This window comes from Fistularia commersonii, chromosome 29 (genome assembly GCF_037954325.1).
Source record: "Fistularia commersonii isolate RoL2024-O1a breed Wild chromosome 29, RoL_Fcom_v1.0, whole genome shotgun sequence".
NCBI classification, from domain to species: Eukaryota; Metazoa; Chordata; class Actinopteri; order Syngnathiformes; family Fistulariidae; genus Fistularia; species Fistularia commersonii.
The window spans coordinates 12,649,418-12,721,506 of record NC_141312.1 but is presented as its reverse complement, the minus strand read 5'-3'; the positions used below and the strand labels follow the sequence as shown (position 1 = coordinate 12,721,506).

Genomic DNA, 72,089 nt, shown 5'->3' with positions numbered 1-72,089 from the left:
TGCTTCATACATATATTTACATGAAGGGAATTGTTGTTTTGTGCTTTCTTCATTATATTTGTTTGGACATGTAACACTTTTATTGAACATTGATATTTGTTGTTAATGCATATGTTAATGATCACGTATGCATGTAGACCTTAGTGGCACAGTGTCGTTCTCTATCAAATAGGGAAAAAAATTCACAGGTGAAGATAGAAATTTTACATTATCCTTTGTTCTACTTCTGTTTACTCAGGCATAGTTCCATGCAATTTTTGGACACTATTGATACAAACTCTTCTTCTCTTCTTCTCTCAGCTTTTCCCTTCAGGGGTCGCCACAGCGAATCAACTTTCTCCATCTAACCCTATTCTCCGTATCCTTCTCTCTCACACCAACTACCTTCATATCCTCTCTCTCTACGTCCATAAATCTTCTCTTTGGTCTTACTTGAGACCTCTTGCCTGGCAGCTCCAATTCCAGCATCTGTCTACCAATATATTCACTATCCCTCCTCTGTCCATGACCGAACCATCTCAGTCTGGCTTCTCTGACCTTCTCTCCAAAACATCCAACATGTGCTGTTCCTCTGATAGACTCATTCCTGATCCTCTCCATCCTGGTCACTCCCAAAGAAAACATCAACATCTTCATCTCTGCAACACTACTGATACAAACAAACCAACAAATAACAAAAATGATGCCCAAAAAACAATGGAAGATAGGGAGTTGTGATAAGAATGTAAAGCTTAAACCACACATACCAGCTTTATATTTTGTTCATTTGTATGGGTATAAATAACAAGTTTATCAAATAAGAATGTGGAATATTGAAAGATATATAATCTGTTAAAGCCTCAAGATTGAAGATTTGTTATACAGGTCTGGAAAAAAAATAAAGACCACTGCAGATTTTTCAGAAATTGGCATCTCTTCCCATATATATGACCATCATTCATCATCATTCATCAATGTCTATTGAATTCCAACACAAGCACACCTGTCTCTACCTAGTTAGGTACTGATGAGGTGATCACATGAACAGTTTTGTCTGAGGAGTTTCCAATTTCCAAGACAGTGATTCACAAGAACCGGGTCAAGCAGCAGTCATTGGGAACAACACAGTTACTATCTAGCAGAGGCCAAACTGACTAGCCAAGATGACCACCACCTTATTAGAAAGTCATCCAGGAACTTCGGCCAGGATGGCATCAAGTGACCTACAAGATAATGGCAAAGGTTATTCAAAACAGGTTCCCAGACACAGGGCTTTTGTCACATAAAATTAAAAAAAGGCCTTTTGTCATTGAAGCAAAGAAGTGCCAGACTGAAGTTTACGAGAGATTGGACTGTAGAAGACCGGAGTATAGTCGTCTTCTCTGGGGATGTGTCTGAAAGATTGGAGTCAGGCAGCTTGAGAAACCCCACAACTCTGTGGTTGGATATGGAGGAGTCTGTTTCTAGATTTTCTTTAACAAGCTTGGAATTTCTTTGAATTCTTAAAACTCTGTAAGCTGCCTGCAATAACCCCATTACAGTTATGACAATAAAAGCATTGGAGAAACCACGAGAAGGCTGGAAGGCAGATTGCATACAACTTCTTGTATGCAACTTCTTCCTTAAACTGGAAACCGTGACTGTTTTGGCAAATCTGACTAGCCAAAGGCATTTCTAATCTGTGGGATTTATTTAATGGACTTACATTAATGACTTATTTTTCCAATTATCAGAAAAAAATGCAATCTTCAAAAGCATGAATTGTATTTTTGTCCCCCATTATTTGCTGATAAGGGATTATATATCAGGAGGGATATTGCATTGCTCTAACCAGAGTTATTCATTCAGAGAGAATCTGCTTCTCTGCTCATGGAGGGATGGGTCAAGAGGCATGTTCTCTCAAGGATCATATTATCAGTGCCACCCATTACTTGATCAAAGTTGGGAAAATATAACTTAATTTTTGGGATTAAGGATAAACAGTGTCAGGAGTCTTTGTAATACAATAAAAGCTATACACCTCAAAGTCCTGCACATACCTGTAGCTCATATCTCCATCACAATGGTAGAAATGTAGCATAATTTCTCACCTGCCTATATAAATGCATAACAGAAACAGCACCACTAACCTTTTGTTGATGGTCTTGTGGGAAAATACAGAGATTGTGGCACACAATAGGGCAGAGGACAAATAGAATTCCAGGCTCAGATCTAGAAAATGAAAGAGTGCACATGTTTCTTGAGATACAAAGTAGCCTTGCCAGTGATAAGTTCAAGAATGAGTCTATAAATGTCTGACATTGTATGCAAGGAAGTGCATACTTTTGAATCAAACTGAATCCAAAACTACATATATCATTATATCATTGAATATATCATTGTCGTAACTAATATGTATGCCACATGGTGAAGACTGTGTATTTCACAGAATATGGCAGTCTTGACAACAAACAGCCGCAGTAAGTGGCAAGCAGAGTATCTACCACCATAGCCCACAGGAGAGCTGCCTCCTTCGCCAAGGACCATGACCATCTCTAACATACTCTGTTCACACTTCTACCCTCTGTCCGGGGGTATAGGAGTGTTAAGTATAGGATGATGTGACTATGAACTCAATTTCACCAAGTGCCTTCAAACTTCTGAAAAGCTCTTAAGAGTCAGTAACCATGTGCCCTCAGGCCAATTCTGCAGTCCTTCCCTTTACATCTCGCACAGCCAGTTCTGCACTAATCTGTTCATTTCAGCCCTTTTCATGTCACTCATGTCACTTAACTGTCTATTTATATTGTCCGCATTAAACCTACACCTACACTTTGTGAGTGTACACTCAAAGCTGCACTCAATTTTAACTTGCACAAAACCTTTTATATTTTCTAATACTGTTTAAATTTCTGTGTATGTTTACAGCTCCCTGGACTGTTTGCAAGATAAGATAAGACAAGATAAGGTAAGATAAGATAAGATAAGATAAGATAAGATAAGATAAGATAAGATAAGATAAGATAAGATAAGATATGATGTCAAAGAAAAAAAAAAGAAAGAAATATTAATATAAATATGAATAGAAACCGAAAGACAGAGGACAGAAAATAGCACGGCAAAAAATAAACCTTAAAAAAAATTCCAAGAATAAATAGACAGTGGATAAATAGACGGGAGAAAACAACAGCAACAACATCAGGGATGACAATGGTCAACATCAAGGAACAGTGAGGGTGAAAAATACAGAACTAGAACTAAATAACATTATAAATAGGGAGACAAAAAAATAGCAATGAATAAAATAAATAAACTAAAATAGGCAGGATGGCTAGGACAAACAAGGAAAAGAGAGACAGCAGATTTAGGACATGACTTGAATTGGTGAGGTAGTGAGGTAGTGAATGGGCTAGGGTGGTGAGATTGTGGAATTTTTGAATCAGCACAGGTGCACTCAGGCTGGTCAGAGTTGTGTGCTGTTCAGACTGCTGTTGTTCGGTCTGAGGGCCGTGGGCACAAAGAGCATCTGAAGCACAATAACCAGTACTATAGTAAACTTTATTATTTTTATTCATCAGACATACCAGAATGCCATACCATTTGGACTAGGGAAAATGTTTTCAGGCTGTAAATATGATAATAAACACTGAATTTTTAATCTTTTTCATATTCTATAGAATTGGATATTCGTAAAATTATTACTAGAGGAGTCATGTGAAATGTAATAACTATAGTGTTGGTATGTTCTTTAATTTGTCCTTTTGTTGTTTTTGATGGGTAGTTGTGTGTTCCTCCGAAAGCGAAAAGCTGTAAAAAGTAATGAGCAAATATTTTTGGATACACTATTGAATAATTGCCTCCCCAACCTGTAATTGGCTAAAAACATGCAGTTTTGTTTGAAACCTCTGTTTCAGAACAGTTGACACCTATTGTGGCCAGCCTACAAGAACTAACTGATATCTTTTCCCAAAGACATTAGAATTAGGGGAAAAAATACAATCCTATCTTTAAATTACATGCGGTATGTCAGTCAATATGAAAGGAAAACATCAGCAGACTTGTGGCTCAGGATATTCAGCTTCAGCATTATTACATATTTCTGTGGAATAAAATTAATTCTTATAAAATACTTTATGGCCGATCAGTGATAGGGGCACTTATGCTGGCTGCTTCGTAAACCACAATTGGGTGTATGTTTATGACCAGTGGCATACATGAGGTTCTTGACTGGTGAGGCAGTGACTCCAAAGGATTCAGATTTACAATCGTAACGACTCAAAAGCTTCCCATATTACCTATTCGGCAGCATGCATATTGACTTCTGATAATGTTTCATATCACATCAGCAGCCCTCCCTCTCTTTCACAAACGGTAACACACACAAACACACACACACACACACACACACACACACACACACACACACACACACACACACACACACACACACACACCAAGACATACAAAGAAAAATATTCGGCCCAGAAAGAATGTTTTTTTTAAGGAGCAAGGACAGAACAAATTTGCTACGCACACTGCATTAGTTATAAACAAGTCATTGTAGTTTGACCCTCAATTGATATTCATATTTATTTTAGTTTTTTTTTTTTTTTTTTTGACATTATAACTGTTTGGCTACTGTGACAAAGGAATTTGTCTTAAGGGTTAGGGTTAGGGATAAAGTTCATCTTAGCTCATCTTTAAAAAAACTTTTTTAATGTTTTTAATACTTTAAATTTGCTCTTCCCAAAATTGCCTCCCCTAACTGTGCGCCACTGCTTCTGACCTCTGCTATTGTTTAATTCTTTTGACATAGGTTGGGGGAACAAAGCACTGACATGATGGGAACAAACTATGATTACACAATGACACAAGACTATACTATTTTACTTACAGTTACAGTTAAAAGTGTAACTTTTACAGTGTACAGTTAAAAGATACTGTGGCCTTTAGAACCCCCTTTAAATAAAAAAAAAAAAAAAATCCTTTATGTTTTGCAAATAAGCAACTAATGGATCATACAAACAAACTTGTATTGTAGCTGTGGGTTTTGGCTTTTTAAAAATAAAAAGTAAAGGCAAGTCTGTGATATTGTTCAATACCAAATAAAGTTTTTGTTCGAGGTTTAGAAAGATCAATAGAAAGTCAGCAATTTGCTTTTTTGTGTTCTTTCTCTGAAATTTAGATGTAGCACGCTCTCACTTAGACAACTTGATGGATGGACTATCTGCGTCACATATTCTGTTATTAGTAGAAGCAGAAAATAAAAAATAAATCAATGGTACTGATAAACATAGCTACCCTGACACCCCATTTTGGGAAGTGGTCATTTAAAGTAATTATTCATTAAAAGAGGACTGAAAATCTGGTCTTGGAGTCAATTACAACATTGTTTAGCCATTTATTTTGTTCAAGAACAGATATATGACTAATGAACAAAGTGGATTCCAGTAGGCCATAATATGCTTTGCTCACAGTCGTGCTTTCACTCTTTTCCTGTAGTATCGTCCTCACTCCTGCACAGTTGTGCACACAAATGCAAGTGCATATGCTCATGTCAAGCAGTTCAAAGCTACAAGAATCGAATCCATAAAGCGGGCATAGCCAATGCAGCAGAAAACCTCAAGTAATTAAACGCAAGAGAGCTAATCGGGTATTTTTTTGACTCTGGAAGTGAATTCAGAGAACGTTGTAAGTCGAACTGCACAACCTCCTTCTACAAATGTATCAAAATGCTGAAAGGGCCCAACTGATCTGCATTATTCTTATTAAAAAGCCAGTCATCAATATGGGGTTTTAATTAACCCTGTTTTGACATGACTGTGTCTGCATGCCGACAAATCTTCCTGGGGTCAAAACCACCCAAAAATGTTTGCGGTATTAGAGAACATTTCAAGTTAAACTGTCGATTTCATATTGTCATCCATATTAAATCCCTTGGGAAAGATTCCTTGAGGGGGAAGTAGTTTGTCTCTTCAACTCTGTTGGGGGAAAGTGATTAGAACTCTGTGATTTGTATAGGCACTATCATATTCCCCTTGAAAGAGGTCATACTGCATGCAGGGATGCCATAGGCTTCTTGCTATATGATACGGCACTTAAAATTTAAATTTGCTTTTTGTCGGGTCTAATCGCCCGACACTTCTTTTCTCAGGAGAGGGGAAACGGATACAGAACAGGTTTCTTGCTCGCGAGGAGAGCAAATGATGTCACTCTGAGTAACAATCCGTTATACTCTGGCTGTGACTCACTGCACCCTCTCTTTTTATTATCCTTTGGGTGATTCTTGGCTTACATATAATGCAGCCTCAGGGTGGCACAGGCCCTAAGCCCCCCTGAACCAGCTTCGGAAGGGGGGAGGGGGGCAGTGTCCTGAGTTGGTCCCAAGCCCGGATAAATACAGAGCGTTGCGTCAGGAAGGGCATCCGGCGTAAAACTTTTGCCACAACCATATATGCGAATCAAATATAACAACCAGATCACACCGGATTGGTTGAGGCCCGGGTTAACAACAGTCCCAATTGGTACCAATGACCTACAGGGTACCAATGACAACTGGGCTGCTGTACGCCTCATTTTTAAGAATAATGGGGACGTGCAGCATGGTGACAATTATAGATGGATAAAGTTAATGAGCCATACAATGAAATTATGGGAAAGATTTCTTGAAAATAGACTGAGAGGAGAAGTCAACATTTGTGAACAGATGCAGTATTTGCTTTGAGAATGCTAAGAGAGAAGCACAGAGAAGAACAGAGTGAGCTGCATTGTGTTTTTGTAGACCTAGAAAAAGCATATGGCAGAGTCCCAAGAGAGGAGCTCTGGTTTTGTATGAGGAAATGTGGAGTGGCAGAGAAGTATGTTAGACTGGTGCAGGACATGTATGCTAGCTGTGAGAGAGTGGTATAGTGTGTTGTGGGGGTAACAGAGAAGTTCTAGGTGGAGGCTGGACTCCATCAGGGATCAGCTCTGAGCCCCTTCTTGTTTTGTTTGCAGTGGTGATGGACAGCCTGACAGATGAGGTTAGACAGGAACTCTATGGACCATGATGTTTGCAGATGACATTGTGATCTGCAGTAAGAGCAGGGAACAGGCTGAGGAAAATCTAGGGAGGTGGAGGCATGCTCTGGAAAGGAGATCCATGATGGTTTGTCACAGCAAGACATGAAAGAATACATGTGTGTGAATAAGAGGAACCCGGGTGGAACGGGCTACAGGGAGTGGAGATCAAGAATTTGGTGGATTTCAGCTACTTGGGGTCAACAGTCCAGAGCAACAGAGAGCGTGGAAAAGAGGTGAAGAGACAGGTTCAAGCAGGATGGAATGGGTGGAAAAAAGGGTCAGGGGTACTATGCGATGGAGGACTATTAGCCAAAGTGAAAGGAAAGGTGTCCAAGACAGTGGTGAGACCAGTGATGATGTATGGCTTAGAAACAGTTACAATTATGAAAAGACAGGAGGCAGAGCTAGAAGTCGCAGAGATGAAGATGCAAAGGTGCTCTTTTGGAGTTATGAGGATGGATAGGATCAGGAATGAGCCTATCAGACAAACTACACATGTTAGATGTCTTAGAGAGAAGGTCAGAGAAGGCAGACTGAGATTGTTCAGTCATTTACAGAGGAGGGATAGTGAATATGTTGGTAGATGGATGCTGGAATTGGAGATGCCAGCCGTGAGGTCTTTAGGAAGACCAAAGAAAATATTTATGGACGTAGTGAGAAAGGATATGATGGTAGTTGGTGTGAGAGAGGTGGATACAGATGATAGGAGAACGTTGATTTGCTGTGGTGACCCCTGAAGGCAAAAGCCGAAAGGAGAAGAAGATGATTTTACATATCACACAAAACACTTGTTCTTGCATGCATGACGTTTTTAGCAAAAAAAAAAAAAAAGGCTCTTCCTTAGATGTTTATCTTTATTTGTTATTGTGACGCAATTTTTTGTGCCTCTTGTTGGATATACACTCACCGGCCACTTTATTACACCTGTCCAACTGCTCGTTAACATTTAATTTCTAATCAGCCAATCACATGGCGGCAACTCAGTGCATTTAGGCATGTAGACATGGTCAAGACAATCTCCTGCAGTTCACACCGAGCACCAGTATGGGGAAAAAAGGTGATTTGAGTGACTTTGAACGTGGCACGGTTGTTGGTGCCAGAAGGGCTGGTCTGAGTATTTCAGAAACTGCTGATCTACTGGGATTTTCACGCACAATCATCTCTAGGGTTTACAGAGAATGGTCTGAAAAAGAAAAAATATCCAGTGAGCGGCAGTTCTGTGGGCGGAAATGCCTTGTTGATGCCAGAGGTCAGAGGTGAATGGCCAGACTGGTTCAAGCTGATAGAAAGGCAACAGTGACTCAAATAACCACCCGTTACAACCAAGGTAGGCAGAAGAGCATCTCTGAACGCACAGTACGTCGAACTTTGAGACAGGTGGGCTACAGCAGCAGAAGACCACGCCAGGTGCCACTCCTTTCAGCTAAGAACAGGAAACTGAGGCTACAATTTGCACAAGCTCATCGAAATTGGACAATAGAAGATTGGAAAAATGTTGCCTGGTCCGATGACTCTCGATTTCTGCTGCGACATTCGGATGGTGGGGTCAGAATTTGGCGTCAACAACATGAAAGCATGGATCCATCCTGCCTTGTATCAAAGGTTCAGGCTGGTGGTGGTGGTGTAATGGTGTGGGGAATATTTTCTTGGCAATCTTGGGCCCCTTGGTACCAATTGAGCATCGTTGCAATGCCACAGCCTACGTGAATATTGTTGCTGACCATGTCCATCCCTTTATGACCACAATGTACCCAACTTCTGATGGCTACTTTCAGCAGGATAATGCGCCATGTCATAAAGCTGGAATCATCTCAGACTGGTTTCTTGAACATGACAATGAGTTCACTGTACTCAAATGGCCTCCACAGTCACCAGATCTCAATCCAATAGAGCATCTTTGGGATGTGGTGGAACGGGAGATTTGCATCATGGATGTGCAGCCGACAAATCTGCGCCAACTGTGTGATGCAATCATGTCAATATGGACCAAACTCTCTGAGGAATGCTTCCAGCACCTTGTTGAATCTATGCCACGAAGAATTGAGGCAGTTCTGAAGGCAAAAGGGGATCCAACCCGTTACTAGCATGGTGTACCTAATAAAGTGGCCTGTGAGTGTATGATGTCCTTTTAACATTAACATTAAAACATTCGCCTCTCCTCTTTTCAAGAACTGACCCGAACTGACCACTGATACTTTTTTACATATGCACAGATATTTATATATGGAGACTGAAAAAACCTTTGTGATTGAAGGGCATCAGCATACAAAAAACATGTACATGCGGCAGGCCTGGCCAACCTGTGGGTCCCAAGCTGCATGCTGCTCTTAAGTTCATGTTGAATTTTGTGTTTGTCTGTTTTTTACTTGTGCTTTCACGTGCAGCTCCAGCGTTCTCCATGCATAGCAAAAAAAACACACAAACACAAAAATCAACATGAACGTAACAGTCGCATGCGGCTTGGGAGCCACAGGTTGGCCAGGCCTGATATAGGGGATCAGACCAACAGAGCAAACTAATATAGATTGAAGAAAATATGTTGTGGACTGACACAGATGGACAGATGGACAGATCTGCTGACATATCTTTAAACTAGATTTAAGTCCTCATTCAATCTTTGTGGGTATAACATGTGAGGCAGCATTCTGAATGAGCTGGAGAATGTTAAATGACTTGTTTGGACAGCCAGAGAAGAGAGCTACAACAATCCATTCTGGATGAGACAAAAGCAAGAATTAGTTTGACAGAAAACACCAAATTTTTAGAATATTATGTAAATAAAAGAAGGCAGTTCATGCATTTTTATATAGCAGCTGCAATGACAAATCCTGGACAACGAATATGGAACCTGTGTGAAGGAGTCTGAATTTCTGTCTGAGGTTTAGACATTCGGGCATAATATACAGTAGTTGGGATCTCCTTGTGCCTGTATACCAAGCTTGGGTACAGGATCAGTCTCCTCAAGAGGAATTGGACTCTTTTCCACTCTGAGTGTTGCTCCCAGTGAGATGTGCTGAGCAGGTGTAGGAATGCTTGTTGCTCCCCAGCCTGGCACATGTACACTAAGGTTTAATCAAGTAATCAACTGGCTGATGGGTCAGCCTCCCTCTGCCTTCTGGCTTGGGCATAGGTTCTGACTGGTGTTTGCGCCTTACAGCAAACAGGGGGGATACTAGAGAGTGCTCCTTCCAAAGACTTCTTCATTAATATAATCAAAATTGGCTTTTAGATTGTAGTTCTGCAGCACACCTGTCTGACTATATGGGTTTGTCTTTGAACCATCCATCAGGTTTAGACCAAGATGGTCTGATCTTTACTGGTACTGGTACTGGAGGTAACAAAGAAGTGAAACCAGGAACTAAGTTCCTTTGTATCAGATGAGGTGGAATTAGGAGGGACAGAGCTGGTCAAATGCCAGAGAGAACAAACTGGAAGTGGAAGGGTTGCAAATGCTACCGCAATGAGCAGGAGCACAGGTTTTAGCTATAGTGTGAGAGAGATCGGTCCTAAGCCATACTGATATATGATCAGAGAATACACTTTCTCAAAATTCTAGACTGACAACAGCCAAGACACATGTGTGCAAATGCTCATGTGGGGGCCACTCAGATTGAACTAGATTAAACAAATCAGATCTACTACGCACATTTACACATTTAAGCATGTTCAAACATTCAATGATGGATCCCTTTAAAAAATATTTTTTCTGTGATGCTGAACCCCACCTGTTTAATTCTTCACTGCTTATATTCCTCATAAGGTCTCTGATAGTAAAAGCTGGTGATGAATCTACATTTTGCTGTAACCTTCTTTGTGCTGAGTGCTGGCCACTTGCTTTTACCCTCACCACTCTTATGTGAATCTTCTGAATGTGTGCGGGGGGGCATAAAGCATTCATCGACAGTTCCAGCATCCAATTTTAAGGGGAGGCTTGGGAGTCAAGTCCACAGCTAAGGGCTCATAATTGGCATCCTTCTTGTCTTATTAAGGGGAAATGCACTGAAATGGATAATCTAAGCCCCAGTAATCATGATTACGTAATCATGTGCAAATAGAACCCTGTCACATTTTGATTCTTATTTATTATTTTTCCTTTCTAAACTTTGCTTGTTTATTTTATATACTCACATCCAAACTCAATTTGTGTGAACATAATGTTCTGAAAGAAAGCAGATCAACACTGATAAATATTTAGAGCTTGCACCAATATTTTGAGTAAAAATGAAATATTGACAAATTAGTTTATGAATGATTTGACTGGATTCATAATCTAACAAAATGCAACATGAAACAATAGAATAAAGTCAGAATTGTGTCAATTTATTGTCAGAAGAACAGCAAAATTCAGCGTCTTCTTTTGGCTTTTCCTTCAGGGGGCGCCACAGTAAATCAACCATCTCCATCTCACCATATTCTCTGTATCCCCCTTTACCTTCATATTCTCTGTCACTACGTCCAAAAATCTTCTCTTTGGTCTTCCTCGAGTCCTCCTGCCTGGCAGCTCCAATTCCAGTATCTGTCTACCAATATATTCACTATCCCTCCTCTGTACATGACAGAACCATCTCAGTCTGGCTTCTCTGACCTCTCTGAAACATCTAAAATGTGTTGTTCATCTGATAGACTCATTCCTGATCCTATCCATCCTGGTCACTCACAGAGAGAACCATAGCAGCTTCATCTCGGCAACCTCCAGCTCTGCCTCCTGTCCGTTCATTATTGTAACTGTTTCTAGGCCATACACCAGCAACGGTCTCACCACTGTCTTTTTCTTTCATTCTGGCTGATAGTCTTCTATTGCATAGTGCCTCTGACTTTTCTCCACCAATTCCAACCTGCTTGAACGTGTCTCTTCCCCTCTTTTCCACACTCTCTGTTGCTCTACACACACACACACACATATATATATATATATATATATATATATGTGTGTGCAGTCAGTAGAGGCAGGGAAGGGTGGACCTCATCTGTCATCACGGAATGAAAAAAATGCAAAATGAAAAAAAAAAATTAAATGGTTATATTTATTTAGTGATTTGTACTTTAAAGTTATTTTCTCATGTAGCTTCACCATTTTTAGTTTTTTTTTTTCAAAATCGCTAAAAAAATTTCACATTTATTATTCAAATATGAAGAAGAGATGTGCGGTGACGCAGCAACCAGCTGAGCCCACTATGGATTGCACAATGATTTTGCTCGCTGTGCTGCCATGCTATGCACTGAGATCGTATTGCTGTCTCTGTGGATGTCACTTTTAAAAAAAAACACTTGTAATATATGAACTAAATTTCCATGGTTTAGCAAATGTTTTTCGTCAACAACTGTAACGTGAATCTCGTAATCATAAAACGACTGCGGAGAGACATTAAGTGAGGCATGCAGTGACGGTGCCTCATGGTAGGGAGCACTGCTGATCCCAGGGATCCTTCTTACTACTCGGCTACAGAATAATAGAATTAGCAATAGCAGGCTACAGTAAACAGTTAGCAAGTCAAGTGCAGCCATCCAGCTATTTCTTTGCCGATCTCATAGGGCTGTATAGCTCACAAACGGTAATGGATGAATGTAAATCTCCTGGGCAGCTTCTCAACTTTTTGGCCCAGAAGGATCTCATTCAAACTGTTCCTAAGGTGACAAAGTTGCTCCGGCCGGTGGTCACTGTTTGGGCAACGACAGCATCGGTGGAGCGGTCATTCTCGGTACCGAAAAGACTCAAAACATACAGTCGGAACAGGACCGATCAAGGACGACTGTCTTCACTGGCAGAGATTTCCAGTGAGACGGAGAGACTTTTAAAACTGAAGAAAGAAATGGAAGACTTCTACAAGCAAGTTATCGATGCTTCCGAAGGAGCGGCGCATGGACTTCATTTATAAGTAAAGGTAAGAGAAAATACAGCTTTTTTTTACATGTGCTTTTCTATATGCAACAGTTTGTATATGTAAAGAATGCTGATTCTTCTTCTTCTTCTTTCGGCTTTTCCCTTCAGGCGTCGCCACAGCAAAACAGCTTTCACCATCTAACCCTATACCCTGTATCCTCCTCTCTCACACCAACTACCTTCATATCCTCTCTCACTACCTCCATAAATCTTCTCTTTGGTCTTCCTCAAGACCTCTTGCCTGTCAGCTCTAATTTCAGCATCCGTCTACCAATATATTCTTTATCCCTCCTGTGTACATGACCGAACCATTTCAGTCTGGCTTCTCTGACCTTCTCTCCAAAACATGTAACATGTGGTGTTCCTCTGATAGACTTATTCCTGATCCGTCCTGGTCACCCCAAAAGAGAACCTTAACATATTCATCTCTGCAACATCTCGTTCTGCCTCCTGTCTTTTCATCATTGTAACAGTTTCTAGGCCATACAGCATCCCTGGTCTCACCACCGTCTTGTACACCTTTCCTTTTATTCTGGCCGATCGTCTTCTATCACATAGTACCCCTGACACTTTTCTCCACCCATTCCAACCTGCTTGGATCCGTCTCTTCCCCTCTTTTCCACATACTCCGTTGCTCTGGACTGTTGACCCCCAAGTAGCTGAAATCCTACCAACTTCTTGATCTCCACTCCCTGTAGCCTCACTGTTCCACCCGAGTTCCTCTCATTCACACACATATACTGCTACCTCTTTGCTACCTCTATCTTTACCTTACGTTGTATCTCCCTGTACTCCTGTCTGTTCTCTTCAGTCCTCTCAGTATCCCTCTTCTTCTTTGCCAACCGCTTTCTCTGTATATACTCCTGCATTCCTCATTCCACCACCAAGTCTCCTTATCCACTCTCCTTCCAGATGACACATAAAGTACTCTTCTACCTGTCTTCATGATAACACTAGCTGTTGTTGTCCAATCATCTGGAAGCTCACCCTGACCACCCAGATCCTTTCTCATCTCCTCCCCGAAAACCATGCAACACTCCTCCCTTTTCAGCTCCCACCACTTTGACCTCTGCTCTGCCTTTGTCCTCTTCATCTTCCTTGTCACAAGAGTCATCCTACATACCACCATCCTATGCTGTCTGGCTACACTCTCACCTGCAACTACTTTGCAGTCACTGATCTCTTTCAGGTTACCTTGTCTATACAAGATGTAGTCTACCTGGGTGCTCCTACCTCCGCTTTTATAAGTTACCCCGTGCTCCTGTTTTTTTCTGGAAAAAGGTATTCAATACAGCCATTTCCATCCTTTTTACAAAATCTACAACCATCAGTCCCTCTGCATTATTATCCTGTATACCAAATCTGCCCATCACTTCTTCATCCCCTCTATTACTTGCACTTATATGTCCATTGAAGTCTTTACCAATTACCGCTCTCTCATTTCATGGAATATCCTGCATCACTTCATCTAATTCATTCCAGAACTTCTCCATCTCTTCAAAATCACATCCCACCTGCGGGGCATAGCCACTAACAACATTGAGCATCACACCTTCAATTTCAAGTTTTAGACTCATAACTCTATCTGACATTCTTTTCACCTCTACGACATTCCTAACAAACTCCTCCTTCAAGATAACTCCTGCTCCATTTCTCTCCTTGTCAGTAAATAATAGTACAACTTAAAGCATGCTCCTAAGCTTCTAGCCTGACTACTTTCCCACCTGGTCTCCTGGACACACAGTATATCCACCTTCCTTCTCTGCATCATGTCAACCAACTCTACCATTTCCTGTCCAAGTCCCGATATTCAAAGTCCCTACTCTCAGTCTCAGACTCTTGCCTTTCCTCCTCTCTCTCTGCCTCCAAACATGCACCCCTCTTCTTCTTGTTCTTGTTCTTAAACCCACGGTAGCCCAATTTCCACTAGTACCCTGTAGGTCATCAGTACCAATGGCGGTTCAGTTAACCCGGTCCACGACCGATCCAGTATGATATGGTTATGGTTGACTCATGTTTGGTTTTGGCAAAAGTTTTACGCCGGATGCCCTTCCTGACGCAACCCTCTGGATTTATCTGGGCTTGGGACCGGCACAGGGAGAACCTGCTCCATGCCCCCCAAAGGCAGGCTTGGGGAGACACGGGCCAGAGCAGCCCTGAGGCTGCATTATGTAAAGAATGCTGATATGATATTTTAAACAAAACACGTCAACTGCTGCCAATAAAATGGTGAATAAGCTACTCTGTAGGGTTCATATGTTTGTAAATCTGACTGTGATGACATCAGTGCCCCATCACCCATGAGCCTCAGCGCACGTCACTGATATATATATATGTATATATACATATATATATAACTTAACTTAACTTATATATAACTTATATGTGTGTGTATATATATATATATATATATATAATTGTTAGACACATGAGGCAGAAACCAGTGTGTCACATGTGATTTATTCCTGGAATACACAAGTCAATACATTTTAGTCAGAGTGGCAAGTGACTGCTGGCAGCCAGACGCCAACAACCACTGTTTGTGAGCGAGGCTTGAGCAGTCAACCACCTGCTGTTGTGTCACTACTGCCACCCCTGGTCAAAGTAAGTATTACAATGGTGTCAATTCAAACATTTGCAGCATAATGTGTGCGAGTGCCATCTGAAATCAAAACAACAACAATATAACAAAAAAAAAAATGTCAGGGCGTGTCTCCATATCCGACAATTCCAATCATCAAAATAGTCCTGGGTGCCACACCCTTCCCTGCTTAATAAAAAAAATGTTGAAGCATTTTTTTTACATTCTTGCTTTTCAAAACAGTGTTACTTGAGCCTATACTATGGCTATATTACAATTCTGGCACTACTTTAAAGAATAATTTGTAATTACCTTATTAGACAATTTCACATATTATTCCAAGTAATACCAAAGTCCCTGTATGAATAACCATATTTCTTCTCAAGATTAATAAACAGGTTCACTTGAAGTGAATGCTACTCCACATAAACATAAACACATAAACGGCCAACTTATCACTTTGTTACCAAATTGCCACGCTGTTTAACTTAACACTGCAAATATGTGCAATATACCAAACTCAGCCCCTATAAGTTCAGTTGCACTTCTGTGTGTTCTGAATCATTACCATTTCCTTATTACAGTCTGATAGTGTCTGTATCACTAGATCAGTCTTCAATAAGCTGCTTGCAGGGTGTTGAATGTCCATGGTCTCCAGAGCCTCTGTGGGCATGTGGGTGATACACTAAACTCAATGCAGTCTATACCCATTGGTCTGGTGGTCGGCTGTCCGAGCTGGTCATAACAGAGGATCCTGGGCCACCGCCGCTCCCTCTGTGGGTAGCTGTGGGATGACGATGTCCCTGGCTCGACACCACTGTCGCTGTCTTTCTGCCAGGGTCGTTCCTCGTCTGAAGGATGACCACTGGGTAGCTCCTCATCCGAAGGATGGTCGTTGGGCTGTTCCTCGCCTTAGAGTGGCCCCAGCTGCTGCTCTGCCTCGGGGATGTGTACTTGAGCGCTACTGTCCTCACAAATCTGCAGGCGAGGAGATCTCCAGACAAGAACACCTTCTTTATCACTGTCTGAGTCTATGTTCTCTTGAATAGTCTTCTGTTGTCTTTTTGTTCTGGCTTGTGTCTTTTTGTTCTGCATGTTTTGCTGTTTGTTTTCCTGTTTTTCTACAGGAACGCTGTCACATTGAAGCAGCAAATTTCTGTGCACCGTGCAACTTTTACCCCCTTTCTCTGGCCTAATTTCATAAACAGGCATGTCAGGGATTTTCTGGGCAACGATCACATACGCAGTATCTTCCCAATACGAGCGGAGCTTACCGGGCCCCCCTCCCTCCTCAAAGTTGCGAAGGAGAACTCTGTTGCCTGGGTATAGCTGAACGCCATGTGTCTTTCGATCATTATAATGTTTACCCCCAGAAGCTTCTTTCTGAGCAGATTTTGAAGCTATCTGATAGGCCTCGCTCTTTTGTGACTGCCACTTTTTTGCACATATTCCTCATAGCTGACTTGTTGTTCTTGGAGGGACAGGTTGAACAGTATGTCTACTGGGGGTCTAGGAGTGCGACCGAATAGCAGGTAGTAAGGTGAGAATCTAGTGGCTTCGCTCTTAGTGCAATTATAGGCGTGCACTACTTTTTACAGTGATTCTTTCCAGTCTGCTTTTTCACTGTCTGTGAGGGTCCTCAACATGGAGAGCAGGGTCCTATTGAAATGCTCCACCTGCCCGTTCCCCTGTGGATGGTAAGGCGTCATGTGGGAGCCACGAAGACCACTGACTTTCTGGAGCTGGGCAAACAGTTGATTTTCAAATTCTTGGCCCATGTCGTGATGGATTCTCACTGGAAAACCATACTTCAGTGCAAAGTGGTTGAAAATCTTGTCAACAACTGTTTTAGCTGACTTGTTCTTTGTTGCATATGCTTCTGCAAAGCACGTGAAATGATCCATTACCACCAGAATGTATTTATACCCATGCTTGCATGTCTCGAAATGCAAAACGTCAATCGACGCAAGTTCAAAGGGGTAGGTTGTTGTTATAGTCGTAAGTGGAGCTCTATTTGTTTTATTGGGGCGTTTTCTTTTTAAGCATTCACAAGCATGCATCACAAAATGCTCCACATCTTTTTGCATTCTTGGCCAATAAAACCTGTCTCTAATCAGTCCCAAAGTTCTCTCTGCCCCTAGTGTCCCATCTCTTTGTGCAGTTCTTTGAAGACTGTGTCATAGTGTTCCATCGGGAGGGGGAGCTGGTCCCTACCATTAACTCTTCTGTAGAGGGCACCATCCTCATTGACATATAATTTGTTCCACTGTCTCAGAAGAATTTTTCACATCTGGTGACTCCCTCTTAAAAGCTTGGCCCATGGGCAGGTACTCACTGATTTTATAGTGCAAGACAGGCCCAATGACTGAGTCCTTTTCTTGGCTGGCTCTGATTTCTACTGTTGAGAGAGTTTTATCAGGTGGCGGCACTGTATCTTGGACAAGGCTGATGGTGTTTTCACTGATTATGTAATTCTCTGGACTTGTGCTCGTTCTCTGGAAACAAACACTGTCAGCAGCCGCTTTACTGACATCTTGTTTTACTTCAGCGGTGCACTGTGTCATGTACTGATTCATTTTAAGAGGCAACCTGGACAGACTGTCTACATCTGCATTACTCTTGCCTGGTCTGTACCTGATGGTGAAGTTGAAGTTGGCTAATTCCCCTACCCAGCGGTGCCCAATTGCTTTTAGTTTTGCTGTGGTGAGAATATATGTTAAGGGGTTATTGTCCATCTAAACAACAAAATAAGGGGCATAAAACAGGTAGTCATGAAAGCGCTCACATATCGCCCATTTTAAAGCTAAAAATTCTAGCTTCCCATAATGCATGTGTTCTTCTCTGGGGGTGTAAGTGTGCGTGAACCAACCCTCAGTTTGTATGCTTGGTGCTGTGACAGTACTGCGCCTAAGCCCTCTTGAGAGGTGTCACAGTGAAGCATAAACAACTGTGTAAAATCTGGATACCCTAAGATGGGTGGTTCTGTCAGGCAGTCTGTGAGCCTGTTCAAAATCTCTTGGTGAATTGCAGTCCAGGATATGGGAGTGCTTTGTGGTGGTCGTCCTTTGGACTAGCCGTTTTACTTTTTGTCTTGGACACAGACACAGGTGGTAGCAGCTGGTGTGTTGGCAGGAGCTGGTAAAGGGGCTTGGCGATCTTGGAAAAGTCTGGGCTATATGACCGGTAGTATGACAGGAAACCCAGAAGTCTGCTCAGCTCACCCACAGTGATTTGAGGCTTGTCTTGAAGTGCCTGGACAGGGGCTAGTTCAGCTGGATCCATTGTGTACCCCTGCTCTGACACCATTTGTCCCAGGAACTGGACCTGCTTCTTGAAAACATCACATTTGTGAGGTGTGAGTTTCACACCATGCGTTTGGTACCTCTGCAGCACATCACGGATATGTTGGAGGTGAGTTTCAAATGATGGAGAGTGGACTAAGTTGTCATCTAAATAGGGCTGGCACGTGACATCACGCAGTCCCTTTAAACAGTCCTCCTAATCTGCTGAAATTATGCTGGAGCTGAACTGAGGCCAAATGGTATGCGGTTCCACTGGTACAGGCCCCGGGGAGTAATAAAAGCAGTCAATGGGCGACTCTCTGGGTCCAAAAAGCCCTGGTGATAGGCTTTGCCTTGATCAAGCACTGAAAACCAGGAGCTGCCATGCAGAGAGTCCAGCATGTCCTGAATTCGTGGGATGGGGTGTCTATCAGGCATTGACTTCCTGTTAAGTTCTCTGACTCACCTGACTTTTTCCTGACACGGACGATTGGAGATGAGTTGGTTGATCTTGACTCTGAAATCCATCCTCTGTTCAACAGATCTTGGAGATCGTCTTTGACCTCTTGGTGCAGGGGTTTTGGGACTGAAATATATGTCTTTTTCACAGGGGTAATGTCATGTAGTGTGATGTGCATGCTTTAAGAGGGGATACGCCCAACATCTCTGTGATCATATGCAAATGCATGAGACTCCACTCGTAGCAGCTGCTTCACCGCTTTCTGCTGGTCAGGACTGAGATGGTCAAGTTTAACAGGGGGATCCCACAGACCTGGTTTAGTGTGGGATTGCACGTTACTGATGACCTCATTTACCTTGACCTGGATACCACAGTCATTTTCAAGTCTCTTAAATGTATTTTCAGAACTTTGGGCTGCAACTGGATACAGTGCTTTTACTTCTTCTAAGTAACCTGGGGTAGTGTGTGAAGGCAAGGTAAGGTCTTGCTTGTTTGTATTCAGAATAGAGATAAGAATAAACACTGGCCTACCCCGTGTGAGAGTGACTAGTCCTTCTTGTATGACCAGGCCCTCAGGTGGTCGTACTAGTTCATCTGGGATTAACGGTAAACCCCGGCCAGTTTACTGCGCTCCACATGTGCACGGAGATAAATGGTGCTTATTTGAGTTCCTTACAGGTGAATGTCCTTCTTCCCTGTGCAAACTGTCCCAACAGTCAGGTCGTCTCTGTGAGTCTGTAATATCTTGACCATAGATTTAGCTGTTTTGACTGACCCTGATAATGTTTGACTGATTTTCTGTACCTGACTCGATCCGGTTGCTTAGGCTAGTGAAAAAAAGCTTTTCTTTCTGCCCTGCTTCTCCAATCTGGCCCAAGATTCTAAATTCTTTCTTTAGGGTAACTTCAGGCACTCTTTAGATAGCAAAGGGTATTGTCTCTCTATCACTGGTTACTGCTATACTGCTCAGCTTTGTATTTAACGCTCCTATCTTCTCCTCCAGGAGACAACATTCCACTGCCTGTGCTTGCTGAAGTCATTCATATTCCTGCTTGAGTAGTTCTATTGCAGTCTTACCTGACTCAGGATCATGCATTTCTTGTGTTTCAAGGAACTTTGCAAATGACTGGGGCTCTTTAATAAACTGTTGGAGCACTTGGGAATCTTCACCATCTTCAATTTCACGAATTGTGACTTCCAAGATCCTCATCAGGGCATGGCGGGTCTGCACATTGAATCCTTCACCTGCCGGTACACTGTATCTAAGATGATGGCACATTTTGATAAGCTCTGGCTTGTCCAAGGTCCACAGAATTGTAACGATGTCATCTAGCACCTGCTCCATATTGACTCTTGATACGTCTCGGTTCGACTCTCAGGTAAGTTGTCTCAAGATGTTTTAATTTTAGCCTCCTGGCTGGCTTGCCAAGATTATGTTACACACAGGAGGCAGAAACTAGTGTGTCACATGTGATTTATTCCTGGAATGCACAAGTCAATACGTTTTAGTCAGAGTGGCGAGTGACTGCTGGCAGCAAGACGCCAACAACCACTGTTTGTGCACGAGACTTGAGCAGTCAACCACCCGCTGTTGTGTCACTACTGCCACCCCTGGTCAAAGTAAGATTTACAACAGCGTCAATTCAAACATTTGCAGCAAAATGTGGGCGAGTGCCATCTGAAATCAAAACAACAACAATATAACAAAAAAAAACAAAAAACAGTAAGTCGGGGGGTGTCTCCATATCCAACACTACCAATCCAATCATCAAAATAGTCCTGGGTGTCGCATTATATATACAGTGCTGGGAGGTTCATTTTTTTATAGTATAAATCACTGAATGAATAGAACCATTCAATTTATTTTTTCTTTTTGCATTCTTTTCTTTCTGTGATGACACGTGAGGCCTGGCCTCCCCTGCCTCTACTGACTGCACGTCACTGATATATATATATATCTTCTCCTTTTCTCCTTTCCGCTTTTCCCTTCAGGGGTTGCCACAGCAAATCAACCTCCTCAAATTCAGCCATAGACATACAACAAATGAAAGGGTCCGGATCACTGTTGAAGTGTCAGGATGTTGACATTTAGGAAATTCTGAAGATGTCCGACTTGGGGAATCAAACTGCACAATCAGTGTTACCTGTTATCAGGAAGTTCTGAGTCGCTGGAACCTAGATATGATTGCCTATATTAAAATAAATGTCAATAACTATTTCACATTGGTGTGCAGCTTTGACATTAAATAGTGACAAACTTCTTGGATAGTTCATATATCTGGCAGCACCAGAGGTCACATTAAAAGTAAGACATTTTTTTTTGGAGGGCGTGAGGATGCTGGCGCATTTGGCTGCCGTGTTTGGCTGCCGCTTCCCACTCTCCAACCAACCAACTAAACCAAAGACAAATCGCTCTATAGTTACAGCTACTGTTTCGGTCTCTCCACCAATCTACCTGGATCTCACAACCACGACATCTCCCCGGGACTGAATGTGGGCTGCTGCTGGACTTATCACCTGTTGGACCCTGGACTGGGCTGACTAGCCAGCTAGCCAGCGACCAGAGTGGGCTGGCTGGCTAACTAGCCTCTCGAAACGCCGGATTCCTACTGCGACCTGAGCAGGCTGGCTAGCCTTTCGAAACTCTGGATCCTGACGGCGCCTAGTAAGACGGCAATTCCATCGGCCGAAATCTGCTTGCTCCTCCTGCTCCACCATCTCTCCCTCCACCAGAAATCATCTTCGACATCCAGCTCCAGCACTTGCCTCTTCACAGCCCCGGGTATGACACTCAGCTATACACCGAAGCAACTCCTCCAGCTTGTCCCTAAACTACTTCCCCCCGTGACACTCCCCGCCACACTCCGTAATCATGGACTTCTTCGTCGACCCCGTTACATTCACCGTGGCTCACGTCGAAACTTTTCATACTACATTACAACAAAATTCAATTCCAACGCTATGGACACGGCACAGCTCACAAACCGGACCCCGTGCTTCTTCCCTGCATCATCACAACAAACCGCGTCATCAGAACACTTCCTGCGTGAACTATTTCAACCTCCGTCAAATTCCAACTTCCGCCCCATCCACTTCACAACAAAAGTCAATAAGAATCGCCCTTTTCAGTACAAGATCCCTCAACAATAAAAGCCTCATATTAAATGATTTCATCTCAGATAAACAACTTGACCTTCTGTGCCTAAATGAAACATGGCAAAACCCTAGGATTATTTCCATCTCAACCAAACCACCCCCACTGGATATTCTTACCTGGACAAACCGCGCACTGAGGCATTGCTACAATTTTCCACCAGGATTTCCAACCTTGCACACTCTCCATCCCTTCTGCCCCTTCTTTTGAACACCTGGCCTTTAAACTAACCGGACCCAAACCACTCATCACAGCAATCATATACCGCCCCCCCCAAACTCAACCCATCTTTTCTATCAGATCTCTCAGAATTCATCACCTCGCTATTTTCAATTTCAACCACCGTTATACTTCTTGGCAACTTCAACCTCCATATTGACTCCCCGGACTGTAAAAATGCATCTGACCTCTTGGACCTACTCAACTGCACAAACTTCAATCAACACATCAACTTTCCTACCTATAACCACGGACACATCCTTGACCTGGTCTGCTCCACCGGCTTACACATTCACATCTCCAGTTTTGATCTTTCTATATCCGATCACCTGGCTATCACATTTGACATCAACATCCCCACCCCGCAACCCAAGCTCAGCTGCAAAATCACCTTTCGCAACCTAAAATCTGTCTGCCCAGTAAAACTCTCCACCTGCATAGCCAACACTATCCCTTATCTCACCCCTCCAGTAAATCCAACCGCTATGGACCTGGTCAACATTTACAACAACACCCTTTCTACCTCCCTCAATGCACTGGCTTCTCTGAAATCCAAAACAGTCAAATTCACTCACTCTGCCCCCTGGTTCACCCCGGAACTCCACAAGCTAAAAAACAACTTAGAAAACTCGAACAACTCCATAAGAAAACCGGCCTCACTGTTCATGCCCAAGCCTATAAGGACCACATGCAACATTACAAGACAGCACTCAACAAAGCCCGTTTCCGTCACTAATCTGGCATCATTCACTCAGGATCCTCCAACCCACGCTCCCTGTTCTCCACCATAAATAAATTACTCAAACCACACAACAACATCCCATCCACTTTCACCCGGGAAAAATGCGACCTCCTCATGTCATTTTTCACCTCGAAGATCGACACCATCCATAATCAACTTGCATCCTCCTCTGCCACCACCCCAGTCCCAGAGCCCCCACTTACCTCCCCCTCTATCCACCGACTCACACACTTCTCTCCAATAACTACAGCAGATCTCACCAAAATACTCACCACCATGAAGCCATCCACCTCCCCCCTGGATCCCATGCCTTCTAATCTTGTCATAGCCTGCCTCACCCCCCTTGCCCCACCCATCACCGATGCCATTAACTCCTCTCTCACCTCTGGTACAGTCCCCACACCACTTAAGCTTGCTGCCATCACCTCTCTCCTTAAAAAACCTGGCCTCGACCCTGATGACCCCAACAACTTCCGACCCATCTCCAACCTCCCATTCCTCTCAAAAGCACTGGAAAGAGCTGTCATAGTACAATTAAATCAACACCTCTTCACACATGACCTGTATGAAACTTTTCAATCTGGCTTCAGAACCCATCACAGCACCAAAACAGCCCTCCTCAAAGTAACAAATGACCTCCTCCTCTCCTCTGAATCCCTCACCATCCTCGTCCTCCTCGACCTCAGCGCTGCCTTCGATACAGTCAACCATTCAATCCTCCCCAACCGTCTGAAATCAATAGGCATCACCAACACCACCCTCTCCTGGTTCAACTCATATCTCTCATACCTCTCCATCAACATTAACATCCATACATCTTCCACCAACCCCATCCGACACGGAGTTCCACAAGGTTCAGTTCTTGGCCCCATACTTTTCATCCTCGACATACTCCCACTTCGACACATCATCCGCCGTTATGTACTCCATTCCACTGCTACGCCAACGATACTCAGCATTACATAAACACCAAAACAATCACTCCAGAAATCCTTTCCACCCTCACCGACTGCATCACTGACATAAAATCCTGGATGAGCCACAATTTCCTCAAACTCAAGAGCAATAAAACAGAAAGTATCATATTCGCCCCAAAATCCATGCTCAATTCTTGTCACAACTTTACACTCTCCATTGATGGTCACTCTGTCATCCTCTCCCCCCGGTGCAAAACCTCGGAATGTACATGGACCCTGCACTCTCTTTCAGGCCAAACATAAACCACATCACCAAAACATCTTTTTTCCACCTTCAAAACATAGCACGCCTCCGACCCACTCTTCCACCCTCTGCTGCTGAAACACTAATCCATGCATTCATCACCTCCAGACTCGACTACTGCAATAGTATCTTATATGGCCTCCCCTCTAATGCCCTTCAAAAACTGCAATATGTCCAAAACTCTGCTGCCCGATTATTTACCCGCTCCCCTTCCAGAGAACACATCACCCCCATCCTCCGTCAATTTCACTGGCTGCCCATCAAACAACGCATTCACTTCAAGATTCTCCTCACCACCTACAAAGCCCTCAACAACCTCGCCCCCCAATATCTCACCGATCTCCAACATCGCCACTCTCCAGCTCGTTGTCTTCGCTCCTCAGATACAAACCTCCTCACTCCAATCTTCAAGTCCACGTACCGCACCCTGGGGGACAGAGCCTTTGCCATCGCAGCCCCCACCCTCTGGAACTCCCTCCCCCCAGCCATCCGAGAGTCCAATTCACTGTCATCCTTTAAACAAAACCTCAAGACCCACCTCTTCCGAACGATTTACAACACCTACAGCCTTTCCCAATAATTGTGTGTATGTCCTGTGTCTTCTGTCTTTCGCTTGTAAAGCGTCTTTGAGTACCATGAAAAGCACTATACAAATCCTATGTATTATTATTATAATTATTATTATCATTATTAAAATAAATGAAATTCTAATATGAAATAATAGAAGGTCAATTGCATGAGTGTGTATTAGATTTGTAACCAAATTATTTTTTTTATAACTCTCTATTATTTGATATTTAAATCTAGAAAGGATGTTGTATGTGTATAAGGTCAGAGAGCTTTTTTATTTTCCAGATAAAATTTTGCGTATTATGTCAAAGAAGAAATGTAGTGGCTAAGAACCATAGAAAGCACCATAATACATTAAGTACTGATTAGAGGAATCCACGGTTGTTGAGGTTAGCTGTTCTTACTCCAGCACCTGTCCCTTCTCATACGCCAGATCCAACAGCTGCCTTTCTCTGCCCTCAGCTTCCCTCTGGTCCACCTCAAGAGGCACATGGCTGATAGCCCTGCAAAGCCTTACAATCCAACCTCAAGAGGGTAGCTGGTGGCCTTCTAGCCAGCTTCCCAATCCTCAGCAGCCAGCTTGGTGTATTTGGCCGTCTTGTGCTCAAAGGCAGCCTCAATCCTACCCTCATGTGGAATTGTGAGTTTTAAGAGGTAGGCTGGCTTTGCATTGGTGGACCTAACAACAATGTCAGGGGCAAAGAGATGTGGTCTTTAAATAAATTTGGGTCAATAAGTACTGGAGATTTTTGTTGGGCAGAAGCCTTTCATTTCCATATTTCAACCGTATACACATGCCTGAAATGCGAGATGAATGAGGAACACTCGTACCCAGCTTGACCTTCTCTGCCAGTGTAATTATGAGGCATATTATTTTTAAATCCCACAGCGAAGGCTGTTGGGATAATTGACTGTGGTCTGTCATTCTTTGGACCACTATGTTTCTTTTTAGGAGTTCTGGTGCCTGGGATCTGGTTGAGGAGAAAACAAAGAAGGGGTACAATTACTCTATCTCCGTATACAGCATAAAGCTCCTTTAAAGGTGAATAAAAAACAATCAAATATAGATATATCATAAATATACTCAAAATACTATAAAAAAGTCAAAATACTCCACCTTTTTTGGTGACATAAGGTATGAATTTGTGGTGCTGAATCTTATCCCAGTGACTTCACAGTATATCTACACAGTAGATATACAGATGCAATTTATAGTTAAGTAAACCCTCGCTTTATGCGGATCACCTTTTGAAGCTTTACTGTTTCGCAGATCTTTTTTAGTGCAGTTTTTTTTGAATGGTTAATTTTTACAGTACAGGGTGTTGTGTTCTGCAGTGCAGCCTCAGGGCGGCACTGGCCCGTGTCTCTCCAAGCCTGCCTTGGGGGGGCACGGAGCAATGTCTCCCTGAGCCGGTCCCAAGCCCGGATAAATGCAGAGGGTTACGTCAGGAAGGGCATCCGGTGTAAAACTTTTGCAAAAACCAAACATGCGAGTCAACCAAAACTATGCCATACCGGATTGGTCGCGGACCGGGTTAAAAACGACCGCCATTGGTACTGATGACCTACAGGGTACTAATGGAAATTGGGCTACTGTGGGTCGAAGAACAAGAACAAGAAAAAGAGGAGGAGTGTGTGTTCAGAAGCAGAGAGAGAGGAGGAAAGGAAAGAGCCTCGGACTGAGAGTAGGGACTCTGAATATCGGGACTTTGAACAGGAAAAGGTAGACAGTTGGTCGACATGATGCAGAGAAGGAAGGTGGATATACTCTGTGTCCAGGAGACCAGGTGGAAAGGTAGTAAGGCTAGAAGCTTAGGAGCAGGCTTTAAGTTGCACTATTATGGTACTGACAAGAAGAGAAATGGAGTAGGAGTTATCTTGAAGGAGGAGTTTGTTAGGAACGTCCTAGAGGTGAAAAGAATGTCAGATAGAGTTATGAGTCTGAAACTTGAAATTGAAGGTGTGATGCTCAATGTTGTTAGTGGCTATGCCCCGCAGATGGGATGGGATTTTGAAGAGAAGGAGAGGTTCTGGAATTAGTTAGATGAAGTGATGCAGAATATTCCCAGAAATGAGAGAGTGGTAATTGGTGCAGACTTCAATGGACATGCTGGTGAAGGCAATAGAGGGGATGAAGAAGTGATGGGCAGATTTGGTATACAGGATAATAATGCAGAGGGACAGATGGTGGTAGATTTTGTAAAAAGGATGGAAATGGCTGTATTGAATACCTTTTTCCAGAAAAAAACAGGAGCACGGGGTAACTTATAAAAGCGGAGGTAGGAGCACCCAGGTAGACTACATCTTATATAGACAAGGTAACCTGAAAGAGATCAGTGACTGCAAAGTAGTTGCAGGTGAGAGCGTAGCCAGACAGCATAGGATGGTGGTATGTAGGATGACTCTTGTGACAAGGAAGATGAAGAGGACAAAGGCAGAGCAGAGGACAAAGTGGTGGGAGCTGAAAAGGGAGGAGTGTTGCATGGTTTTCGGGGAGGAGATGAGAAAGGATCTGGGTGGTCAGGGTGAGCTTCCAGATGATTGGACAACAACAGCTAGTGTTATCATGAAGACAGGTAGAAGAGTACTTTATGTGTCATCTGGAAGGAGAGTGGATAAGGAGACTTGGTGGTGGAATGAGGAATGCAGGAGTATATACAGAGAAAGCGGTTGGCAAAGAAGAAGAGGGATACTGAGAGGACTGAAGAGAACAGACAGGAGTACAGGGAGATACAACGTAAGGTAAAGATAGAGGTAGCAAAAGGCAAAACAAAGGGCGTACGATGACTTGTATGCTTGGTTGGATAGTAAGGAAGGTGAGAATGATCTATACAGGTTGGCAAAACAGAGAGATAAAGATGGAAAGGATGTACAACAGGTCCGGGTGATTAAGGATAGAGGGACATGTATTGACAGATGCTAGAAGAGTGATGGGAAGATGGAAAGAGTACTTTAAAGAGCTGATGAATGTGGAAAATGAAAGAGAGGCAAGGGTAGAAGAAGTGACTATTGTAGACCACAAAGTAGTACAAATTTGTAAAACTGAAGTGAGGAAAGCATTGAAGAGGATGAAGAGTGGAAAAGCAGTTGGTCCTGATGATATACCTGTGGAGGTGTGGAAGTGTCTAGGAGAGGCAGCAGTAGATTTCCTGACTAGATTATTCAACAGGATTTTAGAGAGTGAGAAGATGCCTGAAGAATGGAGACAAAGTGTGATGGTACCTATTTTTAAGAATAAAGGGGATGTGCAGAATTGTGGCAACTATAGAGGGATAAAGTTGATGAGCCATACAATGAAGTTATGGGAAAGAGTAGTGGAAACTAGACTGTGAGCAGAAGTCAGCATTTGTGAACAGCCGTATGGTTTCATGCCTAGGAAGAGTACTACAGATGCATTATTTGCGTCGATAATGCTATAGAAAAATACAGAGAAGGCCAGAGGGAGCTGCATTGCGTTTTCGTAGACCTAGAAAAAGCATATGACAGGGTGCCAAGAGAGGAGCTCTGGTATTGTATGAGGAAGTCTGGAGTGGTAGAGAAGTATGTCAGACTGGTGCAGCACATGTACGCTAGCTGTGAGACACTGGTACAGTGTGCTGTCTGGGTAACAGAGAAGGTCAAGGTGGAGGTGGGACTCCATCAGGGATCAACTCTGAGCCCCTTCTTGTTCGCAATGGTGATGGATAGGCTGACAGATGAGGTTAGACAGGAATCCCCATGTGATCTGTAGTGAGGGCAGACAACAGGTAGAGGAAAATCTAGAGAGGTGGAGGTATGCTCTGGAAAGGAGAGGACTGAAAGTTAGTCGCAGCAAAAAAGAATACATGTGTGTGAATGAGGGGAACTCAGGTGGAACGGTGAGGCTACAGGGAGTGTAGATCAAGAAGCTGGAGGATTTCAGGTACTTAGAGTCAACAGTCCAGAGCAATAGAGAGTGTGGAAGAGAGGTGAAGAGACGGGTCCAAGCAGATTAGAATGGGTGGAGAAAAGTGTCAGGGGTACTATGTGATAGAAGACTTTCAGCCAGAATAAAAGGAAAGGTGTCCAAGACAGTGGTGAGACCAGCGATGATGTATAGACTAGAAACTGTAACAATGACCAAAAGACAGCAGGCAGAACTAGAGGTTGCAGAGGTGAGGATGTTGAGGTTCTCTTTGGGAGTGACCAGGATGGATAGGATCAGGAATGAGTCTATCAGAGGAACAGCGCATGTTAGATGCTTTGGAGAGAAGGTCAAAGAAGCCAGACTGAGACGGTTCGGTCATGTACAGACGGATGCTAGAATTGGAGCTGCCAGGCAAGAGGTCTCGAGGAAGACCAAAGATAAGATTTATGGACGTAGTGAGAGAGGATATGAAGGTAGTTGGTGTGAGAGAGGAGGATACAGAGAATAGGGTTAGATGGAGAAAGTTGACTCGCTGTGGCGGCCCCTGAAGGGAAAAGCCGAAAGAAGCAGAAGAAGAAGAAGGGTGTTGTGTTCTGCACCCCAATTGCTAAAGGACCATAGTCAAGTGGTAACAATCTCTGTGCCTTGTCTCTGTACAGCTTGCCAAATTTATGTTTGCAAATTTTCTCCATGACAAAACATGTTTAAGAAATGTTCTGCACCAGCAAAGGCTGCGTACCTGAGGACACACCCAAAAGGACGAGGAAGATGTTAACTATCGCAGAAAAAGTTAAACTTCTGGACATGCTGAATGAAGGTGAAAGCTATGCTGCTGTAGGGCGCCATTATGGTATAAATTAATATTCGGTTCGTTACATAAAGGAGGGTGACCACATTTATTTGGGATTTTGTTTGTTATTATTTGGTGATTTATTTCAATTCTAGTATTTTTTTTCCGTAAAAGTGGGGGGCGGGGCTTTTTATTTTTTCTAGTTGCACTTGGAGCGGCAAAGGGGCGGACGCTTCCGCTGTCTCCACAGATGTTATCTGGGAGAGGAAACTAGCCGCATGCTTCCTTATGTCTGCTCTTTCACCTGCTTAAAACAGGTTGGTAAATCACCTATTAAGAACTCATTTTATTTTTATTTAGTCAAGCATTATTTCAGTGAATTTTGTGTGTGTATGTGATGCTGTTTTCATTTGTTTAGAATTACGAAAAGCAACTTATGAAAGAGTTTTACCGAGTGGCCGCCGTTTTGCGCACTGAAAGTCACACAGTAGAGACAGGTGTTGGGTGTCCTTTGAGAATGACTGAGCACAAACGGTGGTTTTTGATAGCCAGAATTTAATTACACCCATGGTGAAGTGAGCACTTTGTATTTTTTGCTGTTTTATTTTGTGAATCCTGTTTAGTTCTGAACTCTGTTGTCTTAAAAGAAAATGTTTGGAAGTTAGCACAAGCACATTCAATGCTGCATATTTCAGTAGCCATGTACATTTTACAGCAACTTTACTTTGTATTATTTTGGCACATGCACAGAGAAAGATGCACATTTCTTGTGAAGTTTACATATTTTTGAAATGTTCTGAGCCAGTAGTAGACTGTGATATAAAACAATGTGACTTTATGCTTAGGGACTGTTAATGTAAATACATAGTAATAGAGATGTGTTCATCTCAGAAGCAGAGTGATGAAGAATATGGTGTAATGTGATAGTGTGGAAACAGTGAAAATGGTCACAAGGACTCTTTGAAACTGAACGAAAGAACTGTTTAATATGAGTTTAAACAAACTGAAGCTGGGAATACAGATGTGTCTGTGAATCTGTGTTGTTAAATAAATAGAGATGTTATTTGGGAGAGAAAACTAGCTGCGTGCTTCTTTACATCTGCTCTTTCACCTGCTTTAAACAGGTAACATTTTTGTTACTGTGGTCATCACCCTTGAGACCCGTGAAATAAGGATGGAGCCCGCTGTAGCGTTGTGGATTAATGACTGCAAGAAAAAGGAACATTATGCTGGATACCAACGTTAGCCACGCAGAGCTAAAAATCTTTATGAAACCTTTGCTGACAGCGATGACATTCATGACAGTGAAGAGGAGGAGGATCTCAGGCCATTGACGAGTGCTGTTCACTCAGTATCACTCCCTTTTACAGCCAGCAAGGGGTTTGAGAAATGTCAGAAATGCTTTTGACTTAAAAACGTTTCTCTGTATGGAGAAGCCACCCCTTTTTTACTGTATAGTAGTTCGAAAAACTATCCTAGTTATTTGAAAGAAAACATTTATATTTTTATTTTTTTTAAAAATGCTTGGGCCTTAGAACAGGTTTTGATCTTTGGTTTCATTCTATAGTACAGTATTGTATTCTATAATAATTGCAAAAAATAAAGCTGACTACTTCGCGGATTTCACCTACTGCGGGTCATTTTTAGAACGTAACCCTCGCTATAAACGAGGGTTTACTGTATAACCACAACTTGATGCAGGATTGTAATTTCTAACTAGCCTTTTTCATGAATACACGGCCTTAACCTTTGTGTTGTATTAGCACCAAAATTTTAAACGGTTGGCATATTTAAGGGCAGAAGAACCCACTTTTAAGTTTTTTGAACCTGACATTTGAAGACTATTCCGAACGTTAACCCACCAATAGAAAGTAATTTCTTATTTGTGTATATTTCCATCAAAGCTGTATACTGTAGCCTTTTAGTCAGAGAAAACACCTAGTTAACGGTAAAACATCCGCTTAATCAGCAATAGCTGTGGTTGGCTACAGCCATGCCACACAAGTCTGCAATACAACTAACTGTTCCGTTCTTTTCCAGGTAAACAAAAAAAAAAAAAAAAAAAGAAAAAAAAAGCAGAATTCCTTGCACCCCAAACCACACACACAAAATTCTTAGCAAACCCAAAATTACACAGAAAACGAGCATCAACATAAACCAACATTCGTGACTCGCTACAATACCAAGAGGGGGCACTGGTCGATTTAAGTTCAGTTTTAACCTGTCAGTTAAAGTCAATATCTCTGACTTTATCCCAAAAGACATCCAAAATTTGCTTTCCTGACACAAGTTCAAATAATTTCATGTAAAAATAAACATCTCTTGAAGGCATTGTTTACGAATGGGGATTGCAATGAGATTGTATAATGGTGCCGCAGATGAGAGTACCTTTAGTTCTTGCTTAACCCATAAGTGCAACTACCTCACCCCAACAGGTCATAGACCAGAATTTTCTTTTTAAAACCAGGGGGAACCAGAAAACAAGCATGTTGAATTTAAAAAAAAGACTGGTATTAACAGTTAAATGTCAGCCTTCCTACCCTGTGAAAAGAGAAAACAAACATTGACTGTTGTTTTAGATGGGTAACAAGTTATTCCTTCATGCAAAAAAGGATTTGGGGTTGAAAACCCAATTAACCTGCTTTATTTCAGAGTTTCAGTGGAGGTGGGTCATATTTGACTCTTAAGATCCCCAATGTATGCAAGGAGTTAAAGGTAACTCTGGTAGGACTAATTGGATTCAATATGCTTAAATATTTGTCTCACACTAGAATGTGTTGTTAAAAAAGTTTGAAGAATTATTTCTCTTTAATTTTTTTTTTTTTTTATATTTAAAAACACATTTTAACCTTTAACCATTTTAACTGACACAACCATTGTTTTACTGGAAACATGCATACTGGATTGATACGAGGATTGAACGAGGTTGAATGAGGTTGCTTGTTTTAACTTTGGGTCTTTTGGCAAAAACAAAACTTGCTCAGTCTCTGACATAAACAGAGAACAACTAGGCAGCAAGGGTAAACACACGGGGCAAAATCAAATACCCGAGTCAAAAATAACTTTCTAAGTCTCCAATGAAAGCAGAGTGCAAATAGCAACAAAGACAAACGTACCTGACAACATAAAACCAATCATCTCTCCCGACACACGGCTAGAGGGACCTACATATAGGAGGCGGTCAGCACAATTACCACATGAAAGAGGCAACATATCAACAATCAACAGACCCAAAAAATGACAAAAAAGGCTATGATATATTAAAAGGACATTTGAATAATTCTTAAGCAGCAGGCTGCCATCAAGGATACTAAAATGTTACACATTTCACTGATGAATAAAGGGATTGAACAGGGCCATCTCTATGATGCAAAACATGCTAGACAGGCCCAGTTAAGTCCGTAACACAACTAATGCTCTTTTCCCTTGACGGCAACAATATGCCACCAAAGGGACCCATCAACGGCAAGGAGCATGACGAAAAGCTAAGCACCTCCACCCCTTCTCCCCAGTTCCCCTAATAGCACATGAAACAAATTGTCTTCACTGCCATCCTGGCACATGCTCACATGCGTACGAGCGCCCACACAAGGGCCGCCCCCGCAGCAACGTATCGAACATGCACGGTCCCTCCACAACCGTCACACTGTGAAGTGAACAAATATGGCGATTATGAATTTGCTGTTTCATTAGTTGTGTTTCCTTTAATATTTATTTCACTTGCTGGTATGAGGGTTTAGAAAGAGGTCCATTTTATTTGACCTTGTGCTCAGATGGGTTGCCTTGATGGTGTGACATTGGTCTCCAACTGGACCATTGGTCTGTAAAAAAAACTTGGGTGTTATCTTTGACCAAGATTTATCATTTTGGACCAACATAAAAAAAGAATATTTCAAAGACTGAATTTTTCCACATAAACAAAATCAAGCATATTCTGTCTAAAAAAGATTAAGAAAAACTAAATCATGTGTTTTGTATTTTCCAGACTAGATTGTTAGAATTCTCTCTTGTCAGGCTATCCTAACAAGTCATTAAACACTCTTCAGCTCATTCAAAATGCTGTTGCACATCACTGGCTTCTCTGCACTGGCTCTGTACAATTTTAAATCAATCACTTACCTATCCATTCACCCACTGTCTACCACTTCTCCTACTTAGGGTCGCAGGGAATGCTGGAGTCTATCCTAGCTGCCATTAGGTGGGAGGCACTGGGACTGGGACTGGTCACCAGGACATTCATCATTCTGTCTCAAGGAACTCTTAGAACCCTACCACCCTGTCCAATCCCTATGCTCCCAGGATGCAGGGCTACTAGTGGTTTCTGGGGTTGCTAAAAGAAGGATGGAGACCAGACCAAGCTCCTTTTTTATGGGACAATCATTCAATTTCAATCTGGGGTCAGACGCCCTCTCTTCAGTAAAGAATCAGGTTTTGCCAATTTTCCTTTGAGATAAAGGAAAAATGTTTTGGTATTCTGAGCTGTAACCTGGTGAGAGCGTAGGTGTGGGGATATTGATTTCCTCCCCGTCTCGGCACCTGCATGTTGGGGTTCAAAGTGGTGGACGAGAGGGTAACCTTGCTCAGCGTCCATAGTGGTTGATAGGTTCTGACTGTTGTGCGTGCCTATGCACCAAACATCAGCTCAGACAACGCCCCCTTTTTGGGGTCCCTAGAGGGGTTGCTCGAGAGTGCTCCCATTGGGGAATCCCTCGTTCTACAGTGAGATTTCAACACTCACGTAGACTTGGAAAAACATGATTGGGAGAAACCCCCCCCCCCGCGCACTAAACCTGGGTGGTGTTATGCTATTGCACTTCTGTGTTCATCACAGTTTATTCCAAATAACAAATACCAGGTTCTGTTGGGTATTTTCTCATCTTACTGGGGGGACTTCAACACTCACATGGGCAGAGACAACAAGACCTGGAAAGGCATAATTTGGAGGACTGGTCCCACCAATTGTCTGTCCATCACAAACAACATGTTCAGACATTAAGGTGTGCACATGCGTACCTGACTCAAGCACACCTCAGGCTGCAGTTAAATGAATGATTTTGTATCATCTGACTTGAGGCATAATGTTCTGGACACTCGGACACACTGAATAGAGAAGTGGTGCTGCCAACTGATTACCACCTGTTGGTGAGCTGGCTCTGATGATGAGGGAGGACACTGGTCAGACCTGGCAGACCCAAACACATTTTGAGGGTCTGTTGGGGACAGCGGACCAGCTCTACATCCTTGGGTGGATGTTTAAGGGTACATGGGAGTTTGCCCAACCAGTCTACATGTGTTTTCCCAGAGCATGGTCCACATCGCTGCTTGTAAGTCACACTCGGTGAGGGTTGTACTCTGCCAGGGCTGTCCTTTTTCACCAATTCTGGTGTGGAGGAGATCCGGTTTGGTGGATGCTGTGGTTCTGTTGGCTTCATCGGAAATGTGACCTCCAGCTCTCGCTGGAGTGGTTCACAACCAATTGTGAAGCAATCAGGATGACGATCAGCACCTTCAATTCAGAGAATATAGTTCCCAGCCAGAAATGGTTGGAGTTCCCACTCAGAGTCAAGGAGGAGGCCGTGCCCCAAGTGGAGAAGTTCAGGTATCTCAGAGTCTTGTTCACCAGTAAAAAAGGATGGAGCAGGAGATTGCCAGGTGCGGCGCTGCATCAGCAGTGATGTGGATTCTACTCCAGCCTGCGCTGGTGAAGACGGAGCTAAGTGTTACATCTCCAGAGCTCGTTGTGTGTTTTGGGGTGTTGTCTTCTGTGGAACTCTTTTCTCTCTATATATGTTGCGGGTAGTTCTGAGCAGCTGAGAGCATGTTGGTAATTGTTTGCAGTCCTGTATTGGTCCCGGCCAGGGTGCTGGCCATTTAATAATGGCCATGATGTCATACCAGGGGAAAAAAAAGATACATCCTAAGGACTTTACACTTTGTATCATGGTTTTTGCACTAAGTAAATACATGCTATATCTCTGTATCTCGTTACTGAATAATTTTGTTCCCAACCTTATGTTTGATCTCACAGCCCTAGACAGCGACCTAACAAAATTGTTGGTTCGTTTCAATCTTCTTTTTCTTGTTTTCCTGATTTTTGGCCATGTTTTTTGTAGTGCCATCTACGTTTCTTTTCAGATCTGACACATTAGTTTCAAGTGCGCTTGTGGCCCGCAATCTCTGGTTCTCTGGTGAGTTAGCGTTTTGCTTGTTCTTTGATTTGGGAAGCGGGCTTTTTGAAGCGAACCCAGGAGAAGGTGTCTTTTACACCTTCAATTGTTACGCTTTGAAGCTAGTTTATCTTATCTGAGGTTTATCTTAGTTTCAGGGAAGGTAACTTCGGACCAGAGTTCGTGCGGTTGCAGCGTTTGCTTCCACGTTGGGGAAGTTGGCACTTTAGTTTTTGCGTCAGTTTTTCATCCTCAAATGAAAATATGCTCCAGACTTCAGTCCTTAAATGTGTTTCTGCGCAATTGTTTTGGCTAATGGAAGACTTTCTTTCTTGTGGCTGAGACTTTTTTTTTTGTTTGAATTTTTTTTTTTTTCTTCTAACTGGGAAATTTTTGGGGGGGAGACTGCAGTGTTTTGTGCTTCCCTTTTTCGCTCCATTTTTGGCTGTTTGGTGGAGCAGCATTTTGGGGTTGGAGGGGAAAAGGCTGTTTCCGCCTTTGGTTGAGTAAGTTGAATTTGACTGCCACATTTAGTTTGTTTCGCAATGTGATTTCAAATTTGCAGTCATGTCTGTGGTAGAAGAATTTGTAAAAATCCTTGCAAAGTTGCTTTGTCTCACTGCATTAAGGACCAATTAATTGGGATAGTGGAGCATTATCCGTTAGACTCTCAACCGATGATAAGAAACTTAAGATTCATTGTTTAAAGCTGTTTGATTAGGACTAGTTAATAAAGACATTCTTTTTGTCAGTGAAGCGCCAGTTGTATATCCAACTTTAGTTTCATCAGGTGAGAGTGATGTTTCAGATAGGGAAGATCAGGCAAAATTCATCTTCCGCAATAGCGAGCTTATGAGTTGAAAGAGAGTCGCCGGGCTAAAAAGAAGGTAATCGAAAAAGATCTTGAACTTAAAAGATTGGAGTTACCGCATGATTTGGAATTACAAAAATTAGAATATGAAGCCAGTGAGAAAGATCATGACAAGGAATTCCAACATATAGAGAGGGAAAACAGTGCCGCAGGAGACAAATGAGGTGGCTCAGGTATCTGGTTAGGATGCCTCCTGGACACCTCTCTTGTGAAGTTTTTGGGAACATGCAACCAGCAGGAGGCCCTAGTGAAGACCCAGGACAGTTCTTGACCTGTCAGCCGCATTCGACACAGTCAACCACCAGATCCTTGTCTCCACCCTCAAGGGTCTGGGTGTCACAGGATCTGCACTCTCCCTGTTGGCATCCTACCTGACAGGTCGCTCCTACAAGGTAGCATGGCAAGGGGCTGTGTCAGAACCAGGCAGACTGTCTACCGGTGTTCCTCAAGGTTCGGTTTTAGGCCCTCTCCTCTTCTCCCTGTACACAACATCGCTTGGTTCTATCATTCGCTCCAATGACTTCTCTTACCACTGCTATGCTGACGATGCACAGCTGATCCCGTCCTTCCCTCTGTCAGACACACAGGTGGATACCTGAATTACAGCGTGACTGTCCGACATCTCAGATTGGATGGCAACTAACCACTTGAAGCTCAACCTAAACAAGACTGAGCTGTTCTTTCTCCCGGGGAAAGGTTGTCCGTATAGAGACCTGGCCATCACCATCGACAACACTGTGGTAGGGCCAACCACAACTGTGAGAAACCTGGGTGTGATCCTAGACAACCAACTGTCATTCTCAGCAAACGTCGCAGCAGTCGCCCGTTTCTGCAGATTCCTCCTTCACAACATCAGGAACTTTTGCAGATTCCTCTCGGAGGTACTCATCCAGGGTTTAGTCATCTCTCGTCTGGACTACTGCAACACCCTCCTTGCTGGTGCCCCAGCGGTGACCCTCAGGCCTCTGGAGCTTATTCAGAAAGCAGCAGCCTGCCTGGTGTTCGACCGTCCCAAATTCTCACACACAGCCCCCCTTCTTATGTCCCTTCACTGGCTCCCGGTAGCCACCCGCATCAAGTTCAAGACCCTGGTGCTCGCCTACAGAGCAGTGAATGGGAAAGCCTCATCATATCTTCAGGATATGGTCAAGCCACATGTCCTTACCCGTGTCCTCCGATCTGCCACCTCTCAGCGACTGTCCACCCCATCACTCCGAGCCCCTGTCTGCCGATCAAACCGGTCTCGGCTCTTCTCGGTTTTGGCTCCTCAGTGGTGGAACGAACTCCCGGAAAAGGTCAGAACACAGGGGTCGCTGCCCATCTTCATCCGTGATCTGAAAATGTAACTCTTCACCAAGCACTACCCCATTAATTGAACTTACCCCCCGCCCCCCGCCCCCCCCCCCCCCAAAAAAAAAACCTGAAGAAATGAATGTATGTATGTATGTATATGGTTTTGAGATGGTTATTTGACAGGGTGGTGACTTCTGAATAACGACTACTGGTACTTTGGATTTTCGGTTATTCAATTGCCATTTTTGTAAGTCGCTTTGGATAAAAGAGTCTGCTAAATTACTGTAATGTAAATGTAATGTAATGACAACCTGTTTCTCGGCTGGCCTGGGAATGCCTTAGGATCCCCCAGACTTGGGAAGTCTGGGCCTCTGATTCGGCTGCTGCCCCCATGACCCAATCCGATAAACAGTAGACGATGATGAAGGGATGGAGAGTAAAATAAAACATGTTGCTATTACTGACTGATTTTGCACTCTAACCATACATATCTCTGCTGCTACGTCCTCTTCTTTGGTTGCTATATCTTTTTTTTCAGTAAATGTTCAAATCTACTACGCACATTATTTTCTTATTGTTTACTCAGTTCTGTTAAGAAATGCCTTGTCTTTGTGCTGTGTATTTCTTTTATTCTGTCGTCGTGGGGCAGGGAGAAACATTTCCCCAATTCCTCTGTATTTCTGGCACGTGGACTTTGCTTTCATGGAATCTATTAATAGAAGAGGGTTTCCCCTTAATGACAATAATTTGTGCTGATCACTCCTACTAAGGTATTACACAAGTGTCTGTCATTATTGAAATGTCTCTCTCTCGTTAGCACATCTTGGCAATTTTGGGTCTTCATTTAACCTTTTGCATGTTTTAGACTGTGGGAGGAAACTGGAGAATCCAGAGGAATCCCACGCAGAAACGGGGAGAATATGCATACTCCAGACAGGAGTATGTAGGCCCCCTCTACGAATGAAAAACCAAGGTTCTTCTCACTGTGAGGCAGTCAGTGCCAGAATATTCAATCATTTTCATTCCAAGGTGAATATTTTTTGTGTCCCAAGCAACTGGGTTACAACAACGCAACAAGCCATTATCATGCTTGTCATAAAAACTGAGGAGAACAGAGCCAAGGTTAGTATATTGTTCAATTTTTCATACTTGTTCAGCCACAAAAATGAAATTGATAATACTACCATTTGGTGGTACAGTGGCACAGTGATTGGCACCTATGCATTACATCAAAAAAGTTACATTTCTGACAGGGGGCCCTGTCTGCATGAGTTTCCTCTAGTTTCTTTCCACAATCCAACTACATGCAACAGGTTGATAGGAGACCTTATTTTTCCGGACAGATTGACTTCTTTTATGTCTTTACTGTAAATGGGCCTTTGATCACCTGGGGATGGGTCCAAATTGAACCCTGCCTTTCCTTTCCAGCTGGGATCGGCTCTAGAACCTTTGCGACCCTGACTGATTAGCTATTTCAATAGTAAATTAATTAATGATATACTTATCATATCTCAAGTAGTGAAGTAAAATCAAAACAACATTGTTGATATAATTATTTCTGATATGCAAATATTGTAATTAAACTAGAAACCATTTTTTGTTGAACCTAAAGCACATGTCTAAATATGTATGTTATTTTTTTCTGTAAAGTGAATTTCATTTGTGATTACTGTGCTTTTCAATGACAAAGTTCAATCCAATCTTTACCAACCACATACCTCTTTAACCTGAGCCTGATCCAGATGGTTGTCCCTGACCAGTGGAAAACCTCATGTCTGGTCCCAGTGCCCAAGAAGAAGCATCCCAGCACGCACAGCAACTACAGACCAGTGACCCTGACATCACACGTCATGAAGTCGCAGGAGAGGCTCATCCTGAGGCAACTTCGTAATGTTGTTGGACCTTCGCTGGACCCCCTGCAGTTCGCTTACCAGCCCCGGATAGGAGTGGAAGACGCCATCATCTTCCTGCTGAGTATACACCCACCTTGAGGAGGCAGGAAGCATTGTGAGAGTCATGTTCTTTGACTTCTCAAGTGCTTTCAACACCACTCGACCTGCCCTGCTGAACAGGAAGCTTCTGGACATGCAAGTAGATGCTCCTCTCGCGGCCTGGATCAACAACTACCTCACAGGTCGGCCGCAGTATGTGGGGGACGGTCCTGTCTCCCTTCCTGTTCACGCTCTACACCTCAGACTTCAGGTTCTCCTCGCAGTCCTGCCACCTGCAGAAATTCTCAGATGACTCTGCCATCGTGGGCTGCATCAACGGAGGCCAGGAGGAGGAGTACAGGAGCGTGGTGGACAGGTTTGTGGAGTGGTGTGGACTGAACCACCTGCAGCTCAATGTGTCTAAGACAAAGGAGCTGGTGGTGGATTTCAGGAAACAAAGGACCCACCTGAATCCGGTCACCATCAGGGGTACAGAAGTGGACATTGTGGACACCTACAAATACCTGGGTGTCCACTTGGACAATAAACTGTACTGGACCTTTAACACCAATGTCAGGGTCAGAGCCGTCTGTTCTTCCTCAGGAGGCTCAGATCTTTCAACGTCTGCAGGACCATGCTGCAGATGTTTTACCACTTGGTGGTGTCCAGTACCATCCTCTACGCTGTTGTGTGCTGGGGCAGCAGGCTCAAGACAATGGACACCAACAGACTCAACAAGCTCATCAGGAGAGCTGGGTCTGTCCTAGGAGTAGAGCTGGAGTCTGTTGTGCAGGTGTCAGAGAGCAGGATGATGAGGAAGCTCCTCAGCATCATGGACAATGTCCATAACCCCCTGCATGCCACATTGACGTCCTGTCAGAACTCTTTCAGTCGTAGACTGATACCACCAAGGAGCTCCACTGAACGCCACAGGAGGTCTTTCCTACCTGAGGCTATCAGACTTTTTAATTCCTCTTCCCTCAACCACAGGGAATCTTCAAATCTTTGTAGTTAACAGTTAACAGTTAAGACAATTTATATTTCATTGTATTTCTTATTCTTCCTCCTTTCTACTATTATCTATTACTGTTATGTTTTTACTTGAAACTCTGGCACAACAATTTCCTTCGGGATAAATAAAGTTGTTCTCATCTCATCTCAAAGCAGTGACCATATAGGAGAACCAAATGCAAGCAGGACAGGTGATTCTCTTCAGCACTGAGAGAGATAGAGGTGCATGTTCAGTATCAAACCTACATCCGCTTGCTGTGAAAAAAACCTTACCTCCTCAGTATCCTGTGAAAAGGAGTCACCCTCTCCCCAGAAATACCAAGCACCATCACTGTCTTATCTTTTTGAAAACACTGCAGCAATTTAAATAAATAATCATACGGACAACTTTTTCAACATTAATGGACCTCTATTACCATCATCCACACATTAATCAAAAATAACACCATTCTGCCAGCAAAAAAGCAAATAATGTACCTGTAGTATTCTTTCTAAGCATGCAACCACACTGCTGCTCAGAAATGCTGAGTACTGCTCTCCGGTATCTAGTTTCCACTCTGCTTTCCCATAACTTCATTGTATGGGTCATCAGCTTTATTTCTCTATAGTTACCACAATTCTCCCTTAATCTTAAAAATGGGCATCATTACATGTCTTCAGGCATCTTCTCAATCTCTAAGGGCATCTGCCCCCCCAGATATTTCCATATCGCCACAGGTATATCAGCAGGACCTGCCTGCACCTATGCTTCAAGCCACATTCTAGCTACCTTTCCAAATATTCCCTGGACACACAGTATGTCCACCTTCCTTCCCTGCATCATATACACAGTCTAGCTCAGGGGTGGGCAAACTACGGCCCGCGGGCCACATCCGGTCTGTTGGTCTTTTAAATCCGGGCCGCCAAAGATTGGTACAGAATTCATACTTAATGTGAATGATTGGATAAATTAATGTGAAACCTCAAACAGGAGATTATTTCATTTTTGGAGCTACTTGAGAACTATAGAAAATTTTCCTGTTATTTAGCCTTTACACATGAATGAATTGGACATGATGCTACAAGGGAAAAACTTGCATGAAATGCAAGCAAATGTCGGAGCCTTCAAAACCAAGCTGGTTATATTTTCAAAGCAAATGTCAGACAACGTTCAGATAAATGTCAGACAAGTCTGATATGAACTGTTAACAAATGTTTTTTTTTTTTTTAATATGCATCGTATCTTGTTTTGACCCAGCCCATCTGTCAAATTTTAAAAGTCAATACGGCCCCTGAGCCAAACAGTTTGCCTACCCCTGGTGTAGCTGTTCCTGTCATCATCCCAATAGTCATCACTCTCAATCCACCGCTCCTGCCTTTCCTTGTCTCTCTCTGCTTCTGCACATGCCTGCCTGCCTGCCTTCTTCTTCGGCCCACAATAGCCCAATTACAGTGCCCTGTTGCTTTGCAGAATCAATGATGGTCGTTGTTAAGCCAGGCCTCAAGACATCCACTATGAGTCTTTAGTTCAATTTGGATATTTGGTTTTGACACGTTTTACACTGGAAGCTAGCTTGTGCTCCCCTGAGGCTGCATTACTACCATAAGCATATCGGAGGGTAATTTGTAAGTGAACTCTCGACTCTTCACTCTACAGCTATTTGATTGTAGTCAAGAATAGCACTGTACAGTATAATAAAAAACTAAAAAATAACTCAGGACAAACCGTGCACTTCTCTGATGGTATTGCATGATGGGAGATTATCTGCCAATGGTGAAGACACTACTTTTCCCCACCAAATCTCCAGCTCCATTTGCAGAATTCCTGCCCATTGTTGGTATCTGGGATTATGAGTCTGTGTGCAGGTACTTTCACCTCAGTTCTTCACCAGTGAGCCTGATTGAGCAAGAGAATGGATTTTAAGTGGGGTCCAGTGCACACCTGCGAATCATCAGGTCTAGTCAGGTTGATCTTAAGAGGAGCCTGTTGCCAGCCCTTTGATTACAGAGTGTTAAACTGCAGTAGATACTGCCACATGAACTCATTCCCCTGGATTAGTCCTTCTTCTTGGTGGCTATTCATCTCCACATTCCTTGAGTTCTCCGTCTTGCATCTTCCTCGTTCCAGAGTCTTCCAAAAACCATGACAGACCGCTGTCAGCAGAGCCCCATCGGAACTGAGATCTCTAATCCGCATATGATGCTGTTCTTTGTTATCTGAACTGTTCTATAAACAACAGAATACCGATGACCAGCATGTGGATCAGCACACTCAGCTGCTACTGAGTCTTCACTCTAATCCATCGCCTCCTTCTACAGAGGCCCCCATTGCTCCACCAGTCTACCAGGCCCTCTGCACCTCCTGAGATGTTCACTCACCCATTACAGAGAAATACCCAGGAGAGGTAGGCTGTTGCGGGGGTTATCTCTTGCACCCTCGCCTTCAGTCGTTCACCACATTACTTCTCTCATGACGATGCAAAGATTTCATTCGTCCTTGGACTCATCACCCAAAGACGATTCCGGGATCCTTCCAGCTTTGATTGGACCTTGAAGGAATTAATTCACAATCTCTGGGAGATATTCAGTGAGGATTCTGATCACACTGCCCTATCAAGAGCTCTTGGGACAATTTAAGAAGGTCAGAACAGTTTCTGCTACATTAAGAGTACCTTTTTTCATGCCCACAACAACTCCTTGAAGGACGAATTTGCTCCCCTGGCTGAACCTAAAGCCCTTGATGGACTGATTTTTGGCTGGCCGCCTTGATAATCATAGGGGTTTCAATAGATTCCAAGAAGGATCTTATTCCTTCCGTATATTCAACGTTAACTAAAATATTAATCAAAATGGTGAATAAAGCCATTTAAATTTTCCCAAAACAAAATTGAAAAAACATTTTCCTGGCGTCTCCAAACACTCCGAACTCTGATCACAGTAGCCACTAGGTAGGCCCTTTACTTCTGGCTTTCAGAAAACGCAAACTGCTTCCACAGCGGTCAGCTCAGAATATAAGGTAACTTTCTCTATGTGTTTTTAGTTTTGCCTCCATGAGATTCAAATCCAGTTTGTAAGTCAATGCTTTCGATTTTGCTTTTAGAGCTGCGCACTCTACCTCAGCGTGTGACGCTCCAATACTGCCACTTGAACTACATTAGCTTGCAGCTTTACAGCCCTGCTTCACACTTTGCTCAGATTGTGATGCGCCATCAATACGTTAACTTCACCATCTTCCTCTTGCTCATCATCTGTGCCTTTGGCCCATTTATACACATAGAAAATTTTCTATGATAAATTGTTTTTGGTTGGTACCAATCAATGTTATTGCCCTCCTTCTCATACTCATCTTTTGATAAACTCTGAACCGATTCTTGAAAATCTTTCAGTTCTATAAAAAAAAAAAATCCTTCAAATATCTTAATTTGTTTTAACAGAGTTTCCAACCAAAATTCCAAGCTTCCCTCTACAAGTAACTATAAACTCAAACAGTTTCTTTTCTTCTTCATTCTGCACCTCAGGCTCTAAATTAGACATTGTCGATTTTAGACAAAGTCTTTTCACCCAAAAGTAATTTCTATAATCAGTTTAAGACTTAAATAAAAAAAAAAAAATACCAGCACAAATGTAAAGTTCATTTCACTAAAGTTTGAGCACAGCAGTGTGAGTCACTGTGTGAGCACGACGGCCCACATGCAGTTCAACAATCTACTCAGACCATTAGTGAAGATGCAGATCCTTTATTAAGTCCATAAATCCCTTCATTAGGAAATATATCTACAAAGTGTAGAAATTGCAGCCCAGTTCTGCCAACACTAGTAAATCCGGTAAGCAATTTAAAGAATACGAAATGAAACCCGCCTAAGACCAGACATCGTCCTACATTCAGAGTCCTCCAAGCAGGTCATCATGCTAGAGCTAACTGTGCCCTGGGAGGAGAGAATGGAGGAAGCCAGCAGAAGAAAGAAGGAAAAGTATGCTGAGCTGGTGGAAGACTGCAGCATCAGGGGGTGGCATGCACAATGCTTGCCCATTGAGGTCGGGGGAAGGGGCTTTGCAGGGAAGTCTCTCTGCAAGGCCTACAGTCTCCTGGGCATCACAGGGGCACGCAAAAGGAGAGCCATCTGTTCAGCGTCAGAGGCCGCTGAGAAGGCATCCAGATGGCTCTGGATCCAGAGGAACAAGGAGTGGATGAGCGCTTCTTGGACACAGGTTGGAAACTGATCACTCCTGGCCGGGTCGCCTGGGTGAGGGGGTCTGAAGTTGAAAGACCGAAACCCTCCGTGACCCCAGGTACTATCACTGACGACGTGTCCAAGAAACTGCATCACAAGATGTATCCTAAAACTGAAATGCAAAGTCTGTCTGTAATTCCAAAAGCAGAGTGGTTTTTCAAAGTATAAAGTGTCTTCCAATAAATCATTTGCCGGCTGGCATCTCCAAACATTTCCAACTCTGATCTGATCACATCTCCTTGTCTCTGCAGAGGCTTGCCAAATTGGCCTAGGTGAACCACCTTGGCCATCTAACCCTTTGTGTCTACTCTTTGGTCTTCCTCGAGACCTCTTGTCTGGCAGCTCCAATTCCAGCATCCGTCTACCAATATACTCTCTATCCCTCCTCTGCACATGACCCAACCATCTCAGTCTGGCTTCTCTGACCTTCTCTCCAAAACATCTAACATGTGCTGTTCCTCTGACAGACTCATTCCTGATCCTATCCATCCTGGTCACTCCCAAAGAGAACCTCAACATCTTCATCTCTGCAACCTCTAGTTCTGCCTCCTGTCTTTTGATCATTGTAACAGTTTCTAGTCCATACAGCATCGCTGGTCTCACCACTGTCTTGTACACCTTTCCTTTTATTCTGGCTGAAAGTCTTCTATCACATAGTACCCCTGACACTTTTCTCCACCCATTCCAACCTGCTTGGACCTGTCTCTTCACCTCTTTTCCACACTCTCCGTTGCTCTGGACTGCTGACCCCAAGAAGCTGAAATCCTCAAATGTCTTGATCTCCAGTCCCTGTAGCTTCAGCATTCCATCAGAGTTCCTCTCATTCACACACATACACTGTACTCTGTCTTGCTGCAACTAAATTTCATTCCTCTCCTTTCCACCGCATACCTCCACCTCTCTAGATTTTCCTCAACCTGTTCTGTGCTCTCACTACATATAACAATGTAATCTCCAAACATCATGGCACATGGAGACTCCTGTCTAACCTCATCTGTCAGCCTGCCCATCACCACTGCAAACAAGAAGGGGCTCAGAGCTGATCCCTGATTGAGTCCCAGCTCCACCTTGAACTTCTCTATTACCCCCACAGCACACCGCACCACTGTCTCACAGCTAGCATACATGCCCTGCACAAGTTTAACATACTTCTCTGCCACTCCAGACTTCCTCATACAATACCAGAGCTCCTCTCTTGGCACCCTGTCATATGCTTTTTCTAGGTCTACAAAAACCCAATGCAGCTCCCTCTGACCTTCTCTGTACTTTTCTATTAGCAAAGATCAGGGTTGTTATATATTCTATAAATAACTGTCACAAACCGCGCCTTCTGGTGGCCATCCATCCACAATGACATTAAAGACTACATCCTCACTTGTCCTGTTTGCGCACACAACAAATCAGTCCATCAACCACCTGCTTGACTCCTTCATACCCATACCATTCTGAAGAGACCCTGATCAAATATTGTGATGTATTTCGTCACTGGACACTCCCCCCTCTATGATCACCATTTTCACCATCATAGTACTGTTTCTCCAAAGCATGTCACCTCGTTCCCCTCAGAAAGCTCCCCTCAGCTTTTCAAGCAGCTCAACTGCTGGTCATACATGTTTTCCATCTCCACCGCATTCCCAAGGGGATTCTGTCTGACTGTGGACCTCAATTCACCTCCCAGGTATGGAAACAGTTCTGCCTCACACTCAACACCAAAGTCTCTCTCATCTCAGGTTTTCATCCTCAGTCCAACGGTCAGACGGAGCGATGAATCGGAAACTTGAGGCCACCCTCAGATGTCTCATGTCCACCAACCCTTCTGAATGGACCCAGTTCCTTCCCTGGGTCGAGAATACTCACCGTTTTCACATCTCCGCTGCCACTGGTCTGTCTCCCTGGGCTATCAGCCACCACTTTTTAGATGAAAGAGAATGGTGTCACTTCAGTTTGCCATCACATCCGTCACTGCAAGTTTGTCTGGTCCACTGCCCTGGCCACGCAACATTACTTCATTATCTTTGAGGTCTGTTAGATAATCATATAAGTATTTTGGAGTCTTCTTTTCCCTTCCTGGATAGTAGTGGTTCTGACTATGCTCTATACATACAGCTGACTACTTTGCAGATTTCGCCTATTGCGGGTTATTTTTAGAAGGTAACACCCACAATAAACAAGAGTTTACTGTATACCATATAGCCTTATTGTAGGCTAGCTTACCCAGGCTGCTGGTGAATGTATGGACTTAAATATCTTCCTCATGTTGCTTGACGATCTTAGCTTAGTTTCGAAATCAATCGCTCTCATTTGCTTCTCGGTAGAAGATCCATGAGCAGTACTAGTTGCCTTTCATTTTTTCAAACAATTCAAGGGAATAAAAAGTATCGAAAGTACTGAAGAAAAATTGGAGGTATCTTATTAAAGTACACTACGGTGACTGAATGAGACTTAGTGACTGAGGGAGAGAGGATTCTGGCTGTTTCCAAGTGCTCATCGTACACAGCTACGTTTGGGTACACTTACACTCTCAACTACGCTGACACTGCACTCAGCACATATACATTGACATTTGCAACTTCGAGATATGCGTTTATTGAATTGGTGTAATGTGTAACATACCACATTAAAAGGAAATGTGTCCAAGACAGTGGTAAGGCCAGTGATGCTATATCTAATACTATCTGCTATCTTGAGAGCTCGCCATTTAAGAAAAGATAGGACAGCTTGATGTAGCAGAGATGAAAATGTTGCGGTTCTTTTTGGGAATGACAAGGATGGATGGGATCAAAAATGAATGATGGTTTGGAGATAAAGTCAGAGAAACCCGGCTGAGGTGGTTTTGTTTATGTGTAAAGGAGGGTTAGTGAATATATTGGTAGACGGATACTGGAATTGGAGCTGCCAGGCAAGAGGTCTCGAGGAAGACCAAAGAGAAGATTTATGGACATAGTGAGAGAGGATATGAAGGTAGTTGGTGTGAGAGAGGAGGATACAGAGAATAGGGTTAGATGGAGAAAGTTGACTCGCTGTGGCGATCCCTGAAGGGAAAAGCCGAAAGAAGAAGAAGAAGAAGAAGAAGTGAATATATTGGTAGAAGGATGCTGGGGCTAGAACTGCCAGACAGGAGACCTTGAGGAAGACCAAAGAGAATATTTATGGATGTAGTGAAAGAGAACATGAAGTTAGTTATTCTGAGAGAAGAGTACACAAAGCATGGGGTTGGATGAAGGAGGCTGATGGAGGAGGTGACCCCCTGAATAGTGAATGAGAAAGGAAGACAAGTTAAACCCCTTTATGTTCTTTTCTGGAAAAATCAAGTGCAACTCCTCAGGAGAACAGACTTGGCCTTAACTTTGAGAAATGAGAATGACCGCCCTGCTCAGAAGTTTTTCTTGTCCATCACTAAAACAAGTTCTGTCCATGCCTGAGCAATTTAAGAGGCACCTGTTTTTAGCCAGTAACCTTGACATTTAACACACAGGTATTAGGAGTGATGGGGAGAGGAGGAAGGGAAAAGAGATTAGGATGGAGATGGAGAGGAAGGGGTACAATAAGACAGTCAGGAAGAAATGAAAAAAGAAGTGAGAGGAATGAAAGCCAGCAAAAAGGAAAAAACAAGCGAGGAAAGTGAACAGAGAGATAGAAGGCGTTTGAGCTGAAAATCATTTAGTGATAAGGGAAATGTCAACTAATAATAGACTTTGACCCATCCGTCTGGATGAAGAATTGATATATTCACTAAAAAGCTTTGGATTTTGCCTCAAGGGTAAAGGAGGGATGTTTTTGTAAAACCTCCAAAATGATTTAAAACCACCAGACAACTGATAAAAGCTGATCACTTTTATTAGATGCTGTTGAGAGACTGATGCATTTGTGAAAGCAGCTGATCAAAGCTGTATTCTTGTCAACTTAAACAATCAAAAAATAATGTTGAGAGAATTAAATAAAGGATACATCAGAAGGGAGAACATACAGCATTGCTTTCAAGATATTTCGCTGCAACAAGTGGAAAGGGTTGGTCATTGGTTTGAGGGCCTTTTTTAATTTTTTTTTATTTGTGTATATATTTTACTTTATTTTTTTCCTGTTACATGGCGTCAGATGTCATGCACATTAGTGCATAAAATTAAGACGAGTACAGTCAAGTTCACTCCCCAGAAAAATAAATATCCGTGATAAATAAAATTGAATTGAAGTTAGTCAAAGCATGGCGGCGCAGTGGTTCATCCTTCAGACTTACAGCATGAAAGCAGGAAGGATCCTCATTTGATTCCAACAGGAGACCTTTCTGTGTGGAGTTTGCATGTCCTCCCTGTGTCTGCATGGATTGTCTGAAAAAGAAATGCTTGTATTGTCATATACAGTCATACATAGAGCACAACATCAGCAAAATATGACCATTGCATTTAACCCATCATGGATGCACAATGAGCAGCTAAGAAACAGCACCAGGGGAGCAGTTCGGGGTGTCTTCAGTGTCTTGCTCAACAATGCTTCGACAGGCTAGGAGGAACCGGGAATCGGATGACTGCTCTAATTCCCCCAGCACCGCGTCACCCCCTCTGTTTTTCTCCCAAACATACAGCAGGTTAATTTGAAAATTGCCCAAGCCATACAGATACTTAAGATGTCAATTGCCTTATGCTGTTCACAGTAATTTATTACACATCAGGAGTTAAATGTTGGGATCATGGTAAAAACATACATTTAGTTTGAATATAATTTGAAAATTTGACAGTCATGCTCAATAAAGAGATTAGATGTTTTTTCTGTCAAATACATATTCATGAAACTCCTGTACAAGACTTCATGGAGAATTATATCTGTCTTTTCAAAAGCAACATTTGGCATGAAATATCAGAGGTTGCTCGGACTGTTTCCACAGTGTGCTTTTGAATTCACATTTTTGCTTCCAATGATATAATGGCTGTCACAGGAAACCCAGTCCTTCCGAAATCCCCACCATTTGTCAGTCTTAATCATTTGCCGCAGATTTTTCATGACCACCCTAATTGAAGACATCTATCTTTCTCTCATTGAAAGAGCAGACAAAGAAAGATCACCCCGGCTGTGAGATTTCTGGTTTTCCCAAGCCCAACAGAGCAGAACTGACAGTTCTCAAAACTTTAATCCCAGGTCTTCTCAAGCACATACTTTTACAATTTGTGTGTGCTCAGAACCATGCAATATACTGTCACTGTAACGGACAGTAATTCTATCAATATACACTGTATGCACACAAATCAAAATCCCTGTACATACAAATCTGCATTTTGAAGGTAGTAGCCAAGGAGAACAGATAGCCCCAAACTTTAACCTTCCAAGAGTCAGTGACAAAACATTTCAAAAAGTTACATGCTTTTGTTTGCTTCCCAATTGACAATCTTATTTGTCAAATCAATGTTCCATGTTACCAAACTTTTTGAACCTGTCAGGGTTGCAGATGATGCAAAGTAAATTCATGATTGCTAGTGATCAGTGACGTACAGTCAGTAGAGGCAGGGGAGGCCGGGCCTCACCTGTCATCATGAAAAAAAAAAGCAAAATAAATATATTATAAACGGTTATATTTATTCAGCGATTTGTACTATAACATTATTTTCCACACAGCTTCACCATTTTCAGTATTTTTTTTTCAAAATCGCTAAAAAACATTAACATTTACCGTTCAAATATCAAGAAGAGACATGTGGTGATGGGGCAACCAGCTGAGCCGACTGGATTGCGCAATGATTCTGCTAACTGTGCTGACATGCTATGCACTGAGACCATATTGCTGCTGCTGAGGATGTCGGTATTAAAAAACACTTTTCATATAACGACTGCGAAGAGACATTAAGTGAGGCACGCAGTGACGGGGCCTCATGGTAGAGGGCACCGCTGATCCCAGGGATCCTTCTTACTACTCGGCTACAGAATAATAGAATTAGCAATAGCGAGCTACAGTAAACAGTTAGCAAGTCAAGTGCAGCCATCCAGGTATTTTTTGCCGATCTCATAGGGCTGTATAGCTCAATAACGGTGAGGGTGAATGTAAATCTCCTGGGCAGCTTCTGAACTTTTTGGCCCAGAAGGATCTCATTTAAACTGTTCCTAAGAAGAAAAAGTTGCTCCGGCTGGTGGTCGCTGTTCTGGCTACAACAGTATCGGTGGAGTGGTCATTCTTGGCACCGAAAAGACTCAAAACATACAGTCGGAACAGGACCAACCAAGGACAACTGTCTTCACTGGCAGTGATTTCCATTGAGACAGAGAGACTTAAAACTGAAGAAAGATATGGAAGACTTCTACAAGCAAGTTATCGATGCTTCAGAAGGAGCGGCGCATGGACTTCATTTATAAGTAAAGGTAAGAGAATTTTTATTTGAGAATTTTTTTGCTAATGTAAATTTTTTTTACATGTGCTTTTTTTCTATGCTACGGTTTGTATATGTAAAGAATGCTGATATGATATTTTAAACAAAACACGTCAGCTGCTGCCAATAAAATAGTGAATAAGCTACTCTGTAGGGTTCATATGTTTGTAAATCTGCCTGTTATGATGTCAGTGCCTCACCAGCCATGGACCTCAGCGCACGTCACTGCTAGTGATTAATAAAGAATTTAGGAAATCATATTAGATTAGATTTAACTTTATTGTTATTACATGTAAGAATACAGAGTAACGAAATGCAGTTAGTATCTAATCAGAATTGTAAAAAGCAGATGTGCATATGTACAGAATGTGCAGTATTTACAAATAAATGAATTATAAAAAAAGAAAAAAAATCTTTTTTTAAGAGCTAGCACAGATGGAAAGAACCATTATTTTCTAAATCATATCCTTTCCTTGTAAGTGTATCATCTATCTATAGCCACAGAGGCAATTGTTTTTATTCATGACTTGTATGCTCAGTTGGACAGCAAGGAGGGAGAGAATGATCTATACAGGTTGGCGAAACAGAGAGATAAAGATGTACAACAGGTCCGAGTTATTAAAGACAAAGGGTGAAATGTGATGACAGATGCAAGAAGAGTTATGGGAAGATGTAAAGAGAACTTTGAAGAGCTGATGAATGAGGAAAATGAAACAGGCAAGGGTAGAAGAGGTGACTATTGTAGACCACAAATTAGCAGAGATCAGTAAAAGTGAAGTGAGGAAGGCATTGAAGAGGATGAAGAGTGGAAAGGTAGTTGGTTCTGATCATGTACCTGTGGAGGTGTTGAAGTGTCTTGGAGAGGTAGCAGTAGAGTTTCTGACTCTTAGGATCTTAGAGAGTGAGACAATGCCTGAGGAATGGAGACGAAGTGTGATGGTGTCTGTTTTTTGAGTAAGGGGGATGTGCAGAATTGTGGCATAGTCGGCATGGATAAAAACAATATGAAGGTATTTTAAAAATAACTATGACTGTTTTGAAGACGAAGCTTTTGTAATGGACACAACTACTCTCAACAGGTATTTTTAGCAAAATGTAAGCACAACCTTTGCTCCATACACTGGTTTGGTCTCTGCCACTCCAGATTTCCTCATACAATACCGGAGCTCCTCTCTTGGCACCCTGTCATATGCTTTTTCTAGGTCTACAAAAACACAATGCAGCTCCTTCTGGCCTTCTCTGTACTTCTCTATTAGCACAGCAATAACTGCAATTATCCCCCGCACCTGGTGGCCACACCTCACCAGGAAACAATTCCATTAATCAAGCCAGAATATAAAGGCAGACCCAAGGATTCAGACATCGTCTGATGTCGTTTGAATCAGAAGTTTGTGGTGTCCCAACTTGGCTTTGTTTAGAAATGAACAAGACTGAGAATTCATTAAACCATCTGCATTTCAACTTACCTGTGTCTGTGCTCTTGGGGGAAACCGTAACAGAAGATTAGACCTGGTATGGAGCCCACAAGCTCTCCAACACCTCAGCCTCCACAAGTCATCCATGCTGCTCTGATGACCAGCCCTGCTACTTACTCCAGCTCCCCAGAAAGCTGTAAGGGATTCCTCCTCGAATGCTCTCTGATGTTTGAGGTGCAGCCCGCTCGGTTCCCCACAGAGAAGTCGAAAATTGCATAAATCATCTCCCTCCTGTCGGGCAAGGCACTCCAGTGGGTTGAGACAATCTGGAATTCCCTGGGCATGGTGACAGCCACAGCGCAGAACTTCATGGAGCATTTTCAAGAAGCCTTCCCGATGGGGATTCCTCCCTTCGGGCCTGGCTTTACAACCTCCGCCAGGGAAAACAGCCCATCATGGAGTATGCCTTGCAGTTCAGGACTCTAGCAGCCGCCAGTGGATGGAATGAGCCAGCCCTTCTGACAATGTTTCGACAAGGCCTGGACCCCTCCTTGCGCCTCCACTTGGCGGCATATGATGACACCATGGGACTGGAGAGGTTCATCCAACCGGCAATCAGAGTCTTGCATCGGAGAGAGGCCTGCTTCACGGGCCCTGGAAGGTCTACCACCGCCACAGGGCCATCCCTGAACCAGCCAGATCAAGCAGAGGAGGCCATGGAGGTGGATGCCTTTTGCTTATCAACCACCGAGAGACGCAGATGCATGGACAATTGCCTCTACTGTGGAGATAAGGATCACCGGATCTCACACTGCCCCACGAGACCTCCAGAACCCCTGGTGGGTGCCGCGACTTCCCCGACGTCCATTTAAGCCTGTTGACTATCTCAGCCCAGCTTTGCGTGTCTGACTCTACCCACCTTGTGCGTGCTCTCCTACACTCCGGCCCGGCAGGGAACGTCCTCTCTGGTGCACTCTGCAGACAGCTGCAAATTTCCCGGATCCTGAGTTCCCCCACCTTCATCGTACGGTCAGTGATTGGGAAAATCTCTCTCTCCCAGGCAAGTCAACTCACAGACCTCCCCCCCTTCAGCTTAGAATTGGGGTTCTACATGTTAAACATTTCATGTCCTGGAGGAATCAGAGCTAGATCTGGTGTTAGGCAGACCTTCGTTAATGGCGCATGAGCCTGCGGTTTCCTGGGCCACTGGGTAAATCCAGCGCTGGGGTGAGACCTGCAAGGAGCAATGTTTTCCCCAGCTCCCTCTAAAGCAAGTTGTGCATCTCTATGCCACATTGGTGGAAAGCCCCAAGCAAGACTTTCAGGACATCTTCAGTCACCAATGAGCCACTGCGCTGCCTCCACATCGTCCCTGAAACTGTGTGATAGATCTACTTCCAGGTCACACTCTGCCAAACAGAAAGAATTACCCTCTCTCTCCCAGAACACGCGGCCATGGAGACCTATATAGAGGAATCCCTGCGCCAGGGCTATATCTGACCGTCAAAATCCCTTGCGGCCTCGACATTCTTCTTCATCGCAAAGAAGGATGGAGGGTTAAGGCCCTGTGTGGACTACTGGATCATTGTACCAGCCCACCATTAAAGTCCGTCATCCTCTGCCTTGGAGTACCTCCGGGGTTCCAAAATATTCACCAAACTGAACCCCCAGAGCGCCTATAACCTGGTGCACATCAGAAGAGGTGATGAGTAGAAAATGGCCTTCGTAACCCCCACTGGGAGTACAAGGTCATGCCATATGGCCTAGCCAATGCCCCTTTTGTGTTTCGTGTCCCCTTTCGTGTTCTTACCTGTGTCTGTGCTCTTGGGGGAAACCGTAACACAAATACTGTACCTGTAGTTATCTTTCTAGCATGAAGCCATGCTGCTGTTCGCAAATGCTGACTTCTGCTCTCATTCTAGTTTCCACAACTCTTTTGCATAACTTCCTTGTATGGCTCATCAGCTTTATTCCTCTATAGTTGCCACAATTCTGCTACCATACATACTGGTGGAGAAGCTGATGATCCGTTTCCACTTCAGCTACAGCTGCTCATCCAGTGGATCATCAGATCCCTCACCAACAGATCCCAGATGGTCCTCCCAGCTCCCTCTTCACTTCCAGCAGCTCACCTCAAGGCTGCATCCTGTCTCCCCTGCTCTTCATCCTCTACATGGATGACTGCAGGTCCACCTAACAGGACTGCCACCTGGTGACGTTTGCAGACAACGCTGTCCTCCTGTCACTATTGTCCGGTCCCCACCACGGTTCAGCCCTCCAGGACTTCGTGCTCTGGTGCGAAGCCTCCTGCTTGAGGCTGAATGTGAGCAAGACTAATGACATGGTCATCGCATGCTCCAGCAACCACAACCACCATACAAGGGGAGCCACTAGACCCTGTGAAGGAGCACAGATATCTCTATTCTTGAAAACCTCCTAAGGTTCTCCTCTAACACTGAGGAGATCATCAGGAAAGGTCATATCAATGCAGAGTATGGTCTACTTCAGTCTCTTCTACCAATTGTACAATTTGCAATTATTTATTATACCTATATTTTATATATATATTCACCTACATATTTAGTGATGTTCACAATTTGATGCTGCAACCCTGTGTACTCCTGAATAAGCAATTGGGAAAGAATTTTTTTTTTTTTTTTTTTTTCTGATATGGCAAAATTCCCCCTTCTCTAACAAACATGGTTACCTCGATCATTTAGATGTAAATTAATAGACCTTGACGTTTGCCAGCTACCACTGCCCTTTAACTGTAAACAATCTAACAAATCTGTCTTGTTACAATGATTTACATATAAAGAGAAGTAAGTCCCCATCTTACAATGTTTTGTTTACATATAGCCTTAAATACTGGTTCAGTGGCAGTTGTGTTGTACATTTACCTGCACATATTCTTATATTCAAACCAGGAAATGAAAAATGAGAATGTGTATCATCATTACAAAGGATTGAAAAAAAAATATGGATTTTGCAAAGTAAAAATTATCAAGTAGTATTTATTTGGCAAACAATCATAGCGATATTTTTGGAATACAGTGAACTTTAACCCGTCGGCTGGCACTACTTCTGTTCATATGGATGTCAAGTGTTTGTTATTATCCCAAAATGGAAAAAAAAAAAAAAAATTCAAAACTATGCCGGATTTTCAGTCATCTTCCTGTTTAATAGTCATTTTAAACCATTATCTGACTGATAACGGCAAATGATGGCATAGAACGTGAACCTCATGGCTGCGACTTTCTAGACTTTTTTTTGAACATTTATTAGAACAGGTTCCTTAAAAGAGTCACACACATTCTTACAAAACCTCATAACAAGATACACATTATACAATATTCTTTATAGGTCACTTATTTCCTCACTAGCAAGCAAAAAAAAAACAAAACATCTAACTCAGTCAAATAGAGATAATATCTTCAACTCTCCAAATAGTTTTAATGGGTGCCCATTTGTCAAGATATAGGTCTGTCTGTAGTCATAAATTTGCTGTTATGCGCTCCATGCAGTTTACATCCTTAAGCCTCTGACGCCACTGGTCCAGGGTAGGTGGGTTGGGTTTGTGCAATTAATAGAAGAACTCTAAGCGAGAACACCTGGTTTTTCCTTAAATCGCTTGTTGATGCTGTACCCATAATAAATTGCTGTGGATCAATTGGTCTGTTTAATTTTAAAATCTCACTTATTTGTTTTTTTACCTCTTCCCAGAATTTCATCAGTTTAGGGCAGTCCCAAAAAATGTGTGAAAAGTACCCCGTTATGCCACAGCCCCTCCAACACAGGGGAGAACAGTTATTATCATAAGAAACTATTATCAAGGGAGTTTTAAAATTCCTTATTCTTAACTTCCAGCTGAACTCCCTCCATGTTGGGCTGCTTAAACATTTTTGCCAGGGCAACCAAAAACTCTCCCATTCTCCATCAGCAATTACGGCATTAGATTCCAGTTCCCACTTAGCTTTCACATCCAGTGTGTCTACTAAAGTGTCCATATGTATCCTGCCATATATATCTGATATTGTATTTTTAATGTTCATTTTGTTCTCAACTATCTCAATCCAATATTGTTCAAAATTAGTTGAAGCTTCTTTAATACTGTCCCATTCTAAATAATGTCGAATTTGAAAATATCTAAATAAATCCTTAGAGTCAATGTCGTATTTTGCCTGAAGTTGTGAAAAAGCCCTCAGAGTTCTTCCTTCAAATAACTGATTAATTGTGATTAAACCTTTCCCTGCCCATCTAATGAAACCACCGTCCATCTTTGCTGGCAGAAAGTCACCTGCTGCTGTTATTTTTGCTGCCCTCGATAGAGATAGAGGTAGATTAAGGAATCGTCTTGTCTTTTCCCAAACCTTAAGTGTATGGTTGACATATTCATTTTGTATCTTAAGTCCACGTCTTGCTTTTGAATTTAGAAAGGGAAGAGTTGAAAGCGACACATTTTTAACTGAACCTTGCTCTATTTGCACCCATCTTGTGTCCATATCTAGTTTTATCCATAAGACCAATTTTCCAAGTTGTGCTGCCAGGTAGTAACTTCGGAAGTGTGGCAAGGCCAATCCGCCCTTATCTCTGGGTGCACAGAGTATTTTCAATCTCACTCTGGGCCTCTTGTTCTGCCATATATATTTGGAAATGAGCTTATCCAGTAATGTAAAGGTAGATACAGGAACAGTGATAGGCAGAGCATTGAACAGAGACAGCATTCTAGGTAGGACATTCATCCTGATACTTTCTATCCTCCCAACTAAGGACAAAGGAAGCACCTCCCATCTTTCCATGCCATTTTTGATCTGAGAAATTAGTTTACCATAATTTGCCTTATATAGCTGACTTGTGTCGTGTGTGAGAATGATTCCCAGGTATCTAAAACCCCCTTTTGACCACTTGAATTTCACCTGTCCATCCAAGCATGTCGGCCAGCATCCTGTTATCATCATTGCTTCTGATTTCCCCTCATTCACCTTGTACCCTGACACCTCCCCATAGTCCCTCAGGCATTGCATAAGGGCCGGTATAGATGACTGAGGATTTCTTATAAACAAAAGAACGTCATCCGCGAACAACGAAATTTTGTGCATCTCCCCTCCTTCATCTACTATTCCCTCGATCTGATCATTTGTCCTTATCAATTCAGCAAGCGGTTCGATACACAATGCGAAATAGGCAAGATTTGGTTCCCCTGCCTAACTCCTTTTTTAATGTGAAAAAATTGGGAGCGGTACCCATTCACCCTGACCCTTGATATTGGGTCTTTATTCAGTGCTTCAATCCATTTTATAAATGTCAAATTAAATCCCATTTGTTCCGTAGTAAATTTCAGATATGTCCAGTCCACCCTGTCGAACACCTTCTCAGCATCTAGACTAAGAAGCATTGACGGGTGAACTGAATGTCTTGCCACTGATTGTATATTTAATGCTCATCTAATATTATTTGCTCCTTGTCGACCTGGTATGAAACCGGTCTGGTCTGGATTAATCAATTTACCTAAGTACTTCTGCATTCTATTTGCTAATATGGCACTGATAATCTTTACATCATTCCCCAACAAACTGATCGGCCTATAGGCACCACAATCTAATGGATCTTTTCCCTCTTTGTGTATAACCATTATTACTGCCTCAGACCAGCTCTTAGGTGGGTCATTTTCCTGTAAGGCATAATTAAAGATCTGGCAAAGTTTTGGCACGAGCTCCTCTCCAAAGGCCTTATAAAATTCACCTGGTAGACCATCTGTGCCAGGGGATTTGTTGTTTTTTAATGATTTAATAACGTCTTGTATCTCATTTTCTCGGATAGGAGCAATTAATTCGTCCGCCTCAGATGCAGTTAATTTCTGCATTATTAACTTCCAAATCTTTGTGCATACACAAATTATTGCATTCTCCATGCAAAAATATTAAAAATGGGGGTGTACATTCCTGTTAACAAAACTGCTGAAGTTAACTGTAAAAAATGTTTGTCACTGTTCATAATTGTCTCATATAGTGCAATACTCTTTCTGTTTGGTCCATGTCACCCTGCCTTCTACAGCATGGACATTTCATCTTTCAATTAGCTCTCAATCAAAAGCAAACTGATGTTTTCACCCACCACTTTTCCTTTATTAACACTGTGCAACGGCTACATCAGACAAATTGAAAATTCAAAACTTGATATTAGACCTAAATTAAACATCACATCGAACTTGCTTGATGATAAATGAGTTTTAAACCGACAGGCTAGATATCAAAAGAAAGGTGTACTGCTACAAGGGTGGGGTAATTGGCCAAAATGTATATGTACTAAAACCCCATGATCTTTTAATTATTTGTGCAATATCACCACGGTCCATACATGTGCACAAGAATAGCTTACTTTTGCATGGGTCCAGCCAGAAGTCACAACCCTCATCAGAAGAATCAGCAGACAGCTGTTGATGTATGGAACTGAATTTAAATATGTTCGAATTTTTTTTGTTTTTCTCTCTGTTCTTCTTCTTCAAGTCTGCTGGAAAGTCTGTTGCCTTTCCATTGAGCCTCAAATGCTGAGAAAAATGTATTTCCTGTTTCGCCTACTGTAACATTTCATTATATAATCACCTAGCTCATAGAAATTATAAAGGTGGGGAATTATTTAAAGGAACTGCGTTAAAAATTATTTGTTGCCTGTTGTCATGATGATGGTGATGACAGGAAGATGAACTAGATGAAAACATAACATAACATAAAGCATAACATTTGTTTTTGTCCCTCATTTATAGTTTTAGAATTATACAGTCCTCTGCTTCTAAAATGTCTTCATTTTTCATTTCATTTTTGCCTTCACTTGAGGGCTTTCTTGAACTGAAAGAAGGACCAATCCGTGTCTGGCAGTTGGAGTAGAGCAAACTAAGACGAGACGAGACGAGATAAGATAAGATAAACTTTATTGATCCCCATTGGGGAAATTCCTTTGTCACAGCATTGTAACAGTTACAATGTAAAAAACATTAAAAATAAAAGTAAAATAAATATGAATATAAATAGAGAAACAGAAGACAGAATATAGCAAGACATCCACCATTAAATGACAGCGGCAATAACAACAACATCAGGGATAGCAATGGACAACATAAAGGAACAGTAAGGGTGAAAAATACACAACCAGAACTACACAACAATATGAGTAGACTGACAGCAGCAATGACAAGAATAAAATAAAGAAACAAAGATAGGCAGTATGTGTGCGTGATGTGTTTGGGCATGACATGTGAGGTTTGGGCGAGGTATTGAGATTGTGGAAACAGCACAGGTGCACCTCAGGCCAGTCAGAGTTGTTTGCCCTTTAGACTGCTGTTATACAGTATGATGGCTGGGGGCATAAAGGAGCGTCTGAAGCGTCCAGTTCTGCACTGGGGGGATGAACCGTCAGCTGAAGGAGCTGCTCATCAGCCACAGCTCGTGGTGCAGGGGGTGGGAAGGATTGTCCAGGATAGCTCTCAGTTTGTCCGTCATCCTCCCCACTGCCATCGAACTGAACCTGGACTATCCCCACAAGATAGTCCAGGTTCAGTTCCACCACCAAGCGGACTTTCCTCACTATCTTGTTGAGCCTGTTGACCTCACCAGTCCTGGCACCACCCCACCAGCACACTATACCAAAGAAGAGTTTGCTGGCTACCATAGACTGGTAGAAAATCTTGAAGAGCCTGCTACAGATGCCAAATGACCTATGTCTCCTTAGGAAGAACAACCGGCTCCACTCATGGTGTTATCACTTACACAAATAGTCCAGCCGAACCTGTACGAAAACTGAACAATCTGGATTGGTGCACTGCACTTGCACAAGCTAACATTTCACATACAGTACACTAACATACACTCGAGGTATGCACCTATTCTTCCAATGCTACAATATAATTTTTCAAAATTCGGTGTTCGATATTATGATTACAACATGTCATTCATTCATTCATTCCGTGTAACAATGACAAATTCAACTGTATCATTTGCAAATGACTGTGAACAGAAAAATATCAAGTTTGTTAGTTATTGAAAACTGACTTTGTATCAACCTTAATATCAGCTGTATGCTTTAACCAGCGATTGGTATGAGTGACAACCTATAAAACACAATTTTTGGTCCCACTCTACCCAACAACAACTTGCTTGGCATTTTGGAGTGATTGCAAAATCTATGAATTGATGTGCAGCCTTTCCTATAGTTGTCCAATGTTCAAATGATGGGACATATCAAAACAATGCTGTGTCAAAAGGTCCATCAGAATAACAAATACTTCAGTAAAGTTCTGACTAATCTTTGATTCATTCCATCTATTTTTGTTTTTGTTTGTTTCCCCGGAAGTCTTTTTCCACACCTTTCACTGAGATGTTCAGGGAAGAAATTAGCAGGCACTGCACTTCTGGCTCTGATGCGGTCACTGAGCTTGGAGTTGTAAATGCCATCACATTAGCCAAGCCTTCAGGGAATGGACAGACCCCTGTATCTCAATGCAATATGTTTGCTAAACAGTAGGTGTTCATACAGGTGGCTGGTGGTTCAGTGTCACAACACGGGCCGCAGAATTGTGAGAAAGCTTTAGTTAGACTCCTTCACCATTTTGCTACAAGAGGCTGGAGGATTCTTGGATATTGTATGGTTTGTCTGAGACAGTAGATTGTAATATCAAGCATCTCATTGAAAATTAACTGTTACTATTGGCTCAGATTCAGAGATGATGATGCTAAGGCTCTCTTTGGGAGTCACCAGGATGGATAGGATCAGGAATGAGTCTGTCAGAGGAACAGTATGTTAGGTGTTTTGGAGAGAGAGTCAGAGAAGCCAGACTGAGATGGTTCAGTCATATACAGAGGAGGGATAGTGAACATATTGGTATATGGATGCTGGAATTAGAGCTGCCAGGCAGGAGGTCTTGAGGAAGACCAAGTAGAAGATTTATGGACGTGGTGAGAGAGGATATGAAGGTAGTCTGTGTGAGAGAGGAGGATACAGAGAATAGGGTTAGATGGAGAAGGTCGATTCACTGTGGCAACCCCTGAAGGGAAAAGCCGAAAGGAGAAGAAGAATATTGACTCCGATTCAGATTGTGATCATCGAGGGCAGAGTGTCACACTCAAATACACATCAGGCCAAAATTTAAGAAATCGGCACAAGTCGAGGGCTGGACTGGTTCGATGTTTATTGAAAAGTTATTGAAAACCCTATTCTTTGTATCCTCTTCCTTCACAGCCACATTACATTCTTTCCTTGAGTAAATTCAATCAAAACATTTCTCCAGAAAAACAGATAAGAACTGTTAACTCCAAAAAACATTATAATTTCCAGTAGTAGGAACAGAAAAAAAAATCTAAAATCCAAACTGCGTTAAAAACTAAACATGTTTTATAGCTCAGTTTGCTGCTCTTTGATGATCACTAATCTGAGCTTGTCATTAGTCTTTCATTACAGCTACTCAGTCTTCACACAGGAGACAAAGAGTCATTAATAGCTTATACCGTGCCACCCACCTGACATGAAAAACTCTTCTCATAATGATGATAGGTATAATAATATAAGAGGGCAGAGCAAAAGGAGAAAATCCACCACTCAAAGAGTTCCGTCATATGCTCAGGAAGAAGCTCATTACTTGCATGGATGACCTCACATTCACAACATCCTCAGTACCAGGCAGCAAATGGATACTTGTTCTGATGAAAGGCAGAGTTTCTGACAAGTTCCACTTTGCCATGGATGGCAAGACCATATTAACTAATGAGAAGCCAGTCAAGAGTCGGGGGTAACTTTTTGACCACAGCTTCATAGATGGGTGTGCCATCTGGAACAGCCATCAAGGACCTAGATAACTGGCTTAGCAGAGTGGACAAGTCAAGATTGCCAGGGAGGGTCAAGTCCTGGATCTACCAGAATTGCATTCTGCCTCGAATCCTTTCGCCTCTGCAAGTTCAATGTCCCCATCACATCAGTGGAGCAGAAGATAAGCTCATACCTCCAGAGGTGGCTTGGCTTTCCATGCAGCCTGGGTAGCGGAGCACTCTATGGGAAGAATAACATCCTGAAAGTTCATTGACCATTTATGCAGGCTGTCGGGTAAGTCAGTGTCTTACAGAGATTTCAATGAGTGGGGATAGGGTTAGATACCACGCCTAAATTAACACAGGAGAAAAAATAAAGTTGCCTGGAGCTGTTTGTTGTTTAATGTGACTTTAAGGATGATACTACATTATAGTGTTTGAAGGATTATGCTATTTAATGAATACATAGGCTGGAAAACATGGAACAAACAAAACTCTGAGGGTAGTACCGCTGATTAGGGCATCACATGTATGTACACACCTGTATAGGACACACGCATTACACCTGGGATTTCAAGTGTTAAAGTACAGGAGGCAGGTGAAGTTCCAAAGCAAAGGATGCTGAGGCGAGTCTCCTGTGAATCTCTCCACAACATATCACAATGACATTTATTTATATATTTTTATTTCCTTTCCATATATTGATTTATTGTGTTGTTCTCTAATGATCAAGACACCACTCTGGGCTGTTAGTGATGACCATGCAGAAGGACCTGCTGATATATCCAGTTCTAATGGGGATGACAGACTGACTGTTCTGCTCGCTAGAGCCCTTTTACAAAGCAATAGATTGCATAGCAAAGACACTGCCAAAACCATAACTCTGAACAATAAATCCAGCTGCTGACAGTGTCTATTTAGTCATAAATATGCATGTGGACTCAATTACTGTGTGTTTTACATGCACAGCTGCCTATTGTACTGTGCATCCTTTCAGAAATAATGTTATTATATTTTATATATATATATGTTTTATATATACCCTTTTATATATATATATATAAAATAACATTATTTCTGGAAGGATGCACAGTACTATATATATATATATATATATATATATATATATATATATATATATATATATATATATATATATATATATATTATATTATATATATGCATCAACTGAAGGAATCCATAGGGTTAATTGTCACAATTTCTGCAGTGACTCTACTTTGGGGAATTATGCAGGAAAATCTGATATTTAAAAATACACTTTAAGGTTTTTTCACATCCCTCCAAGTGAGTCCATGAAAAAAAATGGGAAGCTGGGAGCTCTAGGACCTCCAGCAACATTACAAACCATATCCAAAATTCACAAGACTTTGCCAGTAAGGTCAGATGGATCAAAATCAAACTGGACCTGAAAGAAACCATAGTGTCGTCTGATGTGACAATCATGTTTTTTTGCAAGTACCTGACCCGAATGCAAAAACACTAAGGAGGTAGGTTTTAAGAGGTTAATTAACAAAGTCATGAATGGATATTGTGCTGGGTCCAGGTTGTTTCTGGAGTCACAGGAGTCTCTGGAACTTGCGAGGAATGGTGATATGTAGATTTCTGGTCTTGGGAACGATAAGGAGATAATAGATCTTACTGTGGAGATGAAGATCCGCCATGAAGGGATGCATGTAATTCATGAGAATGAGTCCAGATCCAGGTCCAGGTTAGGGATAGCATGAGTGTGTGAGAGTCTTCTCCCCATCTATTTCGTATACAGTGTTGACAGTACGCCAGGACTCCAGACAGGGGGTTGGCTCAGAGCTGCTGTTTGGTTGAAAGCAGAACAACAGTCATAACCTAAACACATAGGTTAAACCCCAATGTACTGGCACAGAGATGGGGGCAATAAGGATGCTAATACCTGCTCAGCGCCTCTCACTGAAGGCCACTCAAGAGTGGAAAAGTGTTCAACCCCTCTATAGAAGCCCAAGCTGTGTGTCAAGTTGAGCCAGACTATATCTATTTGGTATCTCTTGGCTTTGCACACCAGCTCAGGCTCTACCCTCACCAAAGAGCTTATGATCCAAAGTCCCGGAGCCAGCCTCTGCAGCTGCAGATAGTAGTTTCCACTTCTGACTCACATTTCCTGAACCCCCCTTGGCCCCTTCTGTAGTCAGTGAGCTCATGAAAAGGGGCAACCAAGCTATTGTATCAGGCTTTGCTTGGCCAAGCCTCATGGGTGCAGGCCTGGTCACCAGGTGCTTACCACCAAGCCCCCTCCACATCCAGTCATGGGAAAATGATGTCCATTCCTTTAATTCACCATGGGGGTCCTCAGACCTACAACTTTAACTTGGACTTGGTTTGTCGTGGGTGAGCCTATTTTAGGCATAAAGGCAACTGAAGCCCTCAGATCATTAAGACATGCAAACCCCTCCTTTACAATAATCCATCGTCTTGTAGATATACTGCAGCTTTCACCCCAAATTAAAATTTAAATAAACCTTTCTCAGCTGCACTATCCAAAACTGTTACTGGGGTCAAAGATGTCTGTGTGCCAGCCTGCAATGAAACTTAAAGACATCATTAGCACAGCATATCTCATAATCACCCTCCTAGGTTGCTGGCACTACTCAGATGTGAGGTCAATCACAAATATACTTATTTGCACAAGGGTGCATGTTAGCAGGTCAACTGCGACTTTAACCTCAGCAACAAAGGGATTAATTAATTACTAACTGCACTATATTTTTTTAACCAAGTTGGTCTCCTGCTGCAATGCATACATTCTCATAACCACTAAACAACCAGTTCATATATGCACCAGTTCATTAATGCCACTGACACCATCTCACACCACTACAGTCAGATATATTTTAACAAATGTTAAAATGAAAGGAAAAGGTATACACACATGCAAATGCACGTGCGCGCATACAGACACACACATACACACATTTGTGTACATACATACATTTTTACATACACATTGTACATCTACATTTCCATAAACACACACATAAACACACACATGTATATATTAAACAATGTATATATTTAAACATCCATCACTTCTTTTCTTTAAGGCTTTGCTTCATTCATTCGAATGGGAAAACAGTCTTTATGATATGACATTCTTTATGTTAATCAGTTTGTTACAATTATTTTGCAAGAAGTGCAAATCAGATTTATTAGTTGAAAGAAGCTGGTCATTTTGAACATGAAGTTGATAAAGTGGCTCATGAACACTAAGAATAATGCAATAATTCAAAAAATGTCACAGGGGCTCTGCAGAATTGTGTTTTGTTCCCTTCAGGAGTTGTCACAGAAAACAGTCTGCCCTCTTTTAACCTTTTCCTCTATATCCTCTTTTATCTCACCAACTGGTGTCATGTCCTCTATCAGTTCGTCCATATAAATATATATATGTGTACATTTACACAAACAAACAAACAAATATATTCATCCCAACAACTACTTTTGGGGGATACAACTTCCCATATATTTATAAATAAATCAGATTTACAGTGAGTTCGAAGAGAAATTTGTCTTCTGCAACTTTGCACTCTGCTTTTCCTGTGAAGATCACATGCACTTTGAACATCCTGCACCGAAGTCTGAAAATGAGATTCATTAATAATTATCATTGCCCAACTCCAAGGATAATATAATGTTCCTGAACAGCAAATATTAATATTTCAAGGAGAGCCTTTTAAAACAGTCACTCATTTGGCGCTTGGATTGGATACAGATAGCTCCTCTTCGACCCACCACTTGCATTTCCCCCAACATTTTCCTCCATCTTTCGTCCTGGTGACAGCCAAAAGTTAAAGTGCTGACATTTGTCAGCTTTTATATTTTAACATTCTAATGAATGGTTTAATGTTCTGTCTGTAGCTAGATAGAACAGCAGGTGCCTTCAGTTTGAGCTGCAAATATTGGAGGCACAGCTGATATGGAATCACTAGATATATGCACAAGTTTTGTGGCAGAAGAATGTAACTAGTGAGAGCTGCCTTTGTGCATTATATATGCATAGTTCCCCAAGCAAATGAATGAAGCCACTATGTGGTGAGATGCCTCTTTGAATAGACAATGAAATCCTTCCTTCTTTCACTGTTCTTCTCTGACTATTAAAATTTGGACAAGTCGTGCTCTTTTGAGCAATTAACACAAGTAAACATCAATTTGATTCTTTTGTATTTACTCTTAAGTAATTTTAGGACAGTGCCAAAAGGACTGTGAAAAGGGATTGAGAATCAGTCCCTTTAATAACGTTGGAAACTGCAGCAGTGCATAAACTTCCTCAAGATAAAGACAAACAACTAAGCTCTACCGAATTAAATGGATGTTTATAATAGACTGGACAACATGACTGTCAGTGTCAGGCTTACATTACCTTGAGGATTCTTATTTAAAATAACGCCAAATAAGTAATGAATAGCAGTCTCCCTGAGCCAATTTTACATGTCAGAATTTGAAAAAAGAAAGGAAAAAAAACAGGAATATATTGACATTTCAACAAAATACTTTGGACTGTCATAATATGTATAATTTGATGTCTAAAGAAGAATATGCATCAAACGTAGCATATTGGGTAAAAAAAATCTTGCAAATCAATCAAAAATTGTATTTTGATAGTTGTCTCCCATCAATCTTCCAACCACAATAGTAAATATAAATTAGAAGAAAGCATGGAGAAAATAATTTTAAGTTTATCTTCATTTTCATGTTTTTTATTTTTATTTTTGATTTGCTCCAAATTTGTAAGTTTCTGGGGGAATGCTTTTCAGATAAGATACTGCTTTCAGTGAATTTCCAGCATAAGTATATGCATGAAAAGTCCTGGATGAAGACAATGACGAATAAAATCCTCATGTCCAATTATAAATTGGGTGGAATCACAGTACATAAAGAGAGTGATACTGTTTGGTGTATTTATTTACATTTTTTTTTTTTTTACATTTATTTACAACATTTTGTATTTGTGAGCACATCCCCTTTTTTATCTGTTCTATTTTTCCCCTTTTGCTTAAGGCCAATCAAGCCAATATTTGTGAAGGAGTCTCTCATAGATTAGAAATAGAAACAGTTTTGAGAGCAAAGTAGGATATCCCCTGCTCTCTTTATATTTGTATATATGTTTTTACAGTTTTGTTTTAAAATGTTGGTCCTTCTGAAAAGGGAACAAATTCACTTGTAGGCCTGCACTATTGTTTCTGTCACAATGCTGTCTCAGTAGTGGTGTGCAAAAACATTTCATCTATGCAATCCTATTAGTGCTAAGATAGACATGAGCAAGTACCTTGGGGTCCACATCAACAACAAACTTGACTAGTTACACAACCCTAGTGCTCTCTACAGGAAGGGTCAGAACAGGATGTTCTTCCTGAGGAGACTGAGGTCGTTTGGTGTCTGTAGCAGGCCCCTCAAGAACTTATACCAGTCTGTGGTAGCCAGCGCACTCTTCTTCGATATACACTCATCGGACACTTTATTAGGTACACCATGCTAGTAACGGGTTGGACCCCCTTTTGCCTTCAGAACTGCCTCAATTCTTCGTGGCATAGATTCAACAAGGTGCTGGAAGCATTCCTCAGAGAGTTTGGTCCATATTGACATGATGGCATCACACAGTTGGCGCAGATTTGTCGGCTGCACATCCATGATGCGAATCTCCCGTTCCACCACATCCCAAAGATGCTCTATTGGATTGAGATCTGGTGACTGCGGAGGCCATTTGAGTACAGTGAACTCATTGTCATGTTCAAGAAACCAGTCTGAGATGATTCCAGCTTTATGACATGGCGCATTATCCTGCTGAAAGTAGCCATCAGAAGTTGGGTACATTGTGGTCATAAAGGGATGGACATGGTCAGCAACAATACTCAGGTAGGCTGTGGCATTGCAACGATGCTCAATTGGTACCAAGGGGCCCAAAGAGTGCCAAGAAAATATTCCCCACACCATTACACCACCTCCATGCTTTCATGTTGTTGACGCCAAATTCTGACCCTACCATCCGAATGTTGCAGCAGAAATCGAGACTCATCAGACCAGGCAACGTTTTTCCCATCTTCTATTGTCCAATTTCGATGAGCTTGTGCAAATTGTAGCCTCAGTTTCCTGTTCTTAGCTGAAAGGAGTGGCACCTGGCGTGGCCTTCTGCTGCTGTAGCCCATCTGCCTCAAAGTTGGACGTACTGTGCATTCAGAGATGCTCTTCTGCCTACCTTGGTTGTAACGGGTGGTTATTTGAGTCACTGTTGCCTTTCTATCAGCTCGAACCAGTCTGGCCATTCTCCTCTGACCTCTGGCATCAACAAGGCATTTCCGGCCACAGAACTGCCGCTCACTGGATATTTTTTCTTTTTCAGACCATTCTCTGTAAACCCTAGAGATGGTTGTGCGTGAAAATCCCAGTAGATCAGCAGTTTCTGAAATACTCAGACCAGCCCCTCTGGCACCAACAACCATGCCACGTTCAAAGTCACTCAAATCACCTTTCTTCCCCATACTGATGCTCAGTTTGAACTACAGGAGATTGTCTTGACCATGTCTACATGCCTAAATGCACTGAGTTGCCGCCATGTGATTGGCTGATTAGAAATTAAGTGTTAACCAGCAGTTGGACAGGTGTACCTAATAAAGTGGCCGGTGAGTGTAGTGTGCTGGTGGGGCTGTGCCAGGACTGGTGAGATCAACAGGCTCAACAAGACAGTGAGGAAAGCCTGCTCGGAAGTGGGACTGAACCTGGACCAATGGGTGACAGTGGGGAGGGTGAAGGACAAACCGGGAGCTATCCCAGAGAATCCTTCCCACCCCTTGCATCACGAGCTGTGGGTGAATGGCAGCTCCTTCAGCCAACAGATCATCCCACCTTGGTGCAGAAACAAACACTTTAGACACTCCTTTGCCCACGGCTGTTGTGTTTTGTGTAAAAGAGATGCGACCGGAGATATTAGAGTAGCACTTAGTTATTTTTACTGAAGAGCAGAGCACAGGTTATGATAGCAATTCGTACCAACAGACATAAGCCCCGCCTACAGCGAGTCTGCGCATGTGCAGATTGCAAGTACGGCCATCAGACTGTGCAACAGCACACAACTCCGACCAGCCTGAGGTGCAACTGTGCTGTTCCACAATCTCACTCCCTCACCCACTTACATGTCATCCCCTAACTGCTGTCTTTCTTATCCTTGTTGGTCCAAACCTGTACACCCTGACCCTAACCCTATTTTTGTTTATTTTATTCATTGCTATTGTCACTATTTATATTGTTGTTTAGTTCTGGTTGAATATTTTTCACCCTCACTACTCCTTTATGTTGTCCATTATTATCCCTGATGTTGTTGTTGCTGTTGCTGTCTATTTATTCATAGAGGTCTTGCTATCTCTTTAGTCTTTTAATGAAATGAATTATTAAAAAAATAAAAAAAGTAAAACCCATCACCAGAAGATTTTAATTTACTGTTGCTTCCCCATTAAATTGTTTTGGTAAGCTTATCCATTGTATATTTGCAAATAAAAATAAATAAACAAAAGTTTATTTAAGGCACGTTTAAACACTAAAGGATACTACAGATCCAAAGAAACTAAACTAAATAAAAGCTAAATAAAAGAAATAGAAGTGACATATATATATATATATGTGTGTGTGTGTGTGTGTGTGTGTGTGTGTATATATGTCCTCGGTAGTTTTCAAACAGCAGTGGCCTACTCTTTTACAGTTTGGAATTTTACGTGACATATTTACATAGCTTACATATGTTGATTAATATTTAGAATAAATAAATGAATACCTCAATAAATAAATGCAAGAGAGGATCGGTTTTGTATGATCCCACTTTTGTCAAGGGGGTTATTTTTTAGATTGGTGAATATAATTTGTTTCCATTGGCAGTGGTAGTGTCAAAAAGAATTTATATATAAGGCAAACAAGTGAAACACTCAAAGATACAATAATAAGGTATACATTAGCTGAAATGTAATTTTTCTTGGGGGTGCATGGTCAACACAGATTTAGGCATAGCATAAATTAAATTCAAGAAAACAACTGGAAACCTAATTAATTATATAAAGGTTACTTAAATTTAGCAAGACTAACTAATTAGTAGGGTAGGATGGAGTAGATAATGAGCACATAGTCTGTAATACCCACAGACTTTTCACTAAAATATATGTCCTTGAAGAGTCTTGTAAGATTGCATATTGATGCAATCTTTTTGTGCAAAGTGATTGTGTAATGAGAAGAGCAGATCAAAACATATCTCATCAAAGGCAACTCAGGGTTCATCCGAAATAAACAGTCATGGTTCCTCGGGCCCGGTTCCTTGGGCCCGGTCTCTTTCGAAAACACTTGAATAAACCAACCTGCAATTCTATGTACCTGTGTCTGTTCTCCTGGAAGAAACCGTAACACTCACTAAAATAACTGTGCTGTAAGAAATTTGCTAAGAAAGACTGAATCTTAATGGAATTTTATCTCAATATTATCAGTCTTCTCAACTGTGTCTTCAACCTGTCTTTTTGATACATGGCACTGATAAACAAAAGAGGTTTGTAAACCAGGGATATATGTGTGGTCTGTTTTATTTCACTTGTTATTCACTTGTTCTTAAGTTAGAAAAAGGCATGCCTAACAACAAGAAAAATGTCATTAGTTATTTTCCAAAAAAAAAAAACTTGAATAAGCCGCCTAACTAACATTATCAGGAAGAAACAGGACCTCTTTTTGGATGAAACGGTCGTGTGTTATTATCATGCGTGTAGTCATGTTTCGTATATTTTCATATACTGCCAGGTCTAAACATGGCATAAACATCTTTTAAGCAACAAAAAATTAATGCATACTAGAAAATGACTCACTTTCACTAACGGAGTTTGATTATAACCCTGAAATGGATTTGCCAGTTTCAGACTTTTAAACCTCCTAAGAATACAGTGCTGATTGACCATCCAGCTTTGCCAATTTGATTCAATGTTTGATACTAGTTTCGTGAATTGGAAATAGACTCCCTGCTAACCACTGGTCTATATCTTCAGACTATTCTTTTCTTTTTTTGATAAAACTTGTTTTTGGGGTTCAGTGTGTGGCTGAGAAACTTGTAATGTTAAAGGTTGATGGCTTTGTAATTGATAGAGAGACCAAAAATGCTAACACATGAAAGATACCCAAGAGAGATATGGAACCCCTTCAATGGCAAACTGATTGCTCCTGACCCAATGTCTGCTCT

General features: G+C 42.2%; 1 pseudogene; it reads left to right on the top strand.

Moving 5' to 3' along the window:
• Nucleotides 1–27,527: 27,527 nt before the first annotated feature.
• Nucleotides 27,528–48,325, top strand: LOC147217008 (uncharacterized; annotated as a pseudogene).
• Nucleotides 48,326–72,089: the final 23,764 nt, after the last annotated feature.